The sequence below is a fragment of the Centruroides sculpturatus genome, unplaced genomic scaffold (genome assembly GCF_000671375.1).
Source record: "Centruroides sculpturatus isolate CEXI.00-Female unplaced genomic scaffold, Cexi_2.0 scaffold467, whole genome shotgun sequence".
Classification (NCBI taxonomy): Eukaryota; Metazoa; Arthropoda; class Arachnida; order Scorpiones; family Buthidae; genus Centruroides; species Centruroides sculpturatus.
The window spans coordinates 229,570-301,658 of NW_019384682.1; the positions used below are offsets into that span (position 1 = coordinate 229,570).

General features: G+C 26.9%; 1 protein-coding gene across 1 annotated transcript; it reads left to right on the plus strand.

Annotated features, from left to right (window-relative positions):
• The first annotated feature begins 3,531 nt into the window (after positions 1-3,531).
• Positions 3,532-59,542, plus strand: LOC111626983 (metabotropic glutamate receptor-like). The gene is made up of 5 exons (XM_023370525.1): positions 3,532-3,628; positions 21,281-21,509; positions 24,392-25,871; positions 59,322-59,425; positions 59,492-59,542. Exons 3-5 carry the CDS (start codon positions 24,515-24,517, stop codon positions 59,540-59,542), a joined length of 1,512 nt encoding a protein of 503 aa, XP_023226293.1. The 5' UTR covers positions 3,532-3,628; positions 21,281-21,509; positions 24,392-24,514.
• The last annotated feature ends 12,547 nt before the right edge of the window (positions 59,543-72,089 follow it).

Below are 72,089 nucleotides of genomic sequence, written 5' to 3' on the forward strand. Positions count from 1 at the left end.
TATCATACGACATTGAAATTCGATCAATTATTCTTCTACCACATAAATTATACAGTATCTAATAAATTACCCGTATTTTAGTATCAATTTCATCTATATTTTTTAAAATATAATTTATAAATGAAATGTTGTTATCGCATTTTAATTAGATAAATTTTATTATGATTCGTTAACATAATTAAAAGCTGTCAGGTTGATAAAAATTCTAATATATATTCTCAATTAACAATGATAAAGTTTCCGATCGTTATTATTATTTCTATCATAGACTGCGTTTTTTAATTAATATACAGTATATATATAAGAAAAAAAAATGAAATTGTAACGATAAACTTTATTTTCACTAATAATTAATAAAATAAAAATGAGATTTAAATAACAAATTTGGATCATAACAATAGGCTATTTAGAAATAAAAAAGTATAGTATTTTTATTTATAAATTTAAAAAATGTTTGTATTTGCTTCAATTCTTCAGTTATGAACTCACCAACGACCGAGTGAACACTGAACACTGGTCGCGGGTTCATGGCTCATCAATGGGCTGGTACATGGAGTTTTCTAGGTTTTCTTCACTTAAATAGGGATCAGTTTTCCATAGGAGGTCCTCCCGGAAGGGGAGATCTTTCTATGGTCGCTTGGCAGATCGTCCAAGTTGTATATTTGCTTTATTCTATCAATTCAATTCAATACTTTATTTATGATACATACATTAAATCAAAAACTAGTTAATTAAATGTCATCAACAACGTTTAAAAGGTAAACATTTTTAATAAAATTAAAAATAATTAAAATCTACTTTTATGTTTTATTAACTAGTTTAAAGCAACGAGCAGATACATCTATAATTTTCCTTTAAATAAGAAACATATTTACCATTCATTAGATTTTCCTTAAAAAATTGCTATCGTATACCAAAGCAATTAAATGTTTGCGTATTTAATTAATTCTAATTGACATCACTCAACTTATGAAAACAATATAAGGTACTGTACGTAACACCGAATAGTTTACATAAAATAATTAAACTTCTGGAGATGAATGAAGTAACGAATGTTTATTAAACAAATAATGTATTTACAAATATAAAATTTCATTAATGTTTTCATTAATTATAAAAATGTATTTATTGATGTCAAAGAAGTAGAATTATTGATTTAAAAATATTAATATTAATGCTTCAGAAGATCGATAGTTTTAACCGATTGATTGTAGAATTAAAATTGGTCTACTTATATTTTACATTCAGTTTCCTTATAGATAATTGTTTATACCATTAATTAATTTCCTTTTACAAGTTTTCGTGTAGGTTCATGTTTCAAGACCTGTACGTTACTGAAAATGTGTACAGTACCTATACATTATCATATATCTTATGAATTTCGCTAAGTTACTTAAATTTATAGAAATTTGTTTACTCATTCTTTTCTATACCATTCCATTTACTTATGAAGACTTTCCTTAAAAAAAAACACATGGTTTGAGATAAATAAACACGAGAATTTATAGATAATTATTTTAAATATTTATAAATTTATTAATAAATATAAAATATTTAAATGTTTATGTATATTTATTTACAGAAATAGCAACATTTCCGAAAATAAGTTCAACAATCGCTCTCTAAAGAACAATTACAATTATGATTAAAGTTTAATTGATGTTTATCCCTATGAAGTAAGTTTGAAACGCTAAAAAAATTAATGTAATTAGTTGTAGTCATTGCTTAGTATCATTGATTTAATCAATACATTCATTTCTATTACTTACAAATCTTAATATAATAAATAGGGGAGATCGGGGCAACTTCGGCATGCGGGGCAAGTTTGTCAAGCGCTTTTTTTTAAAAACAAATTAAAAGGAGACTTTGGTTATAGGTTAGGCAGTTGAGTTTTATTGGTGGCTTGTTGAGTGTAGTGTTTTTATTGTTCTCCAACAAGCGTAGTTGAATTATCAAGCAAATNATTGAAATTCGATCAATTATTCTTCTACCACATAAATTATACAGTATCTAATAAATTACCCGTATTTTAGTATCAATTTCATCTATATTTTTTAAAATATAATTTATAAATGAAATGTTGTTATCGCATTTTAATTAGATAAATTTTATTATGATTCGTTAACATAATTAAAAGCTGTCAGGTTGATAAAAATTCTAATATATATTCTCAATTAACAATGATAAAGTTTCCGATCGTTATTATTATTTCTATCATAGACTGCGTTTTTTAATTAATATACAGTATATATATAAGAAAAAAAAATGAAATTGTAACGATAAACTTTATTTTCACTAATAATTAATAAAATAAAAATGAGATTTAAATAACAAATTTGGATCATAACAATAGGCTATTTAGAAATAAAAAAGTATAGTATTTTTATTTATAAATTTAAAAAATGTTTGTATTTGCTTCAATTCTTCAGTTATGAACTCACCAACGACCGAGTGAACACTGAACACTGGTCGCGGGTTCATGGCTCATCAATGGGCTGGTACATGGAGTTTTCTAGGTTTTCTTCACTTAAATAGGGATCAGTTTTCCATAGGAGGTCCTCCCGGAAGGGGAGATCTTTCTATGGTCGCTTGGCAGATCGTCCAAGTTGTATATTTGCTTTATTCTATCAATTCAATTCAATACTTTATTTATGATACATACATTAAATCAAAAACTAGTTAATTAAATGTCATCAACAACGTTTAAAAGGTAAACATTTTTAATAAAATTAAAAATAATTAAAATCTACTTTTATGTTTTATTAACTAGTTTAAAGCAACGAGCAGATACATCTATAATTTTCCTTTAAATAAGAAACATATTTACCATTCATTAGATTTTCCTTAAAAAATTGCTATCGTATACCAAAGCAATTAAATGTTTGCGTATTTAATTAATTCTAATTGACATCACTCAACTTATGAAAACAATATAAGGTACTGTACGTAACACCGAATAGTTTACATAAAATAATTAAACTTCTGGAGATGAATGAAGTAACGAATGTTTATTAAACAAATAATGTATTTACAAATATAAAATTTCATTAATGTTTTCATTAATTATAAAAATGTATTTATTGATGTCAAAGAAGTAGAATTATTGATTTAAAAATATTAATATTAATGCTTCAGAAGATCGATAGTTTTAACCGATTGATTGTAGAATTAAAATTGGTCTACTTCTATTTTACATTCAGTTTCCTTATAGATAATTGTTTATACCATTAATTAATTTCCTTTTACAAGTTTTCGTGTAGGTTCATGTTTCAAGACCTGTACGTTACTGAAAATGTGTACAGTACCTATACATTATCATATATCTTATGAATTTCGCTAAGTTACTTAAATTTATAGAAATTTGTTTACTCATTCTTTTCTATACCATTCCATTTACTTATGAAGACTTTCCTTAAAAAAAAACACATGGTTTGAGATAAATAAACACGAGAATTTATAGATAATTATTTTAAATATTTATAAATTTATTAATAAATATAAAATATTTAAATGTTTATGTATATTTATTTACAGAAATAGCAACATTTCCGAAAATAAGTTCAACAATCGCTCTCTAAAGAACAATTACAATTATGATTAAAGTTTAATTGATGTTTATCCCTATGAAGTAAGTTTGAAACGCTAAAAAAATTAATGTAATTAGTTGTAGTCATTGCTTAGTATCATTGATTTAATCAATACATTCATTTCTATTACTTACAAATCTTAATATAATAAATAGGGGAGATCGGGGCAACTTCGGCATGCGGGGCAAGTTTGTCAAGCGCTTTTTTTTAAAAACAAATTAAAAGGAGACTTTGGTTATAGGTTAGGCAGTTGAGTTTTATTGGTGGCTTCTTGAGTGTAGTGTTTTTATTGTTCTCCAACAAGCGTAGTTGAATTATCAAGCAAATTTTCATTTTCGTTGAATTCCATATAATATTTTTTTTCCATTTATATTGAATTGGCAGGTTTTGTTATAATTCCATGATAACGAAAGTTACTTTTCCTGTTAGATGGATGTAACTTCAACTTATTCACGTGGCCAGATCGTGGCTTGGCATTCTGTTCTCAGGGTTGTACTTAATGTTTCGAAATCATGACTAGCGGGGTAAGATCGGCAACATAAAGCCACATTAGAAGCAAAGGATAAAAATCAAACAGATGATAAATGAAAACATGTTTGCATTTGTTATTCATGTATATATGTCTTTGAACTTGCATTTCGTTGTAATAATATTAAATGGGTGTTGGATTTGTATTTCTTTGTTTTAATAGTGAATTCCAACTTATACATTGTTAATAACATAATTTTATATACGTGCCTATCTTGCCCCATTACTGTTGCCCCTATACCAGGGGCAACTTTAATAAAAATAACTAAAATAATTACAACTTTACAAAAAGAGAGAAGTTGCCGATCTTGGCCCTATACCCGGGGCAACTTCGTCAATTTCTCTCTTCTTGTAAAGTTGTAATTATTTTAATTATTTTTATTTCCAAACTGATTTTAACCAGTACTATAGTAAGGTAACATTCCAATAGACAATATGCAAAGCTTTTTTTTTCAGTTTACAGTAGTATTTGTTACACAAAATTTAAGTAAAGCTTAACATGCCGATCTTGCCCCGATCTCCCCTATATTAATGTATAAATATAAAATATCGGATTCAGTTATTTAAATCTATTAACAATTCTTTTATGAAAATTTTTAAAACAGTTGATTTCAGTAATTAACTAAGATCAGAAATTCAAAACAGAAACACTGTCTACTGCAAATATTTATGCATTAAAATATGATTGGAATTTGGTAAATGTTAAACTAGAAATTATAAAATTAGTGAGGATTTTAATTTAAATTAACAAGCTTTATTATAATAATTACATGTGTTACCAGTTGAAATGCGAAGTTAATACGCGAGTCTTTACTTTCCGAATTCTTATTAAAGTTTAAATAATCGTTATTGTTTGACTTCTTTCGATTTATATCTTATCTATTATACATTACTGTTTTATTCCTAATTTATTTGTTTGACATAGAAAGTGTGTTTATGAAAAACAAATAAAAAATAAGAAAGTAAAAATTCAAACAACGTAAGATGTTTTATTATTTTTAAGTTATGTGAATATTCACATATCTATAAGTACAGTGTATACGCATGTGTTCTCCTTATTAATATTAAAAGGATAACTTTCTTGTAAAGTGCTCACTAGTCACCAAATGGATAAAACCAATAAACACTATTAGTTGGTGATGGGTTGGTGCCTCACTAACAGGGCTGGCACGTCTGGTTTTTCGGTTTTCTTGATGTATATAATACCTAAATAGACGTTAGTTTCCCATAGAAAGTCTTCACGGCGATCTGCCAAGGTCTCTTACCTTGTGCAGATGACCTCAGTGTTGCATTCTTTTATTTCAACCATCCATTCCAATTATTGTAAAGTTCGTAAGAATATAAATATAAATTATTGTAAATATTTTGCTATTAATATTATTATACTATTTTTGGAATTTTAATATACAATGTCTACATTTAAATAATTTAAAACTTTATTTTATATCGTTAAGAAACAATAATTCTATAAAAATCATTATAATAGAAAAACTGTAAATGATAATATTAAATTTTCAAAATATTTCTAATTAGAAATAAAAGGAATTGGATATTTTAGATATTAAATTAAATTATTTTATTCAGATATAATATTAAATCCTATATTTTATATGAAATTAAAATAATCGCTCGTGCAAATCACATCGCAGATTCAAATGGTCTAATTCAAATACGTAAAGTGCAATTTGCTTCTAATTGATTTCATTAATTAAGCTTTCATGATAAAATAATAAATTATGATTATCGATAATCTCTTTAGCTCTAGATAATTTAGAACAGTTTTAAATAAATTGTAATTTAAATTATTTTAAATGTTAATATATTTTCTTATTATTTTTTCATCATAATATTACAGAGCTAAAAGAGCAAGCAAATAGGTGATAAAATTGTTTTTAATTTAGTTCATATTTAATTTCATCTCTTTTAATTAATTAAAAATGTGTTAATATTATTTCATAGTAAACGGAAATTAATAACGATTAAGAAAATTGCATTAAAATAAAAATTAAGATTAGATCTGAGGCATTGCGGGAATGTAACTGAAGATATGTTTACGATTATTTCTTCGTAGATAAAAATTTTGTATCACTTTTCTTTAATTCTCAAGTGATTGTATCTTCAACGAAACTGTTTGAGGCGAAGCGTTAGCGAAGTCTCTTTTGTTGCTTATAGATTTGAGTTCGTTCTCAAAACTTGATATGGCGATTTTGATTAAACTTTGCCATTTTACATAATGATCGCTGGTAGAAGCGCACGCAAATTTTATTCTTTTTTATACCAGCGGCGACGTCAGTGCCGCGTTAGCGGAAAGTGATCGTCATAGATGGTCACCGAAACAATATTATTGACTCAATTCTTAGTATTGGGCAGAAAATGAAATGTGTCTAATTATTGATAATTTTGAAAATATAGAACTTACACGTGTTTTAGAATTTCATCTAAAATATAAACTTAAAACAGATCGGATAAGATGTTCGAATTTATAACCAAACCATTTAAGATGCGAATTATATTCGTTTTCGACAGTTATTCGTCATTATTGATTTCTACACTGATTTATAATTCCGAGTTTGGTAGTGGCCACGTTAAATGGAATGCTTTGTCTCTAATAAACAAATGACTATTATTTCATATCCATTCTTGAAAACATTTAATTACACGAAATCTTTATTACACTTAATCGAAACATTATTACTATTTATATCTTCTGAAAATGGCAAAAGGAATCAAATATCAAGAGTTGTACCTAACGCTATAATTCATATCCAATTTCTTTGTCACCTAAAAGGAAGATGTATTAATCGGTTTTTATGTGTTCGAGGCAGAAAAAATTATAATCCTTAGAAAATAGAGAATGAAAATAAGAAAATATTTTCAATGCTTTTCATTATTTTCTATATTTTTGAGATAAGAAATAATTCTTTTATTATATAGTTTAAAAATAAATTACTTTATTGTAGAATTGAATTGAGTGTTTAAACTTTATACTTTCTATCACAAAGTGAATATGATATTCTACAATTACATACTTGTCGCTATTTAAATATAAAGAAATATTTATGATCTTTAAATAAAATAAATGTCGTCTTTCAAGTAAAAGAGAAAGAAAATGTTACATAAGAAAAATATTTGATTACCGTCATTAAATATTTCGTTATTCCTTATTTGGTTATAAATTATGTTCATATTGTTCATTGTTTTATAAACTTAAGCAATATATATATAGATATACAGCAGAAAGTTGATTATCCGGTTTTCAAAAAAAGAAAAAACTAGAAGATATAGATTTTGTACAATACATATAACAAAGTACAATACACAGAGACCAAACTCTCCATGTAACTACAAATTACTATGTCATCTGTCGATTGTAGCGCCGCGAAACTAGGTCATATATGTAACATTATGTTAGACTTTGAGTAAACTAATTTACTTTCAAATACAATAATTGCATTACAGTATTTATACTTCATGAAACTATAAATGCACAGTGCTTGATTTACTGTACAGTACCTAAAACACAAAAACAAACGAGTTTCTGGATTCTCCGAAATTTCGTTTATCCGAATGACCCATTTTCCTTCAAGTTTGGATAATTGAATTTCCGCTGTATATATTTAAAATGAGGAGAAATAAAAGAATCATTATATAGTACATTTTAAAATTTTAAAATAAAAACTTAATGATATTGACCGCATTATTATCGATTACTGTACAATGTACTAGCTACACTTGTTTAATATTTATAATTAATAAAAAAAATAACAATAAAGCAGGTTTATATAATTTAATTTTAATGCTTTGCATTGTAAATTGATCTCATTTATTAATTATATAGAGAACAAAAATTAATTATTTTAGATTCGAATTACATTATCATCATGTATACTCTTTATTTAATTATATTTTGTAAAAAGTAATTAAATTTTACTTATATTATTAAGTATCATTCGTTAAATTTATATTATACATTTTTAATAACATGAAAAGTTTTTTAAAAGGAAATATTCTTAAGGAAGTAACTCGGAAGATGAAAAACTATCTTATTTAGTGAAAAAATGTTGAGTTTATAAGTATATCTACAGGACTATTAATTCTAATTTTATATATCAAAAAGTGAATTCTATAAATATATATTTCCGGATAATTTTTCCTGAATCACTTGAAAAATCAATAAGTTAAACTCTTAGTGGAACACAGTGTGGCATTTGGAAATTCCGATAAAAACTCAAAAATCTTTACTTTCTTATGAAAAAAAAAAATTATATGTAAAGGCAAAAATTCTATTAAATAAAATACACAGCCATAAATTTAAAAAAAATAAATTATCTTTATAAAAAATTCATTTTTAGGTGTATTAGTTTCATTTATTTTATCAAATTTATATAAAATTTTTAAGCGTAATTTACTATAAATAATTGTATATCATAATTAAAATTTTTAAAAAATCATTTTTATAATTGTATTAAACTTCCGAATGTTTTATTAAGAAAAATAAAACATTCGGAAGTTTAATACAATTATCTTCTTGATAAAGCTTGTGATCTAATATCTTCAAGACGTTAATAAATAAATTGTAGAATTGTAAATATAAAAAAATTAGTAAAATTACTATAACCTTCTAATTATTCTTATATAATCATATTTGATTATATTATTATTATATATTATATAACACAATGGAAGTATTTATCTGCTAAAGTAATTGAAGCGATGTAAATGTTTACCATAAGTGGAAAAAAATAACGATTTTTAAATTACGTAATAGAGAATAAAAGAATGATTTATTTAGAGTATAAATACTGTATTATAAACAAGAAAATATCAGGAAAAAAAGAAGTAAACTGCGCACGCATACGCAAACATCTCTCTAAGAATCCCGGATGAAGAATAAACCTCAGAGATGCTGAGAAAGCTCTTACTGCAGTGTGCAAGTGCAGGAGATGTTAAACATCTACTGAAGAACATGTTGATTGACTCTTTAATTTGCTCTGAAAATTTGACAAAAAGGTAATTTTTAATATTCGTTTTCGATGCGTTTTCGTTATACTTCAGCACGCGTGACGCAGGAAAATTTTTCGAGCTTTGTTTAATATTAATACAATAAAATAATAATTAATTAGAAAATTGAATTTCGTAAATTTTATTATATTTATTTTTATTAAATTAAATGCATTGTTTGATATTTTTACCTTTGTTATAATAGTTAGCAATTTCCAAAAACTTGATCGTCTCAATATTGTATAGGTAGAAAAATTAATTAATTATAATAGTTACTGTTATCGAACTACATTCAAATTAATTTTTCTGCGCAACTTGACATGTAAGATGTTATATTATTCATAAACTTATCAGAATTGTAGCTGAATGTAAAATAAAATTAACACTTTGTAAGTGAAGATCACAATTAATTTTATAAAAAGAGAATTGCATAAGGAAAAGATACGAAACTGATAAAATAAAGGTTGACAGATCAAATATCATTAAACGTAAAGTTTATCAGTTCATTAGGTAAAGAGTATAGTACTAACCTCGATAATGGAAAAAAAAAATCTTCGACATATAATTTCAAATATAAACAATTAATAGTGCACAATGAAACCTTTCTAATAATTGCTTTAACAATAAATGTTTCTTAGTTTATTAATTATTATTTTAAAAAGTTAAAATGCATGAAATGCCTATTGATATCAAATTTAATAATTATTCTGTCTAAATATTTTTAAAAATATTATTCAAATTTATTTCTAATGAACAATTTAACAATAAAATAAATAAAATAATTACCTTTTTAACCCACCCAATTTAATATAAAATTGTCAACCAATTAAAAAAAATTTTTTCAATTATTTTCATTTTCGTAATTTAATTAAATATGATATTTCGAACATTTTGTGTTTATAATACTTGAATAATTATTTATAAAAATTTTTAATATTTAAAATAACTTTACATATTTTTAATATCGATAATATATTTGAATAAATATTAATGAGATTTTGGATCGCTCATATATGAGGAAAGAAATTATAATTAGATATTTTTTATATTATTTATTTAAAGCTATATATAATTTTAAATTTAAATGTTAATAACATTTTTAAAAGTTAAAGGATTTTGGTGTTTATTCTCTTCGTAATGTTTTATTTTTAAACTGAATGCAACCAATAATTCCATTTATTCTAATAATTAAATTAATTATAAATTTCAAATACGCGAAATTTGCTAATCTGTGAATGACACCTTACTCATAATGAATACAATACATTTTTTACAATAATTTATATAAACTTTTAATTGTTATTAAATAAATTAAGCGTAATTTTAAAATGAAATAACAAATCAAATTTAACACAAATTACTGTTATTAAAAAGTTAATCAAAATTTTAAAAAATACATTTTTTTTAAATAACTCTAAATTTCTTGTTAAATTACTTCAAATAATTATTTTATTGTATTTTTGCATACAATACGCAGTATAAAAGGTGTTGATGCTAATATCTGTCAATTAGTTTTATTTAATAAGTCAAGCGTAAGCTAATATTTCACATTGATATAGTTATAAATTGTTCACTTAATGTTTTTTTTTTATGCAAGTTTAGAATAAAATAAGCAATAGATTCAATAAATCGCACTTTAAATTGAATTATACGTGTTATTATTTTATAAAATCTTTAATAAATGCTTATATTTTATTAACCAATATTGATAGTGATTATATTCACAATAAAAATTCTTTATAAGATTAAATAGAACTGCAAATATATTTTTCCAGTAGAGTATTATATGTATTTTCTTGTGCGCCTCTGGCTTTATTTTAATTATAACTTTTTATGATTATATTATTCAAATTAAATGCCATTGGCTTTTTAATAAATATTAATAAACGTTTTAGATATTTTCAAATTTATATTTTGACTACGCCCTGTTTTCTATTTTGATGTATGATTCTCGAGATCGAAGAATGGATACACGATGTCATCACGTTTTATTCCTAGTCAGAGATATGAGTTTACGTGACAAGAAATTTTAAAGTACAGTAGTTCTTCTCTTATTTTCACTTCAGATGAAATTTTGAATAGTAGTGATTAATAACTTTATAGTAAAAAATATCTAGTTTACGATAGGAGTAGCAAGTCTGTGAAATTAGAATTTGTGTAGTAAATGCTACATTTTTACAAGGCTTATGGGTCTTAATAATTAGTCTGAAGTGAATGAAATTAATGTTTATTTATAAAACTTACGAGATTCTCTTCTAACGTAGGCTATATTATAATCGGAAATATCGGAAATAAATTTAAAATATCTGATTTTAAAATTAAATTTATTTATTAGATGTTATTTCGATCGTAAGGAATAATCAATTTATATATATGTTTATTATGGAAGTTTACTTCTAAAAGTAATTTGTTTTAATACACAGATTACATTTATCAATTATACTTATTAAATTGAAATAATTCAAATGTAATCATGTTGGTTTGTAATTAATTGAATGTATAGGGTTTATATTAATGTTTAAGATATGTTAAACATAATTTCGATAAAATATTAAATTATTAATATGATTTGTTTCTGCACAAAATTTACTGTGCCCAAAACATGTTTTTAAAATAATCAATCATATGAATGATATTCTTATAAACAAATGAGCACGGATAATTATTTTTAATTGCAAATAACCCCTTCTTTTATTTTTTATTTCCAATATTTTATACATTTGCACTACTTATTTTCTTATATTTGTCCAAAAGACTTAAAGAATTTTTTGAATTTTAATGTATAAAAATTTGGAATTTCAGTCTTTATGCCACTTCTTGATTAATTAAAACCAATTTTACGTAAAGCTTCTATAGAATAACCAAGTTAAATAAGCAATAATATTTAAAATAATTAAACTTGGTGTACTGTAAGTACATAAGAATATTTTTGTAGTTTTTTGAATAATTCGGTAATTAGCAATGCCATTTTAAAATTGTTAATCGCTATCAAATAATAAAATTAAAACATAATTAAATTCTCTTAAAATCTCTTTAAAATGTACAAAATAAAGAATTTTTTGTAAAATACATATTTTTTTATGCATAAATTTATAAATCTGTCTTCTGTTAATGTTTCAATATATTATTCTTTTGTCCGTCAGCAAATCAATACTACAGTAACTCTCGATATAGCCATTTGTTCGCAAACAAAAATGGTACTAAATCGTATTTCGCGTTAAACCGAGGGACCTCAAACATGAAAAAATGACGTCTAAACACAAGTTTAACGTTTTGAGTGTTTGAAAATCACATGGTTTGGAGGTAAAATGCCCTTTGCGATGAAATATAGTACATTTAATAATTCATAAATGCTGAAGTATTCTCTATTTAATATTTAAGAGAATTATAAGTTTGTGAGTATTCATTGCCTCTCTACGAGTGTAACTATGAGAAAAACGCTATATCGAAGTTTGACTGTATTTCTGTAATTAATTAAATTAATTAATTTTTTATAGATAAGTATCAAAATATTGTTATGAAGATAATTATTTATTTATTAAAAGATTCAGTAGTTAATATCCGAATGGTTAGAAATTACAGTATTTCTCTTAATAACATAACTTGTATTGAAACCAGTTACAATAAATAAACAAAATAAATACTTACGAAAATAGTTATAAAATTAAAAACGAAAAAGTAAATTGTAAAATGGCAATAAAAAATTACATGTTGCATAACTAGTTTTTAAACAAATATTTAATTGTCTTCCTTGAATGAACACGAGGGCTAAATACGAAGGTTTTTAAATGTGGCTGTAGCAGAAACTCTAAGATTTACTTCATTCTGAAAAAATTCTGTAAAAAAAATTATAAGAATAAAATGCAATTGAATTTCTATGACTGAAAACTCAGATAAATCCTTTATAGTAAGAGTAACATTAATAGAATTAGTATGAAATAAGTAGGATAATTTTTAAATTAAAAACTTATCGTATTTAATTCAGCGGTAAGTCGGTGTAATAAGCATGTAATAATAGTAAATTATACTGGAATGCAGTCTAGAATGATAAAAAATAAGAAAATTATGTATGAGAATAACCTAATAATTTTTGAGGATATTACAGTCTATAGTTTGTTTTAAACTGAAGTAATATGCTTTTCTATCCTATATAGGATATTATCAAGTTTAAAATATATTTAGGAATTAAAACAAGAAAATAATAGGAATTAAAACAAGAAAAGAATGTTTAATAAATACAATTATGTTATTTTAGTTTACAAGCATTTACTTAAAGTTGATACAGTCGACCCCCCTATAACACGGTAGATACGTCCCGCTTTTTATGAAATTCATGTTGTACGAGTCTTAAATATATGAGCCAATCACAGCCCGGCACGTATGCAATTTACGGACTACGGCTGTTTGAACGGTTTTCTTCCATAAAATTAATCGATTCTAGACTAATTTGACTCAACATTTCCAAAACACGTATAATTTTTTGGAATAATCCATATAAACTATGCTATCAATATAAATAAAAAATTGTAAGATTACTTACCGAGTGTGCACCGTTCGACGACGCCATTGCTTAAGCTTGTTTTCATAGTGGAGTGGTGCATCGAATGGCGCTCGCGTACTTCCTGATAAATTATTTTTCTGCGAAAAATTTGCTGAACTTTGGAGACATCATTAATATAAATATAATTTTTATGGCCATTAAATAATAAATGGTTTTTAGTAGGTCCGCTGCTCGTTTAAACACAACGATTTGTGCAATATCCGCTATTGGTCTAGATTCGACCAATCCTGTCTCGACACGAGTCGGCGATGACGTTTTATCGTATTTTACGAGTTTCTTTTAGCATGTTTATACGAATACGGTCGAAATTTTTTCGCCGCTATATACGAATTCGTATTATATGAACCCGTTTTATAGGGGGTCTACTGTATTTCACATTTGAAAACTTCGAAATCAACGTTATCGTATTTTGTTATATCTGTTTCACCCCGTGAGATTAACTATTTTTCAAAGTTTCACTTCTTCAGCTCGTTAGCAACATTAAATAATTGATTTGGTCTAATTAGATTATGCTATAGGACGGTTTCCGAATGTTCTGGGATATTTCTTTTCATTAGTTCTATTGCAACGTGTAATTAAAGAATAACGTGAATAATACCAATATTATATTAATTTACCATAATATAGCGTAATCGAACATTACAAAAGACTTAACGTATAGTACATATACAATACATATATATTAATTTTTTGTATGCCTAATGTCTGCTTGTGTAATGTGTTAGCAAATTAGTATAATACCATAAGAATTTGTTGATTTCATTCTTTAATTACAGATTGAAATGGATAACATTCCAAAATAGTAATTGAAGACTAGTAGAAAAAATATCTTAGAACATAGAAACCGTCTTTAACGTAATTTAATTAGGCCAAATCAACTACAGTAGAGCGTCGTTTATCCGAATCAATTGGGGACTGGGGTTGTTCGGATAACTTATTTTTCGGATAACCGATTATGCACGAAAAAATATATTAACCTATCCCGTTTGAAATTTGTCTTTGTCGCGTGTCGCTTCGCGTTGAATTTTCGTCGATGTTAAGCTTAACGTAAACTTTTTAAAATAATAATCGTGGCTATTGTATCGTTAAAAATTATTTCTTTATTTTGTACAAACAAAATAAATATATTGAAAAATATAAAAAAAGTAAAAAATTATACTTCAGAAGTTAATTTAGTATGAAAAACGTAAAATATTTGAGTAGCCCAAGACATAGCCAAAGATTGCAGCGCCACAGCACTGGCGAAAATTTAAATTTGGCGACTGGAATTCTTTCGGATAAACGACGCTCTACTGTATTTGATATACCTAACTAGCTATTGAAGTTAACAAAAAATAGCTAATCTCAGTAGGATTAATTAAACAGATATATGTAATAAATTAAAGAATACTTTAAAAATTACTGTTAAGGTGAAAAAATCTCATTCTATCATAAAAATAAGAACATTTAAAGTATTTGTAGTAAATTATATAATATTGTACTTTAAGATACAATATTATATAAATGACATCTTATGATAGTAATTGAATAAGAAACTAGACGTACTTCAGAAAAGTTAATTAGAAGCATCATTGCTAAACATTACTAGAAAACCAGTATAATTCTTACGTTCGCAAATAAAAATAATTCGCGATACAGTAGATCCCGAATAATTTAATTCCAATATAAAAGTTGTATACAATAATTTATAAAATAATTTTCCGACTAAGAGACAAATTTATTTATTTATCTCTAAAAAACTCTCAGTATGTATTTTAATGTAAATTAATCTGAATTTTATCTTGACAAAAGCATAATTTTAACATATTTTTTTCAAATAATTTGCCTTCATACTTTTGCAATAATTATACATTTTATTCCAAAGCATTCCATTAATATAAATTCTATATTATATAATTAGCTTGTGTTCTTTGTAGCTTGTGTTATATAATTAGCTTGTGTCATTATATAACACAAATTGAATAATTCTTAGACTTTGTTGTAATGCAATATTTTACACCATAAACTACAAGGAAAAAATAACATTTTTGAATATTATAAATGAACATATTTAATTTTTTAAATAATTAAAATTTATAAATAAAATATACTTTTTATTAGCTAATAAAACGATTAGAGTTTTTTCTTGCTTAAACATTTACAGAATTAGTAAATATTCGAAAAAATAACGGTAAAAATTAAAATAAATGAATTGCATAATTAAAAAGACGATAATAAATTATAAAGTATAACGATGATTACAACCAGGATATTAAAAGAAGTCAATATAATGTAATTTATAACTTTAATTTCAGACTATTCTAGACTTTTATCTTTTTAAATATACTAGGAGAAATTACAAAAAGAACTTTTTAGAAATAATTTTAATCAAAAGCGTTTAAATATTAATTTAAATAGAAAGAATAATGGAGCTAAAAAACAGCAAACTGTTTATTGAATTATGTAGTATTAAGAGGAAGAAATCTTTGAGAAATGATCTAAAAGTCAGATTAAAATGAAATTTTAAATAAATTGAACATTACAGAACTATCTATCTTGCATATATATTTAATCTTGTAAACAATTATTTAAGTATTTTTCTAACTCTTGAAGATTCGATATAAATTTTTATTTCTTTCGATCGATTAACATCAAAAGCAATTTCTAATCTTGTTCAGTCTAAAACGATAAAATATTTATCCGATAAAATAGGTCGTTAATGTCAACTTTAATCTATTTGTTTATATTTCCAATTCGTAAAAACTTGACATTTCCATTTCGTTAAAAATCGATGCAAGAAACATTCGTCTTTATATTATTCAAATGTATTTCTGTCGTTCCTTTTTTTTATCTTTCATACTTTTTTGACTTTTAAAAACTATCAAATTATAAAAACATAAATATTAAATGTAGCATCAAGTACCTGACAAATTAACTTTGCGTGCATCTAAGTAACAAAGCAACTAAACAACTAAGCCAAAGCTTTCATATGAAACGAACTAAGTCATTGGTTTGCTTACTTAAAAATACCTTTTTTTCTTATTTGTCGCTACTTTCATAGTAAAAAATATATTTCTAATTGACTTAAATAGCATATTTATTGTATGTTTTTATATGCTGCAAGATATACATTTGTAAAGAACGTAAAATTACATTCGATCACAAACGAAGGATGATGATCAATAGATATTCAAATAGTTCATGAATAGTATAGTACGCTTTTTATAATTTGAAAGGTGGGGCAATTGAAAGGTAGATTTATATTTCTTCAGTTCAAAAAAGATATACTGCAAATTTTTTTAAAGTGGAATCTGCACTCTAAAAATACTTTTTGGGATATCGGCTACTATAGAACTTGCTAATAATTTCCGGATTTATCTGCTTTATATTTTTCAGGAAGTTCAAATGCAAAAGATGAATAAAAAATTCAATCAATTTTTAGAATTTATTCAAAAATAATAGATGAAGTACATTTGTAATAACATTAAATCAAAATTAACTTGCTTTAACGTTTGTTTTCCTAAAAGAGACGAGGAAATAAAACATAATCATGATTTTAAAAAAATCTGTTCGATGAGAGAAGTTAGATAAAACTTAATATAATTTGATATTGTTCTTATTTTTAGTTTATATTTCATGATTTTATTATATTTGTAATACATACGAGAATAATAAATTATTTTATAAATTAATTTTGTTAATTTTCTAATTTATAAATGGAAATTTTTATTTGAACGATAGAAATATTGCTTAAATAAAAATTCCTGCTGGATTAAAAATTCGTTTTATAAATTATTGTATTTGTACTAATTTAAATACGACCTTTAGCGTATGTTAAAGTGTATAATGCAAAAAATATTATTAAAATAAAAATTGTATTTTAATTTATAAATTTAGAAGAAAAAATATGAAGTTTGTACGCTTAACAATTTAAATTTTTTTTCATAAATAATCGAGATTTGTTTAACTATTTCATAATCGAAAAAATAAAATTTTGCGCAAATAAAAAGTTAGAAATTAAAATTCAAAATTGATAGAGAAAAGTTTAAATTGTTTTTCTAACCTAAGGGCTTTTAATGTTGTATTTAATCACAATAAACTTATTATTTTACAATTTTTTTTTCAAATTATATGTTAATAATTATAGCACGGTTAAATTTAAATACAGCAGCCTACAGATGTAATTAAATAACGTTTTCCAATATCATTGGAATTTTTTTTTCAATGCAATTTCTTGTACTCTTTGAAATCAAAAAACAAAACAACTTTCAAGAAATAAAAGTTTTCTAATTAAGTTTTGTATGAAAGTTAGTTCCGAGTTGTTGAAAAATTTAATTTTTTTCCCTTTCAAAAAAATCTGCTTTGCATTTAAAATTTTCGTAAAAATAACCCAGAAAAATTTATTTTCACTTAAATTTAATGTTTCGTTTGTATTTACAATTTTATGTATTATTTTAAAACATTATTTTTACGACACAATTAATATTTTCGAATAAATATAGTCAAATTATCTAATCTAATTAGTACAAAATTTATTGTAATTGTTTGATAATGATTTTTTATTGTAGAAACTCTGTAATACTTAATACGAAAGTATATATAAAATGAATTGTTCATATTTTTTAGCATTATTTAATAAAAATAAAATCTTTTAATGCCTGTAATACAATAATTGATTATAAATTAGCTCGTTATACAGTTATTTTATTAGAAATATGCAATTTTTAATTTGTACAATTCGTAATACATAATAAAACAACACAGAGTAGTGAAATTATAATTAAGAGTACATAATGAAGTTATATGCAACATGAATTGTGTGATGTTAAATTTTACATATTCTGGAATATCAAAGCCAGTCCAGAAGAACCCAAAGGGGTTCAAAAATTTAAAATATTTCAATAATTAATAAGGACCTTTTATTAACTCGTGCACGACGTTCCGCTACAATATATTTACTATTATATATGTGTTTAACAACAACGTTTTGAACTTAATGAGGAACGTAAAGGGGGACTACAAGGTTTTAAATCACGTAAACGCTCTTGGATACGCCCTGTTTGAAGTCATTTTAGTAAAATATTTTTATTTTATAAAACTGATCAATAGTATAGAACAAAAAAAATGTATCGTTATAATATTCTCGACAAATTTTCTACGTTACTTCGTACGAATACATTTGGTAATTTATTGCAATTTACAGATATGATAATAAAATGAAATTTTATAAGATTATTATGGTTTTCCTGATCCGTTTTTTTATATAAAATGTATATTATTTAAATGATTATTCGAAAGTCTGAAGTTTCATATATTTCAGTTTTATATATTTCAATTTAAATAAATCGATGTAAAAATTTTTAGGACGATACATGAGACTTGACTATACATCTGAAAGGAAATATTCGAGGAAACATATTTCAAAATCGTGACATTTCTTTTTTCTTTTTAACTTACATATGTGGATTTGTTTCTTTTATGTTGCCTGCAGATAAAATCGATTCTCAAACATCTAATATTTTAAAAATGTAATTAAGTTTATATTCTAAAATATTCATATAATAATTTAAATTATATATAGAAAAATTTCATGATAAACTGTATATAAACTCATTATTTAATATTAGTTTATTGTGACGATATTGTACTGATTTAACTTGTGATGAAATTTCACCCGCAAGTTAAATCAGTATAAATAAGTCCTATTAATAGAATGTAGTCACAATAGACTAATATTAATAAACAAATATTTAAAGGAACAGAAGCAATAACTTAATCCTTGGATATTTAGTTTAAAACTCGTTATTTCTCTAATTACTAATTATACTTTGTATAATTATATAATATATTGTCACATTTAAAATAATAATAATATAATGTGATATGATATTAATACACATAAAAATAACACTTGGAATGAATACAAGTGGTAACGTAACTAGAGCCGATATTAGGGGAACCCGAATCGTGCAAACTCACGTTTACTCCTGTACTACTGTCTTTAGTAGTGTTTTAAATGAAGAGTAAACTCTTAGATATTATACATATATGCATCTATAAATGCGTTTGTCTCATTCAAATTTTTTTTCTGCTTATTTAATTTTTTTAAATTTATTATTTGTATAAATATGTGGGACACCTCCCTGATTGCTACTAAATATAAGGCCTAATCGTTCAGATTAATCATCCTTTGTTTCTTTTTAATTTCATATAACAGAGTAGCGTTACATCTCTAATTTATAATATTACTTTTATATGTTATTCCTATTACTTTCCGGGCTGTTATACACAACAGAAAAAAGTATGGCGATCGGTTAAAAAATGACCTCCTAATTATGTTGTAAGTACATCTCTTCGATAATAAAAAAGGACTGTTGAAAAGATCGGTGTAATTTTTTATATATTTAAAAAGGTATATATAGTAAATGACCCCCAAGATTATTACATTTTTAGACTCAGGGGACCTGGAAACGTCGAAGAATTCAAAAATTATTCGAGGTAATTTCTGTATGTATGGAAGTTTGTGTTTGTGGCACGATTTTGTTCACCCTCTTTGAAGCTTAATAACTCCTATACTTTTTGTCGAAAATTTTTCAGGGAGGTTTGTTTATTGGGGAGATTGATGCTGTTAAATTTTGATAGTTAAAAGTTGAAAAGTGGTGATATAAAGGGGGTCGTGTGTATCTCCAGTAGGATCGAACTTATGACGATTTTACTTATTAGCATTTATAATTTTTTATAAAACTCATCCATAACCTCAAAATAAAGCTTTTTGTCATTTTATAATAGTTAAAAACATAAAAACGTTTAAAAATAAAATATTATAACAGATGGCATCATCAAAATTCTAAATATTGCTGGGAAAGTTAAGTCTCGTTACTGGATTTTTTATTATTTGTTAGGCTGCAATTTGAAAAAAAAACTGTGGACCTATAAATTGTCACTTTTCTCCGTCAGCTTAATCTTGAGAAAGGCGTTAGAAAAATGAAAGAAGAGACCAGATATAAAAGATCAGGGGCAAATAGCTTCGATTAACTATATAAGATCTTTCAATGTAAACCGGAAGTTACGTTATTTCAATTTAAAAATTTTCCCTGAAAGCAGTTAATAATGATCTGCACGACTCTATTGTTAAAAGAAAAGTATGAGGAACAGGGACAAGCCACTTCTAATTTGAGGTGGAGAGCATATATTTTAAATACAATAAATTTATAATATGATTTAAAATTGCAGCCCGGCATTGTGAAGATGTCACAATAAATAATTGCTCGTTATCAAACTATATTTGTAATTTCTTAATTATTTATTTCACATACATTATTCTGTTCAGTACATAGTAAAATATTATTATAAAATTTTATAATGATAAATATGTAATGAAAAATATAAAATATTCGCTCTTCTTACGAAAAATTGTTAGCACACAATCTTAATTTAATATTAATATGTTTACTCTCAATATTTCACTTATTTTATTCCGTAAATATTAAGAGAATTATACTAAATAACTTACAGTAAGAAAAGCGATTATTTATTAATATTTTAAATGATAATTGGCATTTTAGCTTGTAAATATTTAAATTAAGAGTATTTTGAAATTTATAAAAAGTTTCATGACTTTCAGAAAATAAATTATAGGTAGTGCCATCTCTAATATGAACAACTTGACGTCCATCCTCTGATCCATGAAGATATCCTGAAACTACCTGAAACCCATTGTGATCAAGGGTATCTATCACAATGGTATCAATAGACGAAACTCCAACTTTACCATCATCCATAATCAATTTGGATTTGGAGAATAGAAATGATAAAGTTTTCTTCATTCGAAGATATGTCGTTTCCTGTATGAAGTGAGTATTTTTCTAGAAAATGTTACTACGAATTTTCAAGTTTTCACTAACCAATTGTATTTTTTAATATAAAAGTAAATGAATTCAAAGTAAATAATTAATAAAAGTTTGAATTCTGTAATAATATATTCAAAAAAAAAATTTCAGTACAGAGTTACAGTTATTTTTAATAAACTATAAATTTATTTTGAAGTCGATGTATTGTTTTTAATAATTTATATATAAAAATTTATACTTATAAACAATGATTTAAATAATTAAAAACCAAATGTTTTATTCTAATAAACAAAATTTAGAATTATTTTTTTTTGTAATCTTTAATAAAATAAATTCGCAAGAAATCAAATTATTAAACTGAAAAAATTATAGGAATGCACGAATTAAATTCAATTGACTGACTATTTCCAACAACAATGTGGGCTTATATATATTTATTATTACAGTATTTTTTCATTCATATTCATAGTATGCTCATTCTGAGATGCATATAGAAATGCATTGATGAATTACTTTTATATAGAAGGTCATTCAACAATGCTTTACTATACGCATTGTAATATTACTTGTGAATATTTTGCACATCGTTATATATTAAATATTATCATAAAATTAAATAAATCCATTATAATAACTTTTAATATTTGATTTTTATTATTAATATGAAATGTCAATAAACCTATTTAGCGTTGTCTAAAAAAAAGCATTTCGTCTTTTACATAAAGTTATTTTATTCATGAAAATAAAATTTTTTGTACTTGTAATATTAATATATAATAGTCTAAGAAAGATTTTATGTAAATATATATTGCATCAGAATTTGCTGCTATTAATATCTCGTTAATATTGATTCGAATGAATGAAAAAATAATGAAATAAAAAGAGTAATGCGTATTATTTTCAATTTTTTAATGTAATTTGTTTATATTAAAGTCGGAACATCGCAGTATTGTTTAATTTAAAAGCTTATAATAATATTTTATTACAGTATATATATATTAAATTTCATTATAAAGTAAGAATTTTTTTGCATTTACACATAGANATTTAAAAATTTTCCCTGAAAGCAGTTAATAATGATCTGCACGACTCTATTGTTAAAAGAAAAGTATGAGGAACAGGGACAAGCCACTTCTAATTTGAGGTGGAGAGCATATATTTTAAATACAATAAATTTATAATATGATTTAAAATTGCAGCCCGGCATTGTGAAGATGTCACAATAAATAATTGCTCGTTATCAAACTATATTTGTAATTTCTTAATTATTTATTTCACATACATTATTCTGTTCAGTACATAGTAAAATATTATTATAAAATTTTATAATGATAAATATGTAATGAAAAATATAAAATATTCGCTCTTCTTACGAAAAATTGTTAGCACACAATCTTAATTTAATATTAATATGTTTACTCTCAATATTTCACTTATTTTATTCCGTAAATATTAAGAGAATTATACTAAATAACTTACAGTAAGAAAAGCGATTATTTATTAATATTTTAAATGATAATTGGCATTTTAGCTTGTAAATATTTAAATTAAGAGTATTTTGAAATTTATAAAAAGTTTCATGACTTTCAGAAAATAAATTATAGGTAGTGCCATCTCTAATATGAACAACTTGACGTCCATCCTCTGATCCATGAAGATATCCTGAAACTACCTGAAACCCATTGTGATCAAGGGTATCTATCACAATGGTATCAATAGACGAAACTCCAACTTTACCATCATCCATAATCAATTTGGATTTGGAGAATAGAAATGATAAAGTTTTCTTCATTCGAAGATATGTCGTTTCCTGTATGAAGTGAGTATTTTTCTAGAAAATGTTACTACGAATTTTCAAGTTTTCACTAACCAATTGTATTTTTTAATATAAAAGTAAATGAATTCAAAGTAAATAATTAATAAAAGTTTGAATTCTGTAATAATATATTCAAAAAAAAAATTTCAGTACAGAGTTACAGTTATTTTTAATAAACTATAAATTTATTTTGAAGTCGATGTATTGTTTTTAATAATTTATATATAAAAATTTATACTTATAAACAATGATTTAAATAATTAAAAACCAAATGTTTTATTCTAATAAACAAAATTTAGAATTATTTTTTTTTGTAATCTTTAATAAAATAAATTCGCAAGAAATCAAATTATTAAACTGAAAAAATTATAGGAATGCACGAATTAAATTCAATTGACTGACTATTTCCAACAACAATGTGGGCTTATATATATTTATTATTACAGTATTTTTTCATTCATATTCATAGTATGCTCATTCTGAGATGCATATAGAAATGCATTGATGAATTACTTTTATATAGAAGGTCATTCAACAATGCTTTACTATACGCATTGTAATATTACTTGTGAATATTTTGCACATCGTTATATATTAAATATTATCATAAAATTAAATAAATCCATTATAATAACTTTTAATATTTGATTTTTATTATTAATATGAAATGTCAATAAACCTATTTAGCGTTGTCTAAAAAAAAGCATTTCGTCTTTTACATAAAGTTATTTTATTCATGAAAATAAAATTTTTTGTACTTGTAATATTAATATATAATAGTCTAAGAAAGATTTTATGTAAATATATATTGCATCAGAATTTGCTGCTATTAATATCTCGTTAATATTGATTCGAATGAATGAAAAAATAATGAAATAAAAAGAGTAATGCGTATTATTTTCAATTTTTTAATGTAATTTGTTTATATTAAAGTCGGAACATCGCAGTATTGTTTAATTTAAAAGCTTATAATAATATTTTATTACAGTATATATATATTAAATTTCATTATAAAGTAAGAATTTTTTTGCATTTACACATAGAAATAAATTATATAATTTTATTTCAGTCAAAGATTTAATCTTGGTTCCAGAAAATTCTTATGTATGCTTCGAAACTTCCACAGAAAATGAAAAGCTGGACGGGCGGCTAAAAAGTATCCAAGTTTAGATTTTGACATCATCAGATAATAATGGAGCTTCATGTTATGATCTCCAGGCTCCTTCTCACCTGTGTCCTTCTGTGTCTCTCGCCTTTCATTCATAAAACGTTTGGCAAGAAAGTGCATGTGCCTGGTGATATTATTATCGGTGGCCTGGTGCCAATTCATCAAAAATCATTGAAAAAAGACGGTAAATGTGGCGAGATAAACAAGGACAGAGGGATCCAGAGACTGGAAGCAATGTTATTCGCAATTGATAAAATCAACAATGATCCTAATTTGTTAGGTCATATCAAATTAGGTGCCATAATCTTAGATACTTGCGCTAGTGATAGCTATGCTCTTAATCAATCCATGGAATTTATTAGAGCATCTGTGAATACAATAGATGCCAGTTCCTTTGAGTGTAAGGATGGTAGCCAACCAAAAATGAAAGCGGTAACTAAAGCAATTACTGGAGTAATTGGTGGTTCTTATAGCGAAGTTTCTGTGCAAGTCGCCAATTTATTACGATTATTTAGGATACCACAGATAAGTCCTGCTTCAACGAGTATATCGTTAAGTGACAAAACACGTTATGACTTTTTTGCAAGGACGGTACCACCTGATAGACATCAGGCAAATGTACTTGTAGATCTAGTACAGAAATTCAATTGGTCTTATGTGTCTCTGGTGGCATCCGAGGGACAATACGGAGATTCTGGAATGACTGCTTTCACTAAGAAAGCTCGTAATAAAAAAATATGTATAGCTGTAAGTGAAAAAATACCACACTCACCCACTGAAGAATCATACGATCACATATATAAAAACTTGCTATCAAAACCAAATGCGAGAGGTGTGGTACTTTTTACAAGAGCTGAAGATGCTAAAGGAATTTTAAAAGCAGCCAAAAGACACGGTGAAAATCACTTAATTTGGATAGGAAGTGACGGTTGGGGAACACAAGAAAAATTAATGGAAGGTCTGGAAGATGTTGCAGAAGGTGCTATTACTGTAGAATTGCAATCCAAAGAAATTGAAGAATTTGATTGGTATATGAAAAACAAAACTGTTTACAATAACAAAAGAAATCCATGGTTCAAAGAATATTGGGAAAGTGTGTTTTCTTGTAAGCTTCCTCCTAATGGTTTAGAAGAAAAAGACACAGAAAACAACACAGAAAATGTTGTTTGTTCACCTCACTTGAGATTAGACGAATCGGTTGGTTATAAGCAAGAATCTAAAGTTCAGTTCGTAGTGGACGCTGTATATGCATTTGCTCATGCTTTGCATGCTGTATGGACGAAATTATGCAAACCTCGAAACGAATCATATTGCAGTGAAATGGAAGAATTAGATGGAGGAATTTTATACAAAGACTATCTTCTCAAAGTTTCATTTATAGGTAGGTTTCAGATTTAATTCATTTTTCATATCTTAGATAAGAGTCAAATATTAAAATTATAAAATAATAATAATCCTCTTACTCTAGTCATTAAATAACATTCAATATTTTCAGTTATTTAAATAAAATTTGAAGCCATTTTTCAAGTATAAAAGATAACAGAAGCATTTCTTACTTATACCGTAATTAATTCTAAGATAGAACTAGTAATACATAATTTATATATATAACAATACATATGATTTCATAATAATAAATGTCAAGATTTGATTTTGAATACTGGTTTCATACATGTGTTTGATTATTTTATTTATTTTCGAATATTACAATAAACAATACTGACATTTGTACAGAGCTACTGCCTATATTTATTCAATACAAATAAAAATGTATTTAAATAAATATTGGATAACAAGGTGCAAAATATTAAATAAATATTTACATAAAAATATTCTAAGGTAAAAGTTTAACGAATAAAATTATTTTTAAAGAATAACATAGTTNGTACTTTGACTGTCCAATACAGCCCCACCACGTGTCACAACAGTCTGCCATCTAGTGGCGGTGAAAGGGAAGGTATCAGTTGAGCATTTGGCAGTGTGACAGTTGCATGAGAAAATTCTGTTCCCAGCAAAGCGCCATTATGTCCGACCTGTCCGGCGTGCATAGAGGCAGGATCAAAAAATTTATTTTTTAAATTCTTAAATTGTAAATTACCTAATTATGTATTTTAAATGTAGAAAGTTTGTTTAAAATTTTATTTAACTAGAAAACCGAAATCGTACGATACGTTTCATTCCAGACGATGTCTCCCCATATGCCACCACTATTCTATAGAAATATAATCAATGAAAACTCAGTATGCGCTGTACGAATGGACGGTTTGAAAGTCAATGAATTTTGATAAAGAAAAGACATTAAAGCACAGTATTAATTAGAAGATAACATTAAATTAGATTATATTTAATTTAAATATATTTTTATTTGCTTCCGAATATAGTCAAAAATGTGTTCAGTAACGTAACTATCTACGATTTTGGAGGCTCAATTAAATAACATGCAAACCTACATTCAATTCTGCAGTTGAGAAGTGGGAGCTGGGCATATTTCTCCAAGCACAGAAAAACTTGATTCTTACCACTATAAAATTAACTTTATTTTTATTGACAGAAAATAAACTCTGCAAGACTAATTTTTATTAATAAACATTCTGAGTATTCATTTGTTTAAAAAACACAAAAAAAGAGCTCACTATGAGGTGAGAAGGACTTGTTTTACACCTGAGCACTGGACATTCTTACTCCTGTACAACGGTGGACGTAGCCACTAGAATTGTGGATGAAGAGTAAATTTTTAGATAATGTATACACAGTACTGTACATGTTTATAAATGGGTTTGTCACATTTAAATTATTTTTCTGGACGTATTTTAATTTATTCTTCATTTATTTATCAGTAGTTTAAATTTTATGAGTATTATTTATATAATATAAAAATAAATCAAAATTTAAAAAAAATTAATGTTAGAGATATAAATTATTTTCTATTGTTATTATTTTACTTTGTTAATATACTGTTTAAGTAATTTCAAGCCTATTTTTAGTGACGAAAAACTTACACAAACCCATTAATTTAGGGAAATATATTAAGTAAATTTTGTATTTGTTATTATAAATATTTTAAATTGAATTTTTTATAATTTTTTTATTGTTAATGTGAAATCTATCTATAAACTTTTTTTGCTCTTGTATACCCGAATACTTGTATAAAAAATAAACACAATATTGCAACTATGCTTATTATAATAATAATTATTTTTTTAATAAAAAAATAGTATATAAAGCATTAAAATTGATTTTATATAAATGAATTTATAAAAATATTAACTCTGTTAATTTATTTTCAATGCAAACTTTTAGCATTTCTTTAAGTTAATTCTGTTTATATTGTATACAATTTAATTAACTTGCCTTATATTTTAATTAAATGATTTATTCGTGATTAAATATAAAATGTATAATTGTATTATTATTATTCTTATTCTTTTAATGATAAAATATATTAATTTAAACAAATAACATATTAAAAATTGGAATTGTTTCGTCTTGAAAGTGGAGAAGATTGTGAATCTTGAAATGATTATTCGTAAAAGTTTTCTTTTATAATTCTGCTCGAAGTAATTCGCATAAACGATCAAACTTTAATTAATGTTCGAATATGTCGATGAAAGTTCATGCATAAGGAAAAATGAGAAATGCCAAGTTCCTATGTACTGTACAATGATTACAACGTGCTTTAAACTAAATCAACCGTGCAAATTATTCGAATTGAATTTCAATTGTTAAATGCACTTCCTATTCACAGATAATTAAATCTTAGAATAACTACGAATGCGTAAATTTACAACAATAATCAATTTTTATTAATTTTGTAAATTTTATCTTCACAAACTTCAATTCAACTTCTTATAGTATTATTTATTTTATAAAATAATACTATAATTAAAAACTTTATAAAAAGAAAAAAAATTATTCACAACTGAGAGATTTTCTCTGTTAAAGAAAACCTGTTTAAAAAGGAAACCTACCAAACCGGAAAAAGTATTCGATATTCTGCGATTTCGGTTTACACAGGTTTTATTGTATTTGTCGATACAGTTTTGGATAACTTAATAAATAAATATTTATTCTTTATTAAACATTTCGTTATTTATTTTATAAATATTTTTTCTAAACTTATAAGTAAAGATTAGTTATAGTTTTATTTAAAGTTTTATTCTTAAGTTTTGCTTCATATCGCAAACTGATTTAAAAATACAAGATGTAATTACTCGTTTGACGAGTTGTTTACTTTTCCTAAATTCTACAATCTGTTTACGTACATAAACATATTATGTGCGTGTTTATTTACACAAGCGCGTTGACATAGACTAGGATTCATGTGAAATTAGTATATACAGGTATAGGACAAAATAATAGGAACACCCCTTTCGAAATGTGTTGTACTTCGACTGTCCAATACAGCCCCAGCACGTGTCGCAACAGTCTGCCATCTAGTGGCGGTAAAAGGAAAAGTATCAGTTGAACATTTGGCAGTGTGACATTTGCATGAAAAAATTCTGTTCCCAGCAAAGCGCCATTATGTCCGACCTGTCCGGCGTGCATAGAGGCATGATTATTGGAGCTCGCCACGCTGGAGCATCCGTGTCTAGAACAGTCAACCTTATGGGTATTTCAAGGTCCACTGTGTCAAGGATTATGACAGTCTACACAAAACTGGGAAAGGTATTCTCTGCGAAGCAGAACAGTGGANCTGATAACTAAATTGATAAAATATATTAATTTAAACAAATAACATATTAAAAATTGGAATTGTTTCGTCTTGAAAGTGGAGAAGATTGTGAATCTTGAAATGATTATTCGTAAAAGTTTTCTTTTATAATTCTGCTCGAAGTAATTCGCATAAACGATCAAACTTTAATTAATGTTCGAATATGTCGATGAAAGTTCATGCATAAGGAAAAATGAGAAATGCCAAGTTCCTATGTACTGTACAATGATTACAACGTGCTTTAAACTAAATCAACCGTGCAAATTATTCGAATTGAATTTCAATTGTTAAATGCACTTCCTATTCACAGATAATTAAATCTTAGAATAACTACGAATGCGTAAATTTACAACAATAATCAATTTTTATTAATTTTGTAAATTTTATCTTCACAAACTTCAATTCAACTTCTTATAGTATTATTTATTTTATAAATATTTTTTCTAAACTTATAAGTAAAGATTAGTTATAGTTTTATTTAAAGTTTTATTCTTAAGTTTTGCTTCATATCGCAAACTGATTTAAAAATACAAGATGTAATTACTCGTTTGACGAGTTGTTTACTTTTCCTAAATTCTACAATCTGTTTACGTACATAAACATATTATGTGCGTGTTTATTTACACAAGCGCGTTGACATAGACTAGGATTCATGTGAAATTAGTATATACAGGTATAGGACAAAATAATAGGAACACCCCTTTCGAAATGTGTTGTACTTCGACTGTCCAATACAGCCCCAGCACGTGTCGCAACAGTCTGCCATCTAGTGGCGGTAAAAGGAAAAGTATCAGTTGAACATTTGGCAGTGCGACATTTGCATGAAAAAATTCTGTTCCCAGCAAAGCGCCATTATGTCCGACCTGTCCGGCGTGCATAGAGGCATGATTATTGGAGCTCGCCACGCTGGAGCATCCGTGTCTAGAACAGTCAACCTTATGGGTATTTCAAGGTCCACTGTGTCAAGGATTATGACAGTCTACACAAAACTGGGAAAGGTATTCTCTGCGAAGCAGAACAGTGGACGAAAGTCGAAGTTGACCGACCGGGATAGACGAGTGTTGAAGAGGATAGTTGCCCAAAAACATAAGACTACACTGCAGCAGATAACCTCTGAGATGAACACCCATCTCCAGAACCACGTATCCACCAAAACTATTCAACGAGAGCTGCATGCTGCGAGCATTCATGGCTGAGTAGCCATCCTAAAGCCGTTAGTGTCACCACAGAATGCTATAAAACGACGACAGTGGTGCCAAGACCACCAAAACTGGACACAACAGCAATGGAAACAGGTCATCTGGTTTGACGAATCATCATTTACATTATTTCAGACCACCGGATGTGTGTTTGTCTGGCGAATACCGGCAGAGGTATTTCGTGTTGACTGTATGGTTCCTATCGTAAAGCATGGAGGGGCTCTGTGATGCTGTGTGGAGCAACATCGTGGCGTGGCTTGGGGCTACTTGTAGTCCTGAGGGAGAAGGTCAGAGGCGAGCATTATCGTAGTATTCTCGCAGATTATTTACACCCTATGCTTCATACTCTGTTTCCTGGAGAACGTTCTCTATTCCAAGATGGCAACACCCTGTACACACGGCTCGCTGTGTTCAAACATGGTTGGATGTAATGATGAAGTGGAACATTTCACGTGGTGTCCTCAGTCCCCTGATTTCAACATCATTGAGCCTGTGTGGGGTTTTTTACAGAACAAAGTCCGTGCTTGGTTTCTTCCTCTATGCACACAATCTGAACTCGAGACCGCTCTGCAGGAGGAATGGCTGCAAATTCCCTTAAACTTTCTGCATGACCTTTATTTCTCAATCCCAGGTCTGATACAAGCTGTAATTCAGGCCAATGGTGGCCCAACTCCCTACTAATAAATATTTTGCATTCTTTCACAGGTGTTCCTATTATTTTGTCCTATAACTGTATATATTAATTAAAGTAGAATATATAATATATGCATAGAAGAACTAATGTTATTTGTACAGTACATAATAATTAAAAATTAAAAAAAATAATAAATATTTGTAACTTATTATTATTCTTAAATTTTAATTATAATATAATTATATTTATAAATCTAACAAATGCAATAGACTCTTGATTTAACGAATTAATTGGAGGAAGTCCTTTAAACCAAAGTTCTATTGTATATAAAAATGGCCAAAGTATAATATTTTCAGATAAAGGTATAATTTTAATGTTAAATATTAAATAATTTAATTATAGAAATTTATTTTAATAATTTTATCATTAAAGCACGAAAACAAAGAAAATNTAGTATTTTTAAACTATAAATGTATTACAACCTTTCTATATTTAAATTATTAATATGAAAATTTGTGTAATATATTAATATAAATATATATGAATGAAATGAGATATGCTGCTGCAATTGCAACGTGTTGTAACATCAAAATTTGACATAAGAAGGAAAAAATTCTATATAAACTGTTGTAATTTTAATTACAGTAAGTCTTCGATTTAACGGATAAAATTTTCTGTCCTAAAGGAATAATTTAGAACTTTTTTTATTCTCCAACAGAGCATGATAAGAGGTTGGGTCAACGAGTTAGAGTATAAAATACTTAATGTACATTATAATAATATTTTTATCATATTTATACATTATAATAACACGTTAATACATAAAATAAATTCGATTTAATGAACTTTCGACAAAAACGAACACCCCTTCCCACTAATTAGTTCGTTAAATCGAGGGTCTTCTTCATTTTGGTATTAATAAAATTATTTAAAAATTTTTACGCGCACTGAAAATAAATATTTATTTATTTTTACATATTTACACATCGAATACATTGTTATGAATGTTTATCCCTTTATCATAATTACCGATATTACTCTAGAAATAATGTGTAAATTAAATATAATTAATTGAAAAGGCTAAAGACGTTTCAGATAATATTTCAAGTTAGATATTTTGTATTTCATTTTACATGTTTTAAGTTGATATGTTGACATTCTAAAATTAAAAGAATATATACATATAATTAATGTATAATTTGATAAACTTGAGAATAATAGATACAACAGCAATATAATTTTAATAAAATATATTTCTAGTTTAAACTGATAGACCTCTTATATCTAGAATATCATCATTTGTGGAAATGTGATAATGAAACAATAACGTATTGAAATTAATTTACAGTGATATATATTATTCTGGAAATAATTTCACACTAAAATTACATAAAAGGCATAGAAATTTATAATAATTAGCAGTAGTTCAGTTAGTTATTAGATAGCAATTCTATTGCAATTTAATATTTTAAAAGTAACTTGCATCATCGTAATTATTACTTATATAATAATGCAAAAAAAATTATCAAAAAGTTTCAAGGAGATGAAATCAGGGGAGGAAGTGATTGTCTGTGTGTAGTCCATATTTTCCAATGGATCCGAATAACTATAAAAAATTTTATCAGGATCAGGTTTAAGAGTTAATAGGTAACATACAGACAGACTTCTGCTATATATATATGTATATACATAGCTAATGAAAAACAGAATAATTAATAAAAAAATAAGATTAAAATATTTTCATTGAAATAAAATGCAAAAGAAAACGTTTATATATATATTTTTAACACACTAAAAATAAAAAATTTTTAGTTAAAAAACAAGTAAAAATTATACTCTTTCTATTTCCGACTTCGACGATTCTATGAGCCAAAACAAGACAAACAAGTAGCAAGGAACAATCATTATTTTATTAATTTTATCCATATGCATTTCGCCATCTAGGCCTCCTCAGTGGATACATCAGGATGTTATTCGTTGGTTACGTTTTATACCCAACAGCCGTTCCCAGCATGCATCAACAATCATTCCAGCATTCAAATTAAGTAAATTTACATGTTCGGCGATACAGAAATGTTCTACAATTTTTCTTTCTAAGTTATTTTCTATTCTATACAAAATTTTAGTATTTTTTATATTTATATTACAATTAAATTTTCTGCAATGTAAAAACCATGCTGATTCCGTTCTTCTCAGTCTAATGGCTGCCTCATGTTCCTNAATTTATATTAATATAAATATATTTTAAAATCTATATACAATAATATTTTTAATCTTCTGTACGTTTTAAACGAATTTTATTAATTCTCGATCAATTGTTTTTGCTACATTAAAAATCTTTTCTTACTTTATTACGAAAATAATCCTGCTTTATTGAGTTTTTACGCTTGGATTATATTGATAAATGTCATTCATCAATATTTATGAAAATGAAGTTTACACATCTTAAATATAATCTCTTAAGAATTAAAAGAATCGGTTTAACGTTAAAATGAATATATTTTATCATAAAATTATGTTTAAAATGGATCAGTTATTTTCCTTGTAACGCGAAATTTCCTGTATGAATTCAAAAGTGTATCGTTGTTTTTAAATCGCATATAAGAATTTGTTGGAACGTACGCAGCTTTCTACAGATTAGAAAGTTATTTTTCTTCTACCAAAAATCGTTTTCATGAGATAGAAGACTATTGTTTTTGTTTAAACTTTGGAATTGTTTGTTTCTATGTCGATCTGACTGTGGAAATCCCCATTTTTCTTTTTCTCTAAAGAAAACAACGGCAACAGTTCTTGTAATCTATGAAGTAACAACTTCGATCGAATAAAGAAAAACGGTTTAGACAAGACTGCCATCGAATGAGAACTTATAGGCTTAAAAGAAGGAAGAAAATAGGAAACAGAAAATGCCGAGTGATAATATCTGATTGAGACTAAGCCGATTGAAAGGCATCAGTTTATTTTCACATGTTTGGCATAATACTGAACAGGCTTTTTATATATATATTCTTATAATCTGACATAATATTTTCGACGACGAAGAAATCAGTAATTTTTATACTTTGTTAATTTTAAATCTTGTAAAGACTTGAAACGGAACTTGAAAATCTTAAAATTATAATAACAGAAAACTTTGTCGTGAAATTATAACTTTTCTAATAATAATTTTTTATTAAGTTTTAATGCAAAAATATAATAAAATAGAATGGGTTCGATTACGTACATTTTAAAATATGAAATTAATACGTCTTGAATTTGTTAACGTTAGTGGAATAATTTTAAAAACGAACGTGCTATATCTGTTACACTCAGAATAATAGAAGCATCTCCTTTGTTATGCTTGATGATGATGATGATAAAAAATGCCCCTAGTCATTGAATAAATTCTCTTTGATAAATAAAAAAGATAAAATGGTTGATATGAACGAAAATATTCTTTTTAAGTGGAAATATATTGCTGTGAAAGAAAAATATGGAAGCGTTTTTGTGTTATATTAAAAGAATGAGATTATGTCGCTACTAAAGTTTTTAATTATTAATTATATAAAAACTTAAACAACTTATTAAACATTTAATTTCATACGAACAACTTAGCTATAACGTTGGCAAAGCTTAAACTATTTTAAGGTATTAATTATCCCCTGCGGAGCTTGCATTAGGTTCTGCAAAAATGTCCTATAAATAGAAAGATGTCTTTTGTTCTAGACTCGATCTATTGTTATCGACACAATAGGGCCAGATTGACAAATCCTAGTTTTTTGAGAAAATAATTTTAATGAATAGAAAGCTCTTCTATTCAACACTATCTAGATAAGATTTATTCTGATTTATTATTCTATATTTTAAGCCGCAGAGTTTCTAATTTTATTTCTAGATCTTACTGTCGTCTATCTTAATCAAATCGATAATATTACTGAGATCCTATAATATTGATTATACATATTTACTTTCGTAAAAATACTTTATATATAAACGATAACTTTTCAGTTTATGTATTTATATATACACGAATTATTTGAAAGTAGTAAAATGTACAATTTAAAAATAAATAAATAAATAAAAATGAATCTAAAGATAAATTAACGAATTTTTCAAAATAACTCTTTATGAGATAATATTTTAATCTTATTTATGGATAGGATAGCATAACTGGAAATGAAGAAATGATGCCTGATCCAAATTTTCCATAAAAAGCAGGAGTTAGAATCAGATTCAAACCTGAATCTATAACATTAGATTTCCTTCAAAATTTCTGTAACTTTTAAAGGTTAATTTACGAGTTTATTAAAAGTAATTTCCATAATTTAATCACTTTGAAGGATTCAAGAATGTTAATTGTAAATCGGAGTTTGTTTCAGTAACGTGTAAGTTATATAGTAAGGCAGCATTTCTTTCATCTCATCAAGAATGAAATTTTTCGAAGTTCTAACTTTTTTCATTGTTTACTTCTTTTGCTTATCCTTTAATTTATATTCTATTTAATTGTCATTTCAGCAACATATTTTTATATACAGTATTCACATTTATATTTTTAATTTTTAAATGAAAATTTTTCAGTATTATAATATTGTCTGCTCACGTAGATTTAATTTAAGAATATATACAATATATACAATGTATATATATATAAGAATATATATAATTTCAAAAATAGGCTAAAATTAATTAGTTTTATAGTTTTCTTATTAATGAACATTCATAAAAATCATATGTATTTTAATATACTTTCACGATTTAAAAATATTATTTCTCTTGTTAAATTTTATTATATTGAATTTATTATTTAAATTATAATTAAACAATAATTTAAATATTTAACTTTTTTCTAAAGAAATTATTAACGTTAAATTGATGTAGTGACATGTGTTATATATAATTTTTATAGACTAATAAATAAATCGACTATTCTCACGTTATATCGAATTAAATAATTTTACTCTAGTTCAAAAATCTGTTAAGAATATCTCTGATTGAAAATTGTTATTAAAAATTAATTACTTCCCTACAACTAAAATGATAAATATGTTTAAAAAAGCTGATATATTTTTCCAATTTTTTTCGTTTTGTTTTTATTCTTTTTTGTTTTGCTTTTTTTCTCTGTAGTAGGAGCTGGAAAAATCATACGGTATGCTCCTGCTACATGTACACATACACATATTTTACATATTCTATTATTATATTCAAATGAATTATGAATAATATATTTATGAGTAAACATTTAAATTAATATTACATCTCGGTTCTTTGCTGATATCATGAAATTTTGATTAAAAGATATTAAGGATCATCTACATATATGCCCATATTGATTAATTACATGCATATCAGGCCCATAGCTAACAGATTATATCATTTCAAATAATGGAAAAGATGGCTGAAAGTTTTATAGTTATATAGTAAGGCATTTGGAAGGCATTTGGAACAATGGGGTGGCTGACTCAGCCACCCCATTGTTCCAAATAAACTTCCTTGTGCTTATTTATAATTTTTAGATAAATATATAATTTTTAACGTTTAAATCGGGAATATTTTTGTACCGTTTTGTACTTACATTATTTAATAATATATTACATTTCAAAATTTTTTCGGGGCTTGCCTTCTGACCTTCTTCTTCAGTGTATTCCTTAACCCACAGACTCCGGAAAGGTCGTCGCCATACTATAGTTAATATAGCTAGGCCCTTAAAATATATTCGAATTTTTAAAAATAACAAACTTTATATAATGTACTGTACCGTACTTATGTGATAAGGATGGTAATATGACAGTTATTAAATTAATAATTTCATTATTTATTATTAATTGTTATTTGATAAACTTTAAACAATTTCATTAATTCAGTAATAATTACAATAAGGTGGAAGTTATGAAATTTTTTGAATATTCTGAAACACAATCTGCAGAAGTTGCAAATTGTATTTGAGGTAAGAATTAGATCTGCTGTTTAGTTAATGGCTTTCTACGTTATTCATTTCCACCTTATGTTAGTGGTTTCGTGTTTAAATACTAGAAGATTAATTTAGGAAACAAATTGAAATCAATATGACCGCAGAAACGATCAACTCTAGTATTTCATATGCAGTAATTAAGATTATGATAATAAATAGTCGAAACTTTCCTCATCTTATCTTCTCTTAAATTAAAGCTTCAAATTTCGAATTTATAAGATATTGCCTACTGGAATTTCTATTTTCAATAGCTAACTTTAATATTTTTCTATAATTGAGGAAATTTTATTATTAATGTATTGGTTGACTGAATAATTTAATGAAAATATTTTCTCTTGGTTTAGAAAAGCTAATTTTGTTATTTTTCCCTAAAGGATTTAACATAAAAATAAATTTTAATAAATATAATTTAAATGCTTTGATCTGAAACACGTGCTTCAATTAATTTTTAATATATAATTTCAAAAATTCGATGAAGCATAATTTAAAGATGACCTTTATTTTAGATTTTAAATTACAATTTCTACGTTATATAAGCAAATATAATCTTAATTAATTCTTGTTTTCAAAGACTATTTTATTGATTAAAATGAAGTTGATATTCCAAATATTACTATTGTAAATAAGCAGTGAAAATTAATTCAGATAAAAGAAAAATTAATCAACGTCAAATAAAGATGAGAAGGATCCAAAGCATCATTATAATGAAAATTAATCAAAGTATCAACAAAGTAAACGAAATTTTCTATAGATATCGATTGTGAATACGTAATAATTAATCCATCAAAATTATCATTTTTCATAGAATTGATTGATTTAAAGAAATCATTTATCTTATTACAGTAAAACTCCGATTATTCTAGATAATGTAAACTGATACTACTATGAATAACTGAAAACTCGGATAAAACGGCCTAATAAAGCTGTTTAGGATTAAAAAATATAAATATAGGAGATTTATCTGGTAGCGCCTTTAAGCTTTTTTTTTATACTTTATTTAACTGAATAATATTTTTACATTATTCATTTTACAGTTAGTATGTAGCCTACAATAGTTTTAAGAATATAAAAGGTGTATTATTGTAGTTAAGTACAGTACAGTACATTTTAATATGAATAGTTTTTCTCACATTGAAGTTAAATGATGAGACATAACAGAAACAAATTTTTGTAATGTTGTTATCGTTTTAAACGTTTTCTTTTATGAATTACAGTATAAGAAAAATTCAATTATCCAAGTCCCTATTAACTGAGATTTCGCATTTTCTGAGGCAAACCATACACTTCAGGTTATGCCTGGGATAATGCAAAATCTCGGTTAATCGGGGCTCGGATAATCAGGGTTTTCCTATATTTAAGTTCTTAAAATATGAAGGCGTTTTGAGGTATAGTTTTTGTGTTATTAAATCCTATTTTAAAATAAATTACATATTTTTTAATTTGTAAGTGTTACGACGAAAATTTTCATTGTGAACGTATCGAGAAACTAAATAAAAGTTATTTAATATAATGGAAACTTCAAAAAATATTTTTTTATTATTAATTCAAACAAACATATAAAACTAGATATTTCATCTAGAATTTATAAAACAGTACTTTATTAGAAACTCATCGAGCACAATAATTAAGTTTCTTATTTTACGAAGGAATTTTTCATTTCATTTAGGTCTCTTATTGACCAGATTTCAAAGGGAATTGCTATATATTATTGATAAAATGTAATAAAGGCGAATTTATAAAAACCTGAAAAGAAAATCGTAAACCATTTTTATTGCAGTTTATGGTTTACTGAACAAACCTCACAAATCATCATTTTGAATAATAAAATCTTAACATTTCTGTAATTTTAAAAGATAAAAATGGAATTATTTAAATCAGATTTCACTCAAAGTAAATCCGTAAATTTTCGTTAGTGCTTTAAAATATTCATAAAAATGTTACTTTTTCTTAAATCTTATTTTTCCCCCTTTAATTTAAAAAAAAAGACTGAAAACACTTTAAAAATTTTTTATAGAATATATTTAGGAAAATCATATCAAGAATCCTAATTATTATACTTTAGCGTATATTTATAAGATGATATAAAATTATGATACTATTTTAATTACATTTTTCCATTTCTAACTGGACTTTTTTGAGTGAAAAAAATTATTCAAGCTAATCAAAGGTTTATATTTCATATATAATATTCCAATATCAACCTTGCAATTTTTAACATTTTAGAAAGTAGGCTATTGTATTTTCAATTCTTTACTTTGATTAATTTTTTATTTAATTGAAAAGATTTTATGAAGATGATAAAATTAAAGTTTTAAAATACAAATTTAATTATTTTTACAATACTTTCAGAGTGTAAAACTTATATATAATAAACAAAAAGAAAATTGAGAAAACTTGTGTTAGAGAAGTACGAGTTTTATTCGAAGTTTTAAAATGCAAATTTTATCTAGGGATATCTGTTATAGAAACACATTTGAATTCTTTGTATTCAGCAGTATTTTATACATTTTAAAATTTACCTTTGTGGAAGCTTTTCAAAGCTTACACTATTGAATCTCTTGAGAGTATGATGCGGTAAACAGCTTTTATAGATAATGAATATCTAACAAAGTTTTTCGAATTACAATAATGTCAAGGGCAACATCCAAGACTGTTAAGTAGTAAAATAAAAGAAATTTGTTCTATTATTTTATGAATATTTTTATAGAAACTTCTAACATCTATTAAATATCAATTCTCCATTCTATCATTATTATATCAGTTTGGATCGTATTTTTTAATGCTTTATGTTATATATTTCTTTTACAAACGTAAATAAATTTAGTAAAAATGCATTAGTATGAATTTTTTATATTTATCTCAGATTTAATATAGTTTACTTTAAGTGAAAGAAAAAACAAGCTGCAATATGAAATCAATAGATTGACAATAACTGATAATAGTAAGAAATATAGGCTTAAATCAATTAAATACGATTTAATTGATAAGTGTATGACATCCACAATTTAAAATCTTGTATTTAAGTCACATAAATTGAAATAAAGAGTGGAGTAAATAAAATGTACAATACGTGCAACTAACATGAAATGAAACGAAGGACATGATTTGATTTCTAATGTCAAATGTTCTAATAACTAGAATAAAATGTACTATTGGATATATGTAATATGAGACTGCTTTCTTATACAATTCAATTTTGGCAATAGTTAGTTATATTATGTTATCAAGTCATATAATCACGTAGTTACTGAATGATTGATAATTGAATAAATGGTGTCAAAAATGTAAACTCTGGAATATAAGTTAAATATCAACATAAAGAGCTGAAATTAACTAATATTTCAGAGGAGGAAATAAAAAAAAAATTCATTAAAAGAAAGAACAAAAGTGATAAGTGACGTTGAGTAACTCATTCAGCACGTTATTGAAGGACGAAGATTCAGTTCCATTTCAGGTTAATCACATTTTCTGGCTGGTATTTAGCTTTTTTGGACATCATTTGTTTCTTATATTGTTTAAAAGAATTCAATCACAATTGAAATACATTTTCACTATTTGTAATAAAGATTTTTGTTTAAACCTTATCATATATTGTTAATTATTTTAGTAAGCTTTCCTTGCAACATAACTAATAGTTATTCAGCCAGTCATATGAGAAATAAATTTACCTTATTGCATATCAATTTAAAATTTATAGAATTAGAGGGATATTGAAACAAGCTATTGATTTAAGTAGTACTTTCTATTTTGTAAACCTTATACAATTGCAAACGAATGTAAAAATTGTGTTCATGTTTAAAAAGAAATTACCCATAAAAATGATGAATTTATTATAAATTATATTACAAATATACATCAGTTATATTAAAATATTACGACGATGAAGATATAATATATATTAATTAAAACAATAAATTATTGTTAAGTAAATAGTATTATATTCTATTACTAAAATCTTTACTAAAATCTAACTTTGAGAAATAATAAAGATGTCGCTTAATAATTTGAATAACATAATAGGAAAATAATTAATTAAAAATTTACTTAGACGATGAATTCATTAAAAATTTCGCATAGAAATGAAACACAAAGTCTCACAATTCGTCTCTTTTTAAAACCGCAAGAACAACAACTGTGAAGACTGTTTCTTCAGTGTGTGAAATTTTAAAGAACTATAATTGTTGTAGTAGTAAATGTGTTTCAACAGTATATTTCTCAGGAAATATATATTTTATCTTCTTTATCATAAAATGATAAAGTTTTCTTTATACAGTTTTTAGACAATTGTTTTGGTTTAATAAATTTAATAATTTATATGGGATATACGACATTATGACACATTTTTTTCTAAATTTATAACGCTTTTATAATTTACGAAGTAATATTGTTTTCGCAAAATGGTTTTGTAATTTTGTTTGTGCTAGATAATTTTTTAAATTATTTTTATCCGTATTCAAAAATATACGATTGATTTTGTAAAGTTATCTCAAAATAATTTATGAAATTTACAAATAAAGACGTTGATAAAACAGTAAAATATTACAAATGACAACAGAATTTATGCAGTCGGCTTTAGAAAACTGCAGATTTATAGAAAAAAAAAGTCAACACTAAATAATTCTTGTTATAAAACAAAAAGTGTTATTTAATATGTAAAATAAAATTGCAAAAATTTATTTTATTTAAAATATTTGCAAGCGAACAGAATTCCTATGAACTATGTCAACAATTAAAAAATGCTTAATAAATCACATAACTTCTGAAAAAATAAAACAAATTACCTAAGATAGGTATATTCCGCTTATATTGATTTAAAATTAAAAAGTTATATGACAAATACAGTTGTCTTCGTAAATGTCGAAAATATCACAGGAATAATGATATAAAAGTTGCATGACAGCTTTCAAAGTTAGACAGATCACTATTGTTATGGGATCCATTAATTCTGAAATCTACAGTGACATTTTAGAAACGTTTTTGACTTTTTCAATTGAAAAAAATCATTTTTAATGATGAATTTCCGTTTCAAGATTTTAACATTTCTTGCCAGGTTATTGTGATCCTTTTTTATTTACTTCTAACGAATACGGTATTGATTTTTAAAATACATTTAGAACTGATTGGTCTGCAAACACTTCTGATTTCGATCATATAAATGTTTCTGAGTACAAATAAAATCTAACAGCTTTTGTCCAAACACATATAAATATATGATATGATATCAAGGAATACTTTTAGCCTCAAGATGATTAATATTTTTGTAGTTATTTGACTCTTTCTGCCTTGTGGGCACCAAGAAAGTCTCTTTGTGAGTCGTCCAGGTCCACAATAGGGCGACTGGATAGTGAGGGACAGGGCCGATATATTACAAAGGATCACATCCGAAAATTTCCTGGCATTTTTTGATCCATCACGGGTCCCCAAATCGGTAGGTTGCATCTTTAACCGCTCGGCCATCCGGCCATCGATAATTCTGCAGTAAGTTAAAATTTAATAACAAGATAGAAAACATTTTTATTATATAATTTCATAAAATTCTTAATTACCCTTTATGCGGTTACTTAATTCTAGAAAATCGTACAATTCACTTAATATTATATGCAAAATGATGCAGATTTCAAGTGTTTTAATGGGATTTTTACATGATTTATACGAACTATTACTGTTTAAAAATATATTAAACATTTCTTTAAAAATAATAATTTGATTGGGTAACTATAATGCTATAAATGTTTAAAATTGAAAATTTCAAAATTTTATATTGGTAATGTTACTTAATTCTGTTAAGTATTATGCAGTGGAAACTTGATACTTTTGTTTTAGATTGTAAAATAAAGTGTTTAATTATATTCAATATGGCATTTGTAAATAAGAAAAATTATCTTATTTGTTAATAATAAAGATCTTTAATTTAATTTTAATTTGATAGTTGTTTTCATTTAAGCGTTATTAATTTACATGTACTGAAATATCGAAACGATGAATTCTAAATACATTCAATTTCACATTGAATAATGCTTGTAGTTCGATCTTATTATAAATTTAATTGGATATTTTATACATTATTTGTTTAGTTTACAAATTATTTGTGAAATGCTTCATTTAAAATTTTTAAAATTTTTCTATTGTTTAAAACAAATTGTTATATTTGAAAAAATGAAAATTATATTTATAATTAAACCGAATGCTAATCAAAGTTTCTAATTAATTATGTTTTAGTAATATTATTAGTTTGTAAGCATACTAACAATATAAATAAAACATATTAAGAAACTAAATATATAATTCTATCAAAATTTGATGTTTATATATTAGAAAATAAACTTAAATTATTGTAAATCCTCTATATTTATTTGTGATAAACATTATTTTTGTTCTATTAAAAACACACAATCGAAAGACGCTAACATAAATAAAGCTGTTATTTGTATCCATAAATGGCACAACTATATCATCAGTTGTCTTGCAAACATCAATCTATATCAATCCGACCACTATATTAAAATAAAATTAAATTACATTCGAATTTTATTTTTTAAATGCAGTATCGGCTGCCCCAGGAATTTGGCCGCCTGTGTGCATTCATTGCATTGCACTCCTTCCAGAACAGGCCCTGAGGATGTCGTTTAAAATGCTAAATCACGCGAAAAAAAATACAAAATATCGCATCAGGATAAAAAGTTTTAATAAATACGGATTACTTACATAGATATAATCAAATTACAAACATAAAAATGCCTGTACCATTTTAATATTGTAGTATATGTAATATTACAAATTATAATAGTATTATGGTAGATACAATACCACAAAACATAAACCTTAGAAAGTATTACAGCCGAGGACACACAAAATAAATAATGGAAGAGCTACAATTACAGGTAAAACAATGATAGGGCCCACTACTGGCTGAGTGGATAAAACCACTAAACACTGATAATTGGTCGTGGGTTCGCACCTGACCAATAGGCAGACCAAATGGAGTTTTCCGGGTTTTCTCACGTGGCTGGCACCTAAATAGAGGCCAGTTTCCCAAAGAGTCTTTCCGAGAGGAATCCTGTTGGCAGAGCGCTTTTGTGTTGCATTGCCTTATCCTATCAATTCAATCCATCACAACAGATCAGACATCAAATTCATCCACAAAGTAAAAATTACATATATCATAGACATACCCATTCCAAAACCCACATTATACAAAATACTAATTTTAATTTTAAACTTATGATTAAAATCAATAAATATACAGAGTCATCTTACAGAAAAAGCGCCGGTAGATAATGGAAGTAGTACTGTTGTGCCTTTGTTTAATCCTTTCTTTCACAGTTGACATACAACGTATATTAGAAAAAAATATATAGAAACATTAAATTTTAATTATAACTTTACACCGCATAGATAATTATAAAACGATATTTTCCAGCTATAGCATCATTGACATATTTAATATAGATGTACTGTATATAACTTTACTGTACATAAATATCAAATACATGCCCATTATCTGGAACGTGTTGTATCAGTATATCTGCAAAATAATTGTTTTACAGTAAACAGCTAAGATTTAATTGTATTCTCTCATAGCAATTGACACTTGTATCATAAACCAGGATCGTTATAACGATAAAAATTGGAGCATAATATAATAAAAAATTTGTATAAATAGCATATTACAATGCCTGAGATCTCTTTCCAATTATCTAAATACAGTTATTATGGAAATTGCTTCAAAGATATGTCGAAATTTGAATGAAAAAGCTAAGTAAATGTTTATTTAATAGGCTCTTAATAATACATTTATTAAAAATATAGAATATAATTCTAATTGACAGATGGGAAGAAGAAAATCGTCGTGTAAAATGACAGTTTTGATGATTATCTGAAAAAGATTGAGTGAAGACGAATTAGTATAAAAAGGATTCAATTGTTGAAGTTTAGGTTTATCAAAAATGTAATATTTAAGAGTATTCTATAAAAGAATGTATGAAAACTGTTGCTGAATAAGATGTAGATTAAGACAAGTTCTGGTGATTCTGTAATAAGTGCAATGCTTATAAATTAAAATATTAATTTACTATAAATATAAAGTTAAGCGAATCCAAGATTTTGGATGATCACTGAAAAAAGCCTGATAATACGTTGAATAAAGATGTTTTAATGAAGTCCAATATCAGATTCAATAGCAATGAACATAATTGTACGTCCATTGTGTTAATGCTGTAAAATATATTCAGGAAGAAAGCGGTCAAATTTAGATAATCGTAAGTGAAACGCGCGAACTGGAAAATTTTGGCATTATAAACTTCAGAAAGATAGTTAGTGTATAGATGAGAAGCCAGTTATAACATGGTAGACTGAATAAAATGAGTATACAGTGGTGCCTCGTATAACGTACTTAATCCGTTCCAGGTGCACGTCCGTTAAGTGAAAAGTCCGTTATACGAAACACATTTTCCCATAGAAATACATGTTAAAACATATAATTCGTTCCGCAGCATAAAATAACCGTACTGTACCATAACAAAAAAATGAAAATGGAGCAGTTACCAATTATGCTGGGTAGTCAGATGTTGTGAGGAGGAGGTGGAGGAACACATTCTTCCCACATTCATACAGATACAGAATTTTTACACATTGCAGCGGGTCTTTTTTTATTGTTTTTTAATCGGATTCAGATTCAGGAGAGGCTACCGGAGCTTGCAGGGTCAACTCCTCTTGTTCCATCCTTTGTTTTTTCCCTGCTGGCTTCTTGAAAAACATGTCCAAGATGGTCTGTTTCTCGCTCTTCTTCAACACCTGTCGGAAATAACGAGCAAGGGTGTCATTGTAGAGATCATTGATACTGTTGGCCTCAGCTCTGTTTGGATAATGAGTGTTGGTAAACTGTTGAACCTCTCCCCATTCGACAAGGAAGTTTTTGTCAACTTTTACTCCTTCTGATGATTTCTTGCATAGTTTCAATTGAAATCACTTTTCTGTTTTTTTAGAAGCCATGATTTGCACAACACTTGAATAAATGTAAATACTCTGCACTGAGGTGATGTACGTAATAAACAAGAGAGCAAGCCTAATCCCAACGGAAGCTCTGTAATTCAGATATACTGATAATATATTCTAATAATACTAATATATTATAAAAATAGCAGATTGTCATTGGCAACGGCAAAAGAGTGGAAACATCATTCGCATTTGTTTGTAGAAAGTCCATTGTTCGCCTCACGTAACTGCCGAACGGAAAGTCCGTTGTCCGCAGCCAGTCCGTTGCTCGAGTCACGTAACGGCCAAACAGAAAGTTCGTTATTCGCAGCGTCCGTTATTCGAGGCGTACGTTATGCGAGGCATCACTGTACATATTAACTTATTAGTTTTTGCCATGAATGATAGGAAAGTACGAGTAACTTTGAAATCGAAGAGCGTTATAGTCAGTGAATATTTACATCTTTTAGGGAGTGGCGTTTAAAATTTGGTACATCAGAAAATATATTTTTAGGAATTCGAAATGAGAAACAATTTCAGCGCTTGGACAGAATATAAACAAATGATAATAATACAATTTACCAATACTTTGAAAATAAAAATTTGCTTATATTTATTCGAAATTTTTAAAGTTGTATTCAGTGATATATTGAGTTTACTAAGCATATAAAAATGCTAAGTAGGCATAAGAATGACAAGATTGACAACATAAACTAGAAGATATACAGTATATTTATTTGTCTTACAGTTTTGTTTCCCATAGAAAGTTCTTACTGGATGCATCACCGGTTTGGCAGATCGTCCATGTGTTATGCTGCTGCATCAAACCAATTTACCAAAATAAATACTATAAACCAAAACAAAATAAACAAATTATTTAATTATTTAGTACAGTTTTATAAAATCATCATACTCTATAAATGAATGATCTGTGAAAAATTATTAATAAAGCTGAATAAATATATACTGACGATATCCTACTGTGGAAGGCCTAAAGGGATATGAAAATATTTAAAAAGTTCTAAAACCTATCTGGTGAGGTAACTTTACACACCACTGGTAATAAATTTTACAATTTTTAAGTTATTATTAAGTTTTTTTTTCTATTTTTAATACCTATTTGTCAGTTCTTTCGTTCAGGAAGCCACACTCAACAGACATTTGTTTAATTAGGGCAGGGGTGGCCAACCTTTTGCATACCATGCGCCAATTTTTTGATAGACGAGTTCAGATGCGCAGTGGCGTACCGTGGGTGTTAGCCGCCCGGGGCGGAGAAAAATTTTGGCCACCCTTTAATCAGGTATTTCAATTTAAAAGATCAAAATTCAGTTGTGTGAAAAAAAAATTAATAAAAAANATTAATAAAGCTGAATAAATATATACTGACGATATCCTACTGTGGAAGGCCTAAAGGGATATGAAAATATTTAAAAAGTTCTAAAACCTATCTGGTGAGGTAACTTTACACACCACTGGTAATAAATTTTACAATTTTTAAGTTATTATTAAGTTTTTTTTTCTATTTTTAATACCTATTTGTCAGTTCTTTCGTTCAGGAAGCCACACTCAACAGACATTTGTTTAATTAGGGATATGAATTTGGGCTTACTATCTGCACCGCTTCAGTCTCTTTATTATTATATTATATTATCTTTATTATATTATTGACTCTTCTATTAAAATTAAGAGAATTAAACATTAATTAAACATTTATAAAAAAATTAACATATATTGGTCTAAGAAAACGTACACACGATTTTAATGAATCAAGATCATTAAATGAACCAAATTAATAGAAAATTTCTGATACAATTTGTATTCTTGTAAAAACTAAGGTTAAACTATAACAACTATTGAGATTATTATATTTTTATCCCGCGTTTGAGTATTAATGCTAATAAACCATTTACACGTTTTCAAAGATTAAGAATTTAGGAAAGGGATTTATTTTTATTAACCAAATTAAAATTGATAAAGTTCTAGGAAAATGCCATAATTTGAAAAGTTTTTTAGATAATGAAAATACTGGACTATACATAGCTGATTTAAACAAAACGATTTGGAATAGTTTGTAATTTTTGTTGCATGTTTAGTCTTCGAATGAAAGATTGATTCTATATTAATATAGATTATGGATTTGAAACAGCACTAGTTTATCCATAAAGGCTAAAGATTTAAACCTTAACAGAAATTTTGAGAAAAATTAAATATCTGATAAAAATTTCTGTATTAATTAATGCAAAAATTAGATTCATCTTCACTTACTTTAAACGTAATGAGTTTCAAATTTTCTGAAATAGTTTCACAGTTAAGTTTTAGAATAATATTGATTTTAATAAAATAATGATATAATGAGGTTTTTACCAATACTTTGATACCAAGATAGTTAATGAAATCCAACGAAAATATGATAGTATTAGTAACGACGTTGCTATTTTTACTTTAAAATGTACTCCGCTGAAAGTCATTAATTTGAACCACCTCTGCTTATCCAGTTCTTTAATGTTGCCAATGAGAAAACAACTGAAATTATCTGGTTTAGAACGTCGAGATATCCGAAATTATTTGTAGCTAAATAATGTCTGAAAAAACATATGTATTATCATAAGAAGTTACATACCATCTTTTTGATATTTTTAATTTTTGACTATATGAAATGCAGCCAATTCGTGATTTTTTAAATACTCACTGAATAAGTTAGCAAGTTTTCTAAAAATAGCCGAAATTATTAACTTTTCCTCAGGTTAGACGATTACTTAAGTGTCCCTAAATCGGACAATTATCCACAACACTGTAGCTGTGACATCACCAGCGCGCCATGTTACTTACATCCACCATAGCTTGCTTGCGATAGTTGATAAAAAGGAACATGGTTACAGGTTCAGATATTATCATATTGCCATTTTTTACCGTAAGCTTCACTGGTTCGGAAAATCCGGCATTCTCTGGACAGTATGTCGGACTTAAACCAGAAGTAAATTTAACTCTTGCATTTCTGATTATAATGATTATTTGTTTAACATAATCGTGCTAGGTTTTGAATTTTAAAATAATAAAAAGACTAAAGACTATCAATATAAGGTACACTTCTCAGGAATAATTAATTTGTTTATTTAATTAGGACTGTTTTGTTCATGGAATAATAGTAGATCTCGACTTTCTATGTAGTACTGTAGATGATCTATGTAGTAGAAGAATAAAGTGAGTGAAATTGTGTCCTACGATTCGCTAGGATTTCTAAAATATAAAACTTGTGTTTATGTGTGCACAAGAGATCACTCAGTGTTAAAACCTGAAAATAATCAAACTTAAAATTGTTCGTCACAATGGTGACAGATGATTGTAGCTATAACTCAAATATATCAATAGAACTTGAGTGTTTGTAAACTATTTTCAAGGGACTATGAAATAATCTATGAATATTTCATGTAATAACTAATGAATATTACTATTAGTGTTGAAAGAAAAAATTCTAAGATTTTTCATAAAGAATTTCCATTTTGTTAGGGGAATAAAAATTCATCGTTATCAAAAGAGGAATAAGAACTGAAAAAATGTTTATTATACAAAAAAAAACAGACAATATTGCTAATTTCATTAAAAGGTTATGAAAAAATATATATGCTTCTTATTGTTGATAATCAAAAAATAATTTCCGAGTTAAATTTAGCCATCTTGGTTTTTCCCTCTCTCTGGAGAAAAGGAGTGTTTTTTCCTTCTTTCTTTTGAACTAACAGAAAAATCTTGATTAGCATTTTACAATTTAAAAATCGATTTTGTTGCCGTCTTTTTTTAAGAAATTCTACAGAATTGAATTTCTCATTTCTTTGAGTAATTTCAGCTGAATTCTGGGGTTTTCTTAAAGAAGTGGATTTTGGAGAATGTCTAGCTTTTGTATTTTCCATTTCTGGTTAATTTTACAAAAGTTAAATTCTAGTTTTACTATGATTATATGCGCGGTTATGAGTAGTGAGATTATAATAATTTATCTTCTTTATATATAAATCAAGTTTATATTTACGTGTTATTTTTTTCGTTTTCTTTGTTTTTTTTTCTGTTTCAAATTCAAAGTTCATTTAATATTTTCGAGTTTTTAAACCGATATTACATAATTTAACTCTGCATAATTATCATGTCTTTCATTTCAATTTTTAATTAACATCAATTCGTATAGATTATTTCAGCTAAATTCTACATTAGAAAATTTGAATTTTATCTTGCATACGTTAGTTATAATTTGTTACCGAAATTCGGAGAAGAATATAAGAATTTGGTTCGATTAACTTCTTAAACTCGTCGTTAAAATGACTGTAATTTAAAAAACTGTACCTATAAATTCTCACTATTATCCGTCTATCCGTTCGTCTGTCCGTCCGTTTGTCTGACTTTCCCTTAATCTCGAAGATGGAATTAGAAAGATGAAATCCGAGACAAGATGTGGAAACTATAATTACTGTCAGCACAGATTGACTATAGACTAACATCCGACGCAAACCGAAAGTCACGTTATTTCAATTTAAACATTTTCCCCTGTAAGGAGTTAGATAGATGACTGCATGACTTTATTGCTAACAGGAAAAGTATTATGAACACGGGCAAGGCACTACTAATTTGAGGTACAGACCATATATTTTAAATTAAATATATTTAAAAAATATAATTGAAAATTGCAGCCCTAAATTGTGACAATGAATATATAAAATCATTGCTCGTTTTAACATAAAATAATTAATAATTTTTTTCGAACTTCTTTTACTTTATTCTATTAAGTTTTACTGGATAAATTCACTCTTCCATAACAAAATAAAGCAAATATTTAATTATTTTATTTTATTTTTAAATACTTAAATAAAAGGAAAAAATCTACTTTTAAATAAATAATTGTTAATAATGAATAAAAAGAAATTCCGGTAATTTTCAACTATATGAACAGTAGATTTTTTATTATATAAATGCATCAGAATTATATAAAATTAAATCCAAATACACATTATCAATTTTTATACTTTATAATCAATATTACTATACTTATTATATGCTAACATACAAGTTTATTGTTAGATATAATTGAATACAAAAATCATTAAAGGCTTATTTTTGACGTTATAAAATTCTATAAAGTATTTTAAAGTTAATAAAATAATTATTATTATTTTATTATATTCTCAAAATAGGTAATTTGTTTTTACTTTAAAATATTTAGGGTAAAATTATATTCCAGAAAAATAAAGTCTGTATTTTTAAAAATCTTTAATCAATATTTCGATTATTTGAACGTGTTTTTTTCATCAATTAATAATAATTAAAATTTTAAGATGACTTGTAAATTACAGGTGAAGAGTGAAGTATTTCTCTTTTTTTTAGAAAACTTGTGAGAAATTTTTGGAAAGTATTTTAAAGAAATCTTTCAGGAAAAATTAAACAATGGACTGAAAATTTTTCATTTTTCACAAAATTCTTGTTCAAATTTTAGCATAACACTTCATACGAACATAACATTAGATACGAATATCAGAAACTGAAACATTTCAACTGTCAGCAAGGAGCTGTTTTCTGCCTAACTCTGCAGAAAACATGGGTCAAGTGGACCAATGCTGTCGGAAAGGATTTGTCAGGATTCCTGCAATCGTCAGCTGATTTCCTGTTCGAGATGTCTTCCGGATATTTTCGCGACTACGTACGATATAACTAAAAATAAAGATCGTATTTTCTTTGATAATAATACTTTTTATATTACAGTTTACAAGAGTAATTCCCTTCACATAAAATATTTTAAAGTTAACTTATTTTATATATTATATTTTAAGCGTATTTAATTTTGAAATTTGGTATTAATTTTAACTTTGGTTTAAAATTATTCAAATTTGATAGAACTTTTATTTAATGTAAAATTAATATTCAAGATTTATTAGACTTAACTTACATTCGTTGGATAATGTGATATTCTCAGATTTACTAATTCAATCTACTGTATTTAATTTAAATTTAATGAAAATAAATAAACATTTACTAAATATAATTACATATATTTTATGATAAAATAAAACTTATGGAAAAAATATTGTAATTCAAATAGTAAACATGTTATACAAGTAGAAATATGAAAAATTTAGATTTTAAATCTAAAAATAACAATTATATAAATAATTGTTGAAATATCTTTTATAATTTATATGTTGATTAAATTAACGAAATAAAAATAAAACAGATTTAGTCATTTGTAACTTGTCTTAATAAATAAAGTTAACCAGAGTACAATATATGTGTTATAAAATTATATTAGGAAACTGTATAGACAACTTTATTACACCTTGGAGACTATCATTTCTCTCTCTTTACTTCGTGGTAAAGAAGGCCTTTTACTATACCCTTCTTGGGTTCGGCCAGGCTGCATGTTTTAATATGTTATAGAATATTTTCGGCATAAAATACAGAAATATAAACATTCAATGTAAAACGTTTCTCTACTGTTCAGCAGAAACATTAAAATTGACTGAAAAGTAAAAGGAAAAGTATGAGCAAAACGTGGTACTTTAGTGGTTTATGGATAACTTTGACCAGTTCCAAACGAAAATTGGAAGACATGATGGAAAAAAGTAGAACTGCAAATGGTCATCTATCAACTACTACAAAATACAAACCGGAAATCTGTGAATCGGAATTAGGTGACATTGTCGGCCAAAATATGATGAAAGAGGCGAAGAGAAAATGTTTGAATCACTCATCGGTAGATAATCCATGACTTCTCCTTTTACTTCTTCAATTGGTTAGTATGATGGAATATGGTAACGCGACATATGGACAATCTGCCGAGGCGGCTGTCTCCTGACAGAACATTCTATGGGAAACTGTAACCAGTTACCAGTGTTCAGTAATTTTTATCCACTCGGTTACTTCTTCAATTGTGTTATTTTCGATGAAAAAAACCTGATCGGCAGATGAAATTTATCTGAAGGATATTTGACTGTCAATAATTGTTTATTAGATATTTCTAGTGAATGAGGAATAGATGAATTATAAATCTAATTTACGTTACAAATTCCATTTGTTCATAAAAGTTAGGTCCCTAAAATCGAATGTCAGTAAACTGAAAAGAGATGTATAAACTTATAAAACACAGATATGATTAATATTCTTTCTTCTTGTTTCGAAATCTGTAATAAATAACTTTAAATCTGTTTCCACAATTTATTTTAAATTTTGAGAAGAAAAGGCAATAATTTAATTGAAAGCAAACTTAATTTATTTATCTATTTTCTGCGTCATAGAGAAACAAATAATTAATGTAAACATTAATAAAATATAAAAAAACAATAAACTACTAGATGATTCTTTTAAAAATATTTTAAAATTTTCACTAAAAATTATATTAAAACTTGAAATTATGAAATAATTAATATTTTAAAAAATTTATACCGTATAAAATAGACATTTAATATTGTAAAAAAAAACATTTTTATATTTCATTATAATTAATAATGGTGCTCTGTAATAATTGTTCATTTCGATAAAGAGTTTAACGATTATAATAGTGTATTTACTATGTTTAATAAATAATGATAATTTTTAAGAAATCACATTTGTTTTATAATAAAATTTAATTTCTTAAATAAAAAACGCTGCAAGAAAATAAATTTTTGTATTAATATATGTAGAAAGATTCAAAACCTATGTGATTAGGACTTCTAAGTTAAAAATTCTACTGTAATGTTTACTTTGATTTCTGTGATTCTATTGGAAAGGCATAGAGTAATATGCAATGGATTAAAGATAACTGTTGGGAATGTTATTTTTATACGAAAATATATGTATATTTAAATTTTATTCGAAAGTATCTATAGATGTTTGACCATATTGATTCCTACAACTTTCAATTATATACTTTCGTTGATATTTTATATGTTGCATTGAATGGATCTTTTAATTACTTGTATTTAAAATTATCACTTGGAAAAAAATATATTCATGAACATTCTTTCCATTTCGTTGAGTTCTCATCAATGTCCAAATGGATAAAAATCGCTAAACACTAGAAGTTGGCTGTGTGTTCGCCCCTTACCAAGGTGCTAACCACGTGGAGTTTTCTGAGTGTTCTTCACGTGTGTAACACGTAAATTGAGGTCAATTCCCCTTAGAAAGTTCTCCCAAGAACCATCTCCCTTGGCAGATCGCCATGTGTTGCGTTGCCTTATTATATCAATACAATCCACTTTATTTAGTTGAATTTACTTTCAATTAACTGAACTGCAACTAAGTTTATGTAAAGAGTGTAATGAATTAAATTATAAATTTCTGTTTCATTTGAATAAATCAAATAAAGTTAAAAGAATCGAAATTTACGTTTTTCTTCGTTAAACGTTATTGTTTGTAACGAAACTCCATAGCAATAGAGTACAGTAGTTATAATAGTGAAAAATTAAAAAACAATTTGTTTTGATTTATAAGAATGAAATATATCAATAATTTATAGAATTAAGTAATTTTATAAAATAATAAACTGTAAAATCATAAAAAAACTAGACATAATGAAATGTATAGTATTAATTATTAATTGTAATGAACAAAGTAAGTAAATATTCTGAATATTTAATATTAAAATTTATTATTTATTTAATAAAGTTTTCCGCGGAGAAAAAATATGTAATATTCAGAGGCATTAAAGATTCATCGCGAAACTTCGAGAAAATTCTTGCAATATTCAAAATTCATATTTAACAGTTACAATAATGTGAATGTATTTTTAATTTAAACTGAATATTAGTGAATAAATTTTAAAATCATCGTTACATTTATATCTCACGATTATTTCTTAAATGTTCCAGATTTTGATTGACTTTTAAAACTTATTAAAATAAAAGTTTATATTAAATTACTCAATTTAGTAATTTCTAGTGTTAAAGCAATAATTAAAAATTTTCTTAATAAATTACTTTAAAATTACCAAGTAAATTATATCAATTTTATGTTTATAAAAATTCATTTAGAATCAAAACAATAATGGATTTATAAAAGCAATATTTTGAATTATACAAATATGACACTAGATAGGTAAGATATATGTAAGCTTTGTCGATCGCAACAAGAGCAATAATATAATAGGGAATTGTTGTAGATATTAAGTATAATAATAATAATAAACAAGATATTGGATAATACTGTACTGAGTTATGTTTGATAAGAGGGGAAGAGTACAATATGAAGTGTAAATACATCAAAATAATACATTGTTTAACTTGAAAGAAGTAAATACAGTATTATATTTATAGTTAAGGTCAAAAATCCTAATTGGAAACTTTAGGTTTTATTTATATTTTAACATGTTTTAGAGATTTATATTAAGATTAAAAATAACGATTTGATTATCGAGTTTTATTTCAGTTGTTATTTATTTGCTTTTAATATGTGTTAAGAGATTATTATATATTATTTCTATACAGAATATAATATACATTAAATTAATTAATTAAAATATCTATAACCATAAGGTAGATAATAGGAAGGGCTTATCACACCAATGACAAAGGGCACAAACGCTCAAAAATCAAAGTAAAAAATTTAATAAAACAGATAGGGTTGTACAATAAGATGATTACATAAGTATAAAAACCATAAAATCCAAAATGCATTTCGGACTATTTTCCAATGGAAAAGTAGTCCCTCATCAGTTGGTAATAGCGACAGGTCTAAGTATACTTAAAATTATACAAGGTGAAAAAATATTAAATTTAAAATTAAACTAAACATATGCCTAAAACTATACAATATAAAGATGAAACCGTCGACATGACTGTACGAGCAGTAAGCATATCAATGTGGACAGGAGTAATGTTTCTTCGTAACGTTGCATGGTAACATGATGAACAGGGTGCAAAAATATGCATTGTAAGTTGTTGTTGAAATTTGATTATTTTATAAACGTTACTTACTTAAATATGAAATAATTATTAAGCGATTTCTCTCATACGAATCAACTAAATCTAATATTTCCTTCTTGTAAAATTCTAAAATATTGGATAATAAGACAACAATTTACAGTGAGATTTTTTAAAATAATCGCATATAAATTCAATCCAAATAACGAAAAATGATACTAATATAATATATATTAAATTATTTCTNCGAGCAGACCGGAAAAATAAGAGAGACGTGTAGGGTAAGGCTCAGTACTGACAGCACGTAGATCTCAGATATTCGGCAAGCCCGCTGAGGATAGGGAGAGATCTGTTAATTATTAATTTACAATATTTTAACAAATATTGATCGGAATTAATCGCGTTTAAATGAACATAGTATTAATTTTTAAATTAAATTCTAATAAAGTTATACAAGGAAAAAATCTATTAATGGCCTAAATCACATGTTCATATGTTGAAAATATATTTAAGATCAATACATAAAACAGCAAGATTATAACACACATTTACGTATGTTCAGAAATCTGAGTTATCCTTATGGTTTCCAGTAATCCATACATCATCTCTAGCCATATAAACGTCTGTTACTTCTTTATGGCATTATTAATGGCATTTAAGATGGCGTCATTTGTGACGTTATATAGATTATTATTAGAAACTCAGTATATTATAGTGAGGCTGACGCAAATGAGTGATAAATCATTCTATATAATAATTCTATAAAGAGATTTTCACCATAATATATAAAGTTTTATTCTCTTAGTTTTCGAAAAATCTTATAATCTAACAATACATTAGACACGGAAAACAATAGAAAAACTATTTTTTCTAATCGATAAATTTCATTTATTGAGAAACAGTTTAAACAATCCAAAACAGAAATCATTTTTTTATTATCTAGGAAGAAACTTAGAAAGTTTTATATTCTTAAATTTCTAATCAACTTTGATCATATCGATCTCAAACACATTGTGTAGAATGAATGTGATCGATCCAAATCGAATATTTAAATAGCATATAAATGTACAGTACGTTATGTAATTTCAAATTTAGTTGTAGTTTGAATACATATTTGTCTGTAGTATTTAGTGAGAAATTTGACTTGAAATATAATTTGAACTCCCGAATTCTTTGCAAATGGTCAAATCGAGTTTTAAACCTTCCTTTCACCATGCTGATCAACATAGTTACGAGTGAAACATGGCTATAAGAATTGAAACTATTCTTATCTCACATGATAATACTAGTACAGGTATTAAATAAACAATAATTTTAACTTTTGAATTTAGAGTGGAATGTTAAAAAACAATAATTACTTTGTAATCTTATTTGGTGCATGAATATTTTATAAAAGACCAATAGATAAGAGAGAACAAAATAAGTAAAAAATAGTGAAAAAAAGAAAAAGTAATTTTTATTGCTTTCAATAAATATGTTCTATTAAAACAAGCAGTAAAACAGGCAATAAAATGCTTGGTTTTTAATACTCAAAAATTTATAATTAAATATTTTATGATGTCCACGAATATGAATTTATTAGACATAATAGTCATTGTTGTAATACAAAAAAAATGAAAAACTTCTTCAAAAATTCATTTGAACACAATTCAATAAATAGCTCAAGATAACAATCAGAATTACAATTTCTGGGTTGTATCAAAACAATGTAATACATACCGTGTGAAACTGAATTCGTAATTATTTTTAAAAATTTTAAATTTTGATTACGTTACATTGAAACTGTATTAACTACGTGGTAATAAATAGTAATTTAATTGTAAATGTTTCCAGTAAAAAATTAATATGGTCTTTATTATTTGTTTTCAATTGATGTAAATATCTTTGAAATCTAATTTCGGTTAACAATATAACTATATAATAACTTGTAGACAGGTTGTAAGTTTGTTACTTATAACCTATTGCTAAGAAATCAAAGCGTTTTTGCTTAAAATTTATCAGCAATACTAATTCAAAATTATTATAAATTCTAAAAAAAGCATTCTATAATAACAATCTTTTAAAATTAAAGTTTATATAAACATTCGGTCATAAAAGTAACATATTTAAATTGAAACTTAACCTCATTTCATTGACATATTTAGAAAATTTGACTACAATTTTAATGAAAAGAAAAATTCACTGTGTGCCATATAACTACATTTTTAAAACTTTTTTCATCTTGTGAATACTAAGAGGGCTCAGCCAAGCTCGCAATAGGGCGGTCTAATGGTGAAGGACGGGGCCTGACATATCCGGATGGATCACTCCCAAAAACTTCCTGGGGTTTTTGACTCGTCCGGAATCTATTCCGGATCCCCAGAGCAGTAGCTGCCACTTCACGTCAAAAGCGATGTGAAGTGAAACGAGATTTGCGTAATTACGTGTGTAAAATTGAAACACATAATTACACAATAATTCTAGTTTGGAAAAAAACCAAAGCAATTTGTAATAATTTAAATTGGAACCAAGTGGAGTCCAGTCATAAAACTGCTAGCCATAAGTTGTGAAAAACAACTTAACAAATAAACAAGAGAGGACAACTCCTCGCGTTCGGATCAGCGCGGACATAAAGGAAAACTTCGCCTGTGGCCGTCCTTCTAATTGAACGAAAGTTGGCTCCCCAAAAACCTTTAAATTTTTCGAGCAGACCGGAAAAATAAGAGAGACGTGTAGGGTAAGGCTCAGTACTGACAGCACGTAGATCTCAGATATTCGGCAAGCCCGCTGAGGATAGGGAGAGAGATAACGCTCCCCCGGAAGGAACGTTCACGGTGAGATGTGAGATCGGACGAAAGTGCGGATAGAGCCTCTCCACGGTACATAAATCGTCGGGTAGATATTTCTGTTCTAACTTGCCTTCGGTTATTATTGTGCCAATCGGTACGATGGGGTACCNTAATATAAATAACACTCGTAAACCTTTAGATATATGTCTGTATTTGCTCGCAGTGTGATGTTTAGAAGTGCTCTAATACTACAGAATGCCACAATTTTATTGACCAGACACACATCACAGGACCAATTTTTTTCGCACAAATAGTAGTCGTTTAACTTCTCCTGAATGTGAGAATGATTTTTGGAAAGTTTGCTTGCATTTTCTTAAAATGTTTTCAAATGCGTAAAGAACACACAGACAGACTATATACTCGTATGATATACAATATAATTATTCCATATTTATTTTGACTTCGGTACTAATTTCATTTGATTATTCTCAAAACAAGTGCAGTTTACTCTATACATGTTTTGTAAACAATCAAATAAAAGACAATGTAATTTTCAAAGACTTTAATCATTAAATGAAAGTTAAATATAATAGAAATAAGCAGAACAAGTTAAAAGTTAAATAATTATTAGCCATTATACTTTTCATTCATTTGTTAAAATGTTTATAAGAATTTTTTTAATATTAAAATTAAGTAAATTTTTATTAATAAAACTTTAATTATTTTTCAGACTTAGCAGAAAGCCAAGTAAAATTTGATTCAAATGGTGATGGTTTGCCGCGTTACAGTATCTACAATTATCAAAGAAAAAATAATAGCAATCAGTTTGAATANGTAACAAATTTTTTTCCTATACTGTGAGATAATTAAATTTTATTAATACTATTATGAACTTTGCAGGAAGGTGAAACACTTTACGCTATTTTCTTTATCAAACGCTTTTGCTTATAAAAGTTATCCTTATCTCTTCCTATAAACTTCTGATTTGTCGGTCTTCCTCAAGCGATTTTTGTCAATTTTCCTAAGGGATCAGCATCTTAGAGAAAGTTTCTAACTATAAAATGATAATCGGTTTTGTTGCGTGTTTCATAGTAGGTGTGTTAAATTATACTCTCAAATTATTATTGATTACACGGAGCATTTGTTATATTTTCTTTTATTTATTGTAGAATAAAACACACGGCAGTACATATTTCAACATAACCAATAAATTATTACGTTTGATACTTGTTTTAAAAAGAATTTTTGAATTTATTTTTTATTATTTATAACTACTTTTATTTANGTAGGGTAAGGCTCAGTACTGACAGCACGTAGATCTCAGATATTCGGCAAGCCCGCTGAGGATAGGGAGAGAGATAACGCTCCCCCGGAAGGAACGTTCACGGTGAGATGTGAGATCGGACGAAAGTGCGGATAGAGCCTCTCCACGGTACATAAATCGTCGGGTAGATATTTCTGTTCTAACTTGCCTTCGGTTATTATTGTGCCAATCGGTACGATGGGGTACCGTGATAACCTGCATAATTTTAGTAAATAAACTGTACTGTACATATTGAACAAGTTGAGTGTGGAGGTGTATTTCTAAGAATCTACTATATATCTGGAGCGTCTCGGGCCGTGCAAATTCAAGTAAGCCACTTGAGGAGTCGGATGACGGGACTAGAATCATTACTACGTGACTTGCTCTTTAACGATTTCGAAATTTCACGGTTTGTGATTTCATTCGTGATGTTGCTCTAAAGAACCAATGAATTTCTTCTACCCTTCTACGGGTTATTGCTTTCAGAAATTTGTTTACAAAATGAAAATCAGTCATCGCGATGTGTTGCTTACATTCATTATTTTTTATTCTTTCAAGAAAATGCAGAGATGTCACACCGACAATGATACCCGATCCCCCAAGTAACAAATAACAAACAAACACATAAAGTTAAAAAAAGACTAAAAATATAAATAATAAAAACAATAAACGTATAAAAATTAGAAAAGTTAAAATAATTTGGTTTTTTAATGCCGGATACAGTCGTTTTTTACAATGGACTCAAATTTAAAGAAATCGAAAAAAAATTGATCTTCAATGGTTACAGCAGTCTTTTGATACCTGTAAAAAAATTATTTAAGTGTAACGTTAAGGCGAGCAAATAGAGAATACAAACAAGTAAAAATTCTAAAATTAAAAGAAGGAACGCGTAAAAGTAAAAATTTTGAAATGAGGAGACCATTAAAATATTTATAAGAATATGCTCTGTAAAATAATCAATTCGTTTGAAAAAAAACAAGGAAAACCCAAGCGCACACGAGCAACCCCGGGAGAATTAGTAGATGAAAGATTTGCAAGCTTATTTGAAAGGAGGTCAATTTTGGCCATCTCACAATGAAATTTATACAGAATGGAAGCAAGGACTAATGCCCATATGGTTAAAGCATAATCTATTGAGATTTGTATAGCCTATTAGTAGAAAATAAAGCGCGAAGTGTCCTTTTACTTGAGATTACTTTGAAATTTCTCCACAACATACCCATACACATTTAGGTTTTTTAAGTTAATTGTTCAATATGATGTTTAAAAGAAAGCTTTGAATCAAAGACAACGCCAAAGTCCTAAACAATATCAACTATATCTAAAATGTGGTTATCAATATAAAAAGTTCTGTAACAATAAGCTTTAACCAGACTATAAATCATAAATTTGGTTTTACTAGTATTAATTTATAAATTAAGTTTCTTAAATGAAGTATTAAGTTTGTTAATATCGCTTTGCAATAAATTGTGACAAGTGTTAACAATTTTATGTCCTCAACATTAGCATTTACAAAAGAAAAGAAAATTCGAGAAAGAGACTTATTAATGTAGGCTATAAACAATAAGTTACTAAGTACAAATCCCTGTAGAATGCTGATCAATGGGGAAAAATCAGAAATTTTTATTTTATGATTTTAGAAAAACATTACAAATCCAGGCTAATATTTTATTATCAATTTCAAATTCTGAAAATAATTTATTCAATAGAATATTTAGAACAACAGAATCAAAAGCTTCCGCGATGTAAATATATAGGTAATGTCAGAGTTTAATTATGTTACATTTATATAATTAAAATTTTAAAAAATTATACTGTAAACTTACCTTACCCATTACTTGTATCAGAAGATAGTTACTCAATATGATCATTAATATCTGTTTCGTCACTATTTGTATTCAACTGAATAATCAGTTTCTCTACGATAGTTTCCGAAATTTTATCAAGTTGTTCGTTGTACTGTACATCTATTTGTATATGTTCGACACATTTTAACCATTGTTCCTCTGCTACTTTTTCAATAGCTTTATTCATTAGAATTCGCACATCCGATAGTTTGAGTATTATGTTTTGACGTGAGATGTAACTTTTCACGTCTGTCCATATCAGTTCAATGTGATTTAAATTACAATAATTGAAAGGTGAACGTAATATATTTTTTTCTCTGGCCATGTCGTCAACAATATACAAGTATTTATAGTATTTATGTTTTACATTCTTAACAAAATCTAAAATTTCTATTTTTAACATTTTGTCATGGAAAGAATCTTTAGTTTTTTGTAACCAAGATATTATTCAGCTTTTCTTCCAACTGGAATTTGGAATCTTCATTTTAGCCGAGTGATATGAAACATTTTCCATGCCAACAACAAAGACATTGTTTTCTAATTTTGATCATATTTTTTCAAACCACATTTTGAAATTATTGTTGTTCATTTCTTTATGGTAATCTCTTTCTGACTTTTACTCAAATTCATATAGATTATTACCAGATAAACAAGAAGTATTCGTTTTCAGTTACCAGAAAAATATTTTTAAAGTAACCCTAAAGAAAGGACAAAACAAATTGAAAATTTCAATATTCTAAAATCCGTTGCCAAATTAGACAACAAGCATGGTCGCTCCAGCTATATTAAAGCCGTATTATTATATAACGTGCCCATTGATAAGACTTTTGAATTCAAAAATATAAAAATGAAAGAAAACGATCAAATTTTCTTACTTCTAAAATCAAACCTGTAAAGACAAATATGGGTGCTGAGTTCCTTTCGAACACATTGCAATAGTACTTTGGAGACAAAAGAATCAAACCTGAACTCACTCACTGTCTCATATTGTCTCGAAAGTAACAACATTGCCGAAAGTATGGATAGCATACTTTAGATAACCTGGATAATATCCGCAAACTTACTGTTAAGTTACTGGAGAAGCTATCATAGCAGCAACATATCTTATTAATCGGTCTCCGACGAAATCAAATAAAAAGTGACACCATATAAAAATAGTCAGATATTACTGTCCGTTGCAGCATTTAAAAGAAAAGATTTCACGAAAAAAATATGCATTTCAAAAATAAGATCTTTTCAATTAATTCTCAAAAAGATCGATACACAGATTTCACGATTGGCAATTAAAAAGTTTCGAATTCGCAAACGAACTTATTATGAAAGAAAAGTTTTCGCGATTTAATCAAAACTTTTCACGAAACACGCCACATTATGTAAATACAGACGACAGATATTACAAATTAAATTAAAGAAAACTTTCAATAAATCTATGAAAACTCACGGTTTCAATAACATTATTTTCAATTTTATTATCATTATTTCTTTATCTGAGGTAGTCCTCAGACGTCGGCAAGACCATCGTCCTTGCTACAGTTGATCTACCTATGCTACGGATATAGTTGTAAGCTTTAGACTGAATAAAAAGGGAGTCATCGATAACTGCAGACATGACATATCAATAGAAAATTATATTTTGCAAGAAACGAAATTAAAAGTGGAAAATATAACTCAATCGCATATCAACCTCGTGATGGAATCTAAAATTTTGTCAAAAATTACTACCTTAGATATTTTCAATATTGTCCAGCCTATGACAAACTTATTTAGTATTTTGTAACATCGTGTTAAAAGAGGAGATTTATGGCGATTAACACTCAATGAAGAGAGAATAGGAAAATCCTATGTGGCGCATAGGCTAGGCGTGTGAAAACATTCCGCCGAAAGAAATTGATGAATTGTAATATAATTTCGTTTCCTCCTTTTCTAAACATTCGGTCCAAAATTCATGGCCGAATTGGCCGAATGTTACATCAAATGAACATACTGTTCATTTGATGTAAGATTTTATACGAGGGTGATTCAAAAAGTAAGGTAACGAGAGCACTAACGGGTGTCATATTCCTCCTCATGTACAAATTTCTCATTAGGACAGCAGAAGACCACAGCTTTATCACACAGGCGTTAGATGGTGGAAATGTTGCGTCAGACTCTTGCAATCTCATTTTGAAAATGGCTGTGCTCACGGAAACGTGGTAAAACGTGGAAGTACGTAGTGTGATCCGGTCTGAAAGGCAACTCACCAGTAGAAATTCATCGTCAACTTGTTGAGATGTATGGTGATAATATCATGTCACAAAAACAGGTGTGGGATTGGTGCACTGAGCTCGAAAAACGCAAGACAGATGTGCAAACTGAATAAACTGAATTGTTACAGTGCTTCAAGTGGGAGGTACTGGAACATCTTCTCTATAGCCCCAACCTAGCACCCTGTGAATTCCATCTCTTCGGACCATTGAAGAAGAATCTGGGTGGTAAGCGATTCCAAACTGATACGGAAGTTCAGCAAGCCGTCATGGCGTGGCTGAAGAGACTTGACGCAGATTTCTTCTCTGCTGACATCGTGCCTTGGTATATCATTCATTTTTTTTCATTCATTTCATTTTATTAAAATAACATAAGTTACATTTCCTGATTTCGCTGAGCATTATCAGGATTTAAAATCACTAACTAATTATGATAATGAACACAGCATATTAATAAACATTAAGAGTAAAATTGTACAATGATGGAAGGGCAACAAGGATATTATACAGGCGTAATATATATTTATACAAGTAAAATTTTATGAAAAAATAAGATAGTGAAAAATATACAGTAACAATTAAAAGTAACGAAGATAAAATAAAATTAGAATCGCAACAATTAAGCGCAAGTTAACAAATTATAAAAGAAGTGAACAGCGATGCCTTGGTATATCGTTGGAATCAATGGTTGGACAAGCATGGTGACGATGTTGAAAAATAATATGTACCAGTACCATAATAATCTGTATCACTATATCTGCCTGTGAAATAAAATTTGTACAGGAGAGCTCTTGTTACCTTTTTTTCTTTTTTAATTACCCTCGTATCTTCGGAATAGGGACTACACTGAACAGAATTCCCCTGTATCGTTTATAAATATAGCACCAATCATTAGTATCTTTATAAATAAAATATTTATTGTTTGTAGCGCCAAAAAATGCCATAATTTCGAGTTTTGGATATTAGTTTTTACTGAAATGTCTTCCACAGGTTTCGAATTGTCACTATACGAGATTTGGTTGCATTTGGACTGCTAAATATCGCTTTAGCGTATTAAATAACAATAATTTAATTAGGATCATCCGTTGTGTAAGACATAATTAATGAGAAATTATATATATATATATATATATGTAGTAAAACGATGAAAATAATAAATTAATTTATTTTTGCAGTTTTGATATCGAAGAAAATTTAAACTACGCTACATATAAAAGTAACAATTAATAAATAAAATTAATATTTTCATAACGTCTGTCATACATAATATTCACTACATGTAACTATATAAATTCCGAAATCTATATCTGTACTTCTATACTAATATTATAAAGAGGTAATGTTTGTATGTATGTATGTATGTATGTAAGTTTCTTTGCAGCAGGTAATCTCCGAAACTACTCATCCGATTTCAAAAATTCTTTCACCAATATTTAGAATGGAACCTCGGGATGGACACAGGCTGTATATTATTCCTTTAAACATTCATAAAAATTAAATTATATCATCTATGGTTAAGGCTTTTTTGTCCAACAGATGGCGCTATGAGTACGACGTCCTAAGTTTGCTTTTCTGTGAGGCATTATGCTTTTCTGTGAAAATGAACTAAAGCAGATCATCTTCTATCTATCTATATAAATAAAAATGTAATGTTCGTTTGTTCCTACCGATTCCTTTGAAATTTTGACACAACGCTGCATTCGAATACGCACGTGTTTTTATATAATATACATGTCGAAATTCAACCCCACTGAAGGGAGATGGTTAGGATTAAAGCTTACGGTAAAGAACTCTGCTTCTATTTATACTATTTTAGATGCGGGTTTTTGCGTTTTTGATTGCGTTTTAATAGGGTACGTCAAGAGAATGTACACTAAGAAGGAATTTTTCGAAAAATTCCCCCCCCACAGGGGAAGTGTTATACATTTATAGTAGATACATTTTGAGCCACAACAACGCGTGGCGGGGTCTGCTAGTATAATATAATAATATAAAAATTCTGATATATAATTGTAATAATATTAAAAATATAATAAAATCATGCCGATAAATTTGGCCATTTAGTTTAATATAAGTCAGATTCATTTTATTCCACATTAGGCATTGCTAGTGTAAAAGAAATATTCGTTTAATAGATGTTTTTGAAACGATTCTACATAAGAAGTATTATTAATTACATAACTGAAATATATAAATTGTAAAAACTATAAAATCATTTCACATTATTTCTAATTTAGATTATTATCCTTAAATTGAATTTAAATAAAATAATTGCAAATGTTTTATTGTTTGTTATCTTTATAATGCATTAAATTCGACACAATATTTAATTAAAAATAGTGTTTTATTGGAATATATCAATAAATTTCTTTATAATTAAAATATTTGTTTTATTTCAGTTGACGTGGCAATTAAAGTATATTTTTATATTATGTAATAAATGAATTCTCTTCAAGTTTTACTTATATCAACACATAGCTTTAAAATCATCAATAATAAAAATATTTTATATTGTAATCAACGAATAGATTTATATAAAATAATTTTAAAAATTAAATTACACTAAAATTTAAAAAAACAATTCAAATTAATTCACTTTTAATAATTTAAGTTCGAGTTAATTTTACCGCTATTTAATACATTCCAATTTGGTATATAAGAGCAATTTTAATGGAGTAATATGAAAAAGAACAAGGAAAAAATACATATATATTGTACATATAATTGTAATTACAGAAAAATTAATATATTCAGCAACTAGGGACGACCAAAGAAGAACAAAAAGAGCAAATTGCTTTTATCCCCGAAGAATTACAGGCCCCTATACAATGTTCTTTTTTCTTTCACTCCTTTACTTTAATATAATAATTTAAATTGCTTTAGGGCCCTAACATGTTTTTTTCCTCGGGCTCCCATTACCCTCTGACGGCTCTGTCATCGTCGTGCATGTTTCCCATCAATACAGGTACATAAAGATGCACTATAACAAATTCAATTATTATATAAAATGAAGTAAACTAAAATACAATGTCTAGGGGCAATTTTCTCCCTTTGTTTTTCTCTGGGCATCCCTGGATGCTGAATATGTTTACCTCTCAGTAATTACATATTATGTAGAATGTTTACAAGTTGACTTCCTAATACTTTTGGTGCCATCTTTCGTTGCGATTCGCAACTAAATTATTTTCTTTTGTTTCTTTGGAAAAATAAAAGTAACAATTGAAAAATAAAATTAATATTTCCATAACGTTTGTCATAAATAATATTAAATACACGTAATTTATATATAAATTCTGATATATAATATAATAATATTAAAAATATAATAAAGTCATGCCGACAATTTTGGCCACTTAATTTTTAAGCTTTGTTATGTTAAAATATTATTAAAAATTATTAAAAATAGATGTTTTGTTCTTACTTTTTAATCAGTGCTTATTATAATCAAGAATAGCCGTTTGTATAGCCATAAGTGATGTTTACATTGACACAATTAGTCAAATTGGACATTTTTTGTAAATTCTTTTCTTTAATATTTATCTGAAAACGTCTTTTATGCTCGTTTGATTGTCTCATATTACAAAACATAAATAACTAAAAATAAAATTCGATTTAAATAAATTTGCATCGCACATGGAAAAATATTTCAAAATTAATGGAACAAATCTACTAAAAGTGGCCAAACAGATGGCCAAATTTGACACGATTCCAATACTTTCCTTTGTTATGTATATATAACAGCCAGGAAAGTAATAGAAATGCTATTATTTATATATATATATTAACTATTTTATATTTTAAATATATTAAATAAGTTTCTTTCATCCATCCTCAAATTGTTGTCAATCTTTTAATTATTAAAAAAAAAATTAATTTCAATTCTGAGATCAGTTCACATGAGAATATAATCCTCTTTCTTTTATTTTTAGCTACTCTTTACACCATACACGTAGAAGTGTATGGTGTACAAGTTTTATTACGCGAGTTTTAATACAATTACTTGCCAATAAACATCCAGTACGTCGTCATCAAATGCCACTACCAAAAGAACTGACTGAAAGATTTTCTTCCTCGTGTGCGGGCGACAGGAAATTCTGAAATTTCTTAAGGCCAGGCCTGCACAGTTATTCCTCAGATTTCCATTAAGAGACCTTTTAACCATACCCATCATGGGTTGAACTAGAACCATAAATATGGGTAGCGGGTGGTGAAGGACATGGCCTGACATATCCGAAACAGATCGCTTATGAAAAATTCCTTTGTTACTTCCCGATATTCGATCCCAAGTCCCTCAAAGCGTCAAACAGACGGCCTAAACTTCCTTGGTCACCCGGCTGATTGATATTCGAATTTAGAAGGACAATTTGACAGGGAAAGGCTAAGGTCGAAGAAATGGTGGCAGNAGTTAGAGCCGATTCCAATTCATTTTTACTTTTCGAACTTGTTATGTATATAACACTTTAAAGTATTAGAATATACATTTTTAAAAGATTTTATGTGTAATTTCTTGATTGTGGTCAAAGTGGGGGTGGCTTACTTCTGCCACCATTTCTTCGACCTTAGCCTTTCCCTGTCAAATTGTCCTTCTAAATTCGAATATCAATCAGCCGGGTGACCAAGGAAGTTTAGGCCGTCTGTTTGACGCTTTGAGGGACTTGGGATCGAATATCGGGAAGTAACAAAGGAATTTTTCATAAGCGATCTGTTTCGGATATGTCAGGCCATGTCCTTCACCACCCGCTACCCATATTTATGGTTCTAGTTCAACCCATGATGGGTATGGTTAAAAGGTCTCTTAATGGAAATCTGAGGAATAACTGTGCAGGCCTGGCCTTAAGAAATTTCAGAATTTCCTGTCGCCCGCACACGAGGAAGAAAATCTTTCAGTCAGTTCTTTTGGTAGTGGCATTTGATGACGACGTACTGGATGTTTATTGGCAAGTAATTGTATTAAAACTCGCGTAATAAAACTTGTACACCATACACTTCTACGTGTATGGTGTAAAGAGTAGCTAAAAATAAAAGAAAGAGGATTATATTCTCATGTGAACTGATCTCAGAATTGAAATTAATTTTTTTTTTAATAATTAAAAGATTGACAACAATTTGAGGATGGATGAAAGAAACTTATTTAAATTTGTTAACATTCGTTATACCAACCATAAAAACAAATCACTGTTAGTCCTATATGTTTTTATTATTTTTTCCAATACTTTCTTTGTTTTACAACATTTGGCTCAATGTCCTTCAATTTTTCAATTAATCGTGAATTGGCAACTTGTTTTTGGTTTTGTCTTGATAATGTTTACTTTTAACATGCTAAAGGAATGGTTTACTTTAATAAATCTTTATAAATTCTTCAAAACACTCACGGAACATTGTTCTCACTCAACGGCCTCACAACTGCAGAAATGACGGCACACCGCTAGGTCGGCCTGCTCAGTCCATAACTGTATGGAAATCAAATGGTTATCGTTTCTAATCCGGTGACCTGCACAGTCCTTCAAAACTGTGCAGTTTTCTCTCACACATAAAAAGGAATTCCTAAAGGCCCGGCCTGTGCAGTCATTCCTCAGAAAGATTTCTCCTGGTGTGAGGGCTACTATATTTTCCACCGTGGCTGGATAGCAGAGATGTAAATGTGCTAACCTACCGCTCGTAGGAATCGAATCCGGACGGGTCCAAAAACATAAAGAATTTTTCGGGGGTGATCTGTCAGGATATGTCATGAATCGCCCCTTACCATCAGCCTTGTAGGCCTACAGAACCCAAAATAGGCTTGCTAAAAAGAGATGCTCTCAGTGCCCACAAGGTGGAAAGTTTAAAAACTTGTGTTCACAAAGAGGAAAGAATAATGAAAAAATTGAATAATATAAAAACTGACGAAATTAACCATTTACCATAGTGAATGTCAGTCTAATAAAATTTAAAATATAGAATCTTTTTAGTTACTGAAATCGTTATTTATTTAGTAATTCGTTCTATTTCTTTATTGTAACTTGATGTAGCATATTACATATATTAGATAAGTTTTAAATATATTTTGGATTATTGATAGCATTAAAAAACAATGTTATGTTATAATTAAATCTGTGTACTTTAACGAATATAATATTTAATGAGAATTTATGTATTTCAGTCTTACTAAATTTAATTATTACTTTTGTTTTTCAAAAATATCTCTTTAATAGTGATGCTGATGTATACAGTACATAAGAATAATTAAAATGCAATATCTTAATGCAGTATAGGGGAGATCGGGGCAAGATCGGCATGTTAAGCTTTACTTAAATTTTGTGTAATAAATACTGCTGTAAACTGAAAAAAAAGCTTTGCATATTGTCTATTGGAATGTTACCTTACTATAGAACTGGTTAAAATCAGTTTGGAAATAAAAATAATTAAAATAATTACAACTTTACAAGAAGAGAGAAATTGACGAAGTTGCCCCGGGTATAGGGGCAAGATCGGCAACTTCTCTCTTTTTGTAAAGTTGTAATTATTTTAATTATTTTTATTAAAGTTGCCCCTGGTATAGGGGCAACAGTAATGGGGCAAGATAGGCACGTATATAAAATTATGTTATTAACAATGTATAAGTTGGAATTCACTATTAAAACAAAGAAATACAAATCCAACACCCATTTAATATTATTACAACGAAATGCAAGTTCAAAGACATATATACATGAATAACAAATGCAAACATGTTTTCATTTATCATCTGTTTGATTTTTATCCTTTGCTTCTAATGTGGCTTTATGTTGCCGATCTTACCCCGCTAGTCATGATTTCGAAACATTAAGTACAACCCTGAGAACAGAATGCCAAGCCACGATCTGGCCACGTGAATAAGTTGAAGTTACATCCTTCTAACAGGAAAAGTAACTTTCGTTATCATGGAATTATAACAAAACCTGCCAATTCAATATAAATGGAAAAAAAATATTATATGGAATTCAACGAAAATGAAAATTTGCTTGATAATTCAACTACGCTTGTTGGAGAACAATAAAAACACTATACTCAACAAGCCACCAATAAAACTCAACTGCCTAACCTATAACCAAAGTCTCCTTTTAATTTGTTTTTTAAAAAAAGCGCTTGACAAACTTGCCCAGCATGCCGAAGTTGCCCCGATTTCCCCTAATTAAATTCAAATGCATAATTTTGCATCGGTTTTTTTTTCACTGTTTCAAGAATAAAAATATCAAGAAAATTTTTAAATTAATGTTTAAAATGTTAACAATATTTATTTCTGAATACTGTATTAATATGAAAATTTTATTTATAATATTTGGTATTAATTTTAAAATTGCAATTTTTACTGCTAGATGGCAGTAACAGCATCATTTTGAAAACTGTTCTCTCATATTTTCTTATTTTTATAATATTTTATATTTTATTTTAACTAAATTAAACACACAAAATACACACACCATCAAATAACACAAAAAAGAAAACAATAATAATAAATAATAACATTTTTAATAAAAAGCAGAAGAAAAATTACTCTAATTTTTTCATATGTATCTGATTTAATTAATTAATGGTGAGGTTATGTTTAGTGAGGTTATGTTTATATATATATAAAAAATTTTATTTTTGTTTCAATTAAAATTTAAGTGCAATTTATATTTTTAAAATCAGAAATTGTAAAAGAATTTTTATATATTTTTTTATACTTAGAAAAGCAATAATATATGTTTATTAAACTTATAAACAGTGTATACTTATGTATAAAATAATTATATTTGTGTCTAACAAGATTGTAGAGTTTATTTTATACTAAAAGAGTTACTTGACATTTTCATAAGTAAATAATAAACATAAATCATTCTTATCTAAGAAGTTATTTAACACTTCAGGCTAAAATGTTGATTGATGTTTTGTAAATATTTATTCTAATTACCTTGTTATGAACAACTTGAAGGATAAGTTAATCGTTTCGAAATAATCTTTCGACTTATATTTACCAAACTTTTGAATATAAATGAAATTTTAAGTGCTTTATTTATTATTACTTTACTAACAATAATATAAGCTTTAATGTTTATTAAATAATATAAAATTCAAATTTACACATTTAAAATCTCAAAATTTAT